Here is a 72,089-nt window from a genome sequence, read left to right as displayed (position 1 = left end):
CGTACATTTCTGTTAAATGGTCAGGGTTGCATTTATAAAGGGCCTGATATAACATCGCAACATGCACAACCACGCTTCACAACCAATTAAGTAATTTGTTTCTGTTATTCAGGAAAAATACCAAAAATATATTTCTTATATTGTTGTGGAATGGAGAAACCTACTAAATCACTGCTTATCAACATACGTTGCGGAAGCTATGAAATGTTAAACAATTAGACTTCTGATACTGTACCTTGTCAAAAAGACATCTTAAAATACCTGCCTGAATATTAGGCGTCTATATCAGCAGCCAACATGGTTATCATAACAACTTGCATTTTCATAGAACGATCAGAATGGTTTATCGAATGGGAGTGATGAAATTTTTGCTTCGCAGGATGAAAAAAAATGGATATGGTTGAGGAGACACAAAGACAAATGAATCAGTTTGAGGAGTTGCGTTTGCTTGTGAAATTGATGGCTGGCGTCGATCAATAAAATAGTGTGAAACAAAGAACGATTTATAGAAAAGGAGGATAAACCTAAGGGACAAGAAGCCTCAAAGGTTTGGGCAGAGTGATACTTTGGGAAATATGAACATTATATATGTGAGCAGACGGATTCTAATATTTTTACCGAGTTGAGATGTGAGAAGAAACATTTGCCAGAGTCTGGTTGGAAATTTGGTGCACGTGGGAAGTCGGGGCAGAGAGGAAAGAGGGGATCCTTTTCCTATCTTTTATCATCTTCCAGCAGCTGATGATCCCTCTTCTTTTTACTCCAAGGTAGGTGAGAGTAACGTTATATTACTGCAGCTTGAATTATTAACTAATTAACTAATTTTAAACAAAGACTGTACAGAGATGGCACGACAAGTGGCGTCCAGTAATTGTAGTCTGCTGGAATCTGTGGAATGCACTGCAATCCTGGACAACCATGTCAGCAGTAAATGTCTGCAGCTTGCACGGCTTCATCTTAGAACTGCAGACATTGTGGAGCATCAGGGACGGGGAGAGGTACCTGGACATTTTCACAGCCCTTAGAGTAGGGAGACAATTAAAGATGGCCAATGGTCAAGGGCAGAAGGGGGCTGTGACTGTGAGTGAAGCAGGTGGGGGCAATCAATATGTCGTGAATGAGGAGCCCGAGCCTCAGACCTTGTCCAAGAGGCACGAGATCCTTGATACCTGTGTGGACGAAAAGAGGTACTGCAAGGTGGATGAGTGAACTGACCACGGCACCGTGGTGAAAGATGCCATTGCAGTGGGGTCGTGCGTGGGGCGGGGAGTAAAGAGAAATATGGTAGTGATAGAAGGCAGTATAGTCAGGGGGATAGGTACTGTCCTCTGTTGCTGTTATAGGGAGCACCAACAGCTGTCTTGCCTGATCAGTGACAAGATAAATCACATCACCTTGCCGCTGGCAGGAAACTGGAGTAGTCGGGAGAGGATCTACTTTGCGTGGTCCATGTGGGAACCAATGACATAGGTCGAACCGGAAATGATCTTCTGCTTAGAGAATTCGAGTAGTTAGGGTCCAAACGGAAATGCAGAACATCAAAGATAATCAACTCAGGATTGCTACCTGAGCCAAGTGAAAATTGGTATATGTTCAAGCAGTGCCAAGAACTAAATGTGTGACTCAAAGAGTGGTATGGGAGGAAGGGGTTTCGATTCTTGGAGCAATGACTTCAGTATACAGGGAAGAGGGAACTGTTCCGTTGGGATGGGCTTCACTTGAACTGGGCTGTAACCAATGTCATGGCCAATCGCATAACTAGGGTTGTGGACAGGGCTTGAAACTAACAGAGGGAAGCGGGGTAAGGTTTGGTAAACTGAAATTTAGAAATTCAAAGAGAGAGGGTCGAGGCATAGGAGCAGGATAGTGATGTCGGTAACCCTCAAAAGAATGGGACAGGAAGGGACATAGGGTTTAACAAAAATTGTACATCAGAAAACAACGTCATTGTAGGGAACAGAGGCAATAAAATTGTCATTACCAAGTCATGGTTATAAGGATAGCAAGGTTGGGAAATTAATATTCCAGGGTACACAATATTTCGGAGAGACAGACAGAATGACAAAGGAAGAGGGGTAGCCCTGGTAGTAAAATATGGCATTAGGATATTAGTCAGAAGGGATCTGGCCTCAGAAGATTGATGAAGGAGAATCAGAACAAGAAATGCTGGAAATGCACAACAGGTCTGGCAGCATCTGTGGAAAGAGAAGAAGCGTTAACGTTTCAGGTCAGTGACTCTTCATCAGAACTGGCAAATGTTAGAAATGTAACAGATTTCATTTTACTGCATCTGAAGTATTTGCTTTTATTTATTTATTATGAAGGAGAATCAGTTTGGGTGAAAATTAGGAATAGCATGAATCAGAAAAAACTGGTGGGAGTAGGTTACAGGCCCCCTAACAGTAATTATATTATTGGACAGAACATTAAACGGGAAATTATAGGAGCGCATAAAAAAGGTACTGCATTAATCTATATATAGGCTGGTACTCAAATTGGCAACAGCAGTCCAGAAGATGAGTTTGAAGAATCTTTTCATGACAGTTTCTTGGAGCAATACGTTGTAAAACCGACTCGGGATAACATTATCTTAGATCTCATAATGTGTAATTAAGAGGGGTTAATAATCGTAAAAGATCCACTGGAAAATAGTCATCATAATACCATTGAATTTCATGTTAAATTTGAAAGTGACACGTTTCAATCTCAAAAAAAAAATAATAAACTTAAACAAAGCCAATTAGAAGGTATGAGGGGCGAACTGGCTCAGATTAATTGGGCAAATAGACTGGAAGGTATGGCCGTAGATGAACGGTGGGACCCATTTAATGCAAAGAGTTCAACGACAGTACATTCCGTTCAAAAACAAACACTTGTCAGGAAAGACTCATCCGTTGCTCACTCGGGAAGTTAAAGAGGTTTACAATGTTGCAAAACCTGCAGCAAGTCTGAGGATTGAGACTGTTTTAGAAACCATCAAATGGCCATCAAAAAGTTGATAAAAAGGCGAAAGAATGTGAGAGTAAACAAGCTAGCAATAAACAAAAAATCAGTTGTAAGAGTTTTTATAAGTACATACAAAGGAAGAGAGTAGCTAAAGTAGACTTTATCAATTAGAGGCAGAGACAAGAGAAATCATCATGGGGAATGGGGACAGGGCAGAGGCATTGAACAAATATGTTGTGTCTGTCTTCACAGTAGAAGAAACAAGTTCCATACCAGAAATAGGCAGCAAACTAGGGGCTAAAAATAGTGAGGAAATTAAGGATAGTGGCATCAGCTGAGAAAAAATATTGGAGAAACTTGAGGAACTGGAATCTGACAAGTCTCCAGGAACAGGTGGACTACATCCTGGGGTTCTAAAAAAGATAGCTGCAGAGATAGTGGATGCGCTGGCAATGATTTTCCAGAATTCCTTAGATTCAGGAATGGCCCCGTCAATCTGGAAGCTGGCAAAAGTTACACAGCTTTTCGAGAAAGGAGGTCAAGAGAAAATGCAGAACTACAGGCCAGTTATCCTAGCATCAGTGGTTGGGAAGATGCTGGAAACTATTATTAAATAAGTCTTAACATTGCATTTGGAAAAGCAAAATATAAATAGAACAAGTCAGCATGGTGTTACTGAAGGGATATCCTGTTAGACAAATTTATTAGAGCTTTTCTGAGGATGCAACTCGTCGGGTCGATCACGGGGAACAAGTAGCTGGGGTGGACCGAGATTTCAAAAGCCATGCGGTAAGTTGCCATATAAAAGATTAATCGGCAAGATAAGGGCTCATGGTGTTGGAGGTAATGTAATAGCATGGGTTTAGGATTGGGTAACAGACAGGAAGCAGACAGTGGGCATAAATGCAGCATTTTCAAATAGGCAGGCAACAAATAGCGTGCTACCGCAAGGATCAGTGCTGCAGTCTCAGATATTTACAGTCTACATTTATGACTTGGATGAAGAGACAGAAAGCAATGTATATAAGTTTGCTGATGATACAAACTCTGTGGAAAGTTTAGAGATACAGCACTGAAGCAGGCCCTTCGGCCCACCGAGTTTGTGCTGACCATCAACCACCCATTTATACTAATCCTACACTAATTCCGCATTCCTACCACATATGAACCTGTCCCGATATTTCCCTACCACCTACCTATACTAGAGGCAATTGCTAATGGCCAATTTACCTGTCAACCTGCAAGTCTTTGGCATGTGGGAGGAAACCGGAGCACCCGGAAGAAACCCACGCAGACACAGGGAGAACTTGCAAACTCCACACAGGCAGTACCCAGAATTGAACCCGAGTCGCTGGAGTTGTGAGGCTGCGGTGCTAACCACTGTGCCACTGTGCCGCCCATAAGTTCAGCTGCGGCGAGGATGCAGAGAGGCTGCAAAGTGATATAGACAGGTTAAGTGAGTGGGCAACAAAATGGCAAATGGAGTATCATTATTTTTTATATTTATTTATGGGATGAGGGCGTCGCTGGCCAGGCCAGCATTTATTGCCCATTTCTAATTGCCCTTGACAAGGTGGTGGTGAGCTGCCTTCTTGAACCGCTGCAGTCCATGTGGGGTAGGTACACCCACAATGCTATTAGTAAGGGAGTTCCAGGATTTTGATCCAGCGACAATGAAGGAATGGCGATATAGTTCCAAGTCAGGATGGTGTGCGACTTGGAGGGGAACTAGCAGGTGGTGGTGTTCCCATGTATTTGCTGCCCTTGTCCTTCTAGTTGCTAGAGGTTGTGGGTTTGGAAGGTGCTGTCTGAGGAGCCTTGGTGCATTGCTGCAGTGCAGTTTGCAGATGGTACACACTGCTGCCACTGTGCGTCGGTGGTGGAGGGAGTGAATGTTTGTAGATGTGGTGCGAATCAAGCGGGCTGCTTTGTCCTGGATGGTGTCGAGCTTCTTGAGTGTTGTTGGAGTTGCACCCATCCAGGCAAGTGGAGAGTATTCCATCACACTCCTGACTTGAGCCTTGTAGATGGTGGACAGGCTTTGGGAAGTCAGGAGGTGAGTTACTCGTGTCAGGATTCCGAGCCTCTGACCTGCTCTTGTAGCCATGGTATTTATATGGCTACTCCAGTTCAATTTCTGGTCAATGGTAGCCCCTAGGATGTTGATAATGGGGGATTCAACGATGGTAATGCCGTTGAATGTCAAGGGGAGTTGGTTAGATTCTCTCTTGTTGGAGATGGTCATTGCCTGGCACTTGTGTGGCGGGAATGTTACTTGCCACTTATCAGCCCAAGCCTGGATATTGTCCAGATCTTGCTGCATTTATACACGGACGGCTTCAGTATCTGAGGAGTCACGAATGGTGCTGAACATTGTGCAATCATCAGCGAACATCCCCACTTCTGACCTTATGTTTGAAGGAAGGTCATTGATGAAGCAGCTGAAGATGATTGGCCCTAGGGCACTACCCTGAGGAACTCCTGCAGTGATAACCTGGAGCTCAGATGATCGACCTCTAACAACCACAACCATTTTCCTTTGCGTTAGGTATGACACCAGCCAGCGGAGGGTTTTCCCCCGATTCCCATTGACTCCAGTTTTGCTGGGGCTCCTTGATGCCATACTCGGTCAAATGCTGCCTTGATGTCAAGGGCAGTCACTCGCACCTCACCCCTTGAGTTCAGCTCTTTTGTCCACGTTTGAACCAAGGATGTGATGTGTTCAGGAGCTGAGTGGCCCTGGTGGAAACCAAACTGAGCGTCACTGAGCAGGTTGTTGCTAAGCAAGTGCCACTTGATGGCACTGTTGATGACACATTCCATCACTTCACTGATGATTGAGAGTAGGTTGCTGGGGCGGTAATTGTCTGGGTTGTACCTGTCCTGCTTTTTGTGTACAGTACATACCTGGGCAATTTTCCACATTACAGGGTAGATGCCAGTGTTGTAGCTGTATTGGAACAGCTTGGCTAAGGGCGTGGCAAGTTCTTGAGCACAGATCTTGAGTACTATTGCTGGAATATTGTCATGGCCCATAGCATTTGCAGTATCCAGTGCCTTCATTCGTTTCTTGATATCACGCAGAGTGAATCGAATTGGCTGAAGTCTGGCATCTGTGGTGCTTGGGACTTCAGGAGGAGGCCAAGATGGGTGATCAACCTGGCACTTCTGGCTGAAGATTGTTGCAAATGCTTCAGCCTTATCTTTCACACTGATGTGCTGGGCTCCCCCATGATTGAGGATGGGGTTATTTGTGGAGCCACCTCCTCCAGTTAGTTGGTTAATTGTCCACCACCATTCACAGCTGGATGTGGCAGGACTGCAGAGTTTACATCTGATCCATTGGTTATGGGATCGCTTAGCTCTGTCTATCGCATGCTGCTTATGTAGCTTGGCATGCAGATAGTCCTGGGCTGTAGCTTCACCAGGTTGACACCACATTTTGAGATATGACTGGTGCTGCTCTTGGCATGTCCTCTTGCACTGTTCATTGAACAAGGGTTGGTCTCCTGGCTTGATGGTAATGGTAGAGTGGGCGATATGCCGGGCCATGAGGTTACAGATTGTGGTTGAGTACAATTCTGCTGCTGCTGATGGCCCATAGCGCCTCATGGATGTCCAGTTTTGCATTGCTAGATCTGTTCGAAATCTATCCCATTTAGCACGGTGATGGTGCCACACAACACGATGATAGTGCCACACAACACAATGGATGGTATCTTCAATGTGAAGGCGGGACTTCGTCTCCACAAGGACAGTGCGGTGGCCACTCCAACCAATACTGTCATGGACAGAAGCATCTGCGGCAGGCAGATTGCTGAGGGCGAGGTCAAGTATGTTTTTCCCTCGTGTTGTTTCCCCCACCACATGCCGCAGACCCAGTCTAGCAGCTCTGTCCTTTAGGACTCAGACAGCTCAGTTAATAGTGGTGCTACCGAGCCACTCTTGGTGATGGACGTTGAAGTCCCCCCACCCAGAGTACATTTTGTGCCCTTGCGACCCTCAGTGCTCCCTCCAAGTGGTGTTCAACATCGAGGAGTACTGAGTCAGCAGCTGAGGGAGGGCAGTAGATGGTAATCAGCTGGAGGTTTCCTTGTCCATGTTTGACCTGATGCCATGAGACTTCATGCGACCCAGAGTCGATGTTGACAACTCTCAGGGCAACTCCCTCCCTACTGTATACAACTGTACCATCACCTCTGGTGGGTCTACCCTGCCGGTGGGACAGGACATACCCGGGGATGGTGATGGCAGAGTCTGGGTCATTGTCTGTAAGGTATGATTCCATGAGTATGACTATGTCAGGCTGTTGCTTGGCTGGTCTGTGGGACAGCTCTCCCAACTTTGGCACAAGCTCCCAGAGGTTCGTAAGGAGGACTTTGCAGGGTCTGCTGTTGTCGTTTCTGGTGCCTAGGTCGATGCCGGCTGGTCTGTCCAGTTTCATTCCTTTTTATTGACTTCGTAGCGGTTAGGTACAACTGAGTAAAATAAAAGCAAAATACTGCGGATGCTGGAAATCTGAAATAAAAACAAGAAATGCTGGAACCACTCAGCAGGTCTGGCAGCATCTGTGGAAAGAGAAGCAGAGTTAACGTTTCGGGTCAGTGACCCTTCATCGGAACTGAACTTCATCGTACCCTTCATAGGTACAACTGAGTGGCTTGCTGGGCCATTTCAGAGGACGTGTTAGAGTCAACCACTTTGCTGTGGGTCACATGAGGGCCAGACCTGGTAAGGACAGCAGATTTCCTTCCCTAAATGACATTAGCGAACCAGATGGGTTTCATCGCCATCATTAGACTAACTTTAAATTCCAGATTTATTAATTAAATTCAAATTTGACCTTCTGCTTTGGTGGATTCGAACCCATGTCCCCAGAGAAATGCCCTGGGTTTTTGGTCCAGTGATAAAACCACTACGCCACCGCCTACCCTAAATATCATGTAAATATCATGTAGGGAAATGTGAAGTTGTTCACTTTGGTGGTAAAAATAGAAACGCAGAATGTTTTTAAAAGATACGAATCTATTAAGTGTTGATGTTCAGACAGATTTGTGGGTACTCATCCAAGGAACGCACAACGTTAAGGTGCAGGTGCAGAAGGCTATTAGGAAGGCAAATGGCATATTTGCCTTTATTGCATGGGGATTGGAGTACAGGGATAAAGAAGTCTTACTAAAACTGTACAGGTTTGGCTTTGGTGAGACCGCACCTGGAATATTGTGTGCAGATTTGGTTCGACATGTGAGAAAGGATATACTTGCTCTGGAGTCAGTGCAGCGCATATTTACTAAGTTGATCCCTGGGATGGTGGTTGGTGGGGGCTGGGGGGTGGGGCGGGGAGGGGCTTGGCGGTGGGGGCGGGGGGGTGTCCGATGATCAGAGACTGACTGAATTGGCCGATATTCTCTGGAGTTTAGAAGAATGCGAGTCAATCTACTTGTGACATACAAGCTTCTGAAAGGGCTTGATAAGGTAGCAGCTGAGAGATTGTTCCCACTGCTCTGGCAATCTGGAGTGCAGGGACACAGGATATTTGGCAAATAATTCAGGACTGAGATGAGGAGAAATTAGTACACTCAACGTGTTGTGAATCTTTAGAATTCTCTACCATAGAGGGTTGTGGATTCTTGATCATTGAATAGATTTAAGGCTGGGATAGATAGATTTTTGGTCTCACAGGGAATCAAGGGATATGGGGAGCAGGCGGGAAAGTGGAATTGAAGCGCAAGATCAGCGATGATCGTATTGAATGGCGGGGCAGGCTTGATGGGCCAAATGAACAAAGAACAAAGAACAGTACAGCACAGGAACAGGCCATTCGGCCCTCCAAGCTTGAACCGATCTTGATGCTTGCCTAAACTAACACCTTCTGCACTTCCGGGGCCCATATACCTCTATTCCCTTCCTATTCATGTATTTGTCAAGATGTCCCTTAAACGTCGCTATCGTATCTGCTTCCACCACCTCCTCTGGCAGCAGGTTCCAGGTACTCACCACCCTCTGTGCAAAAAAACTTGCCTCGCAAATCCCTTTAAATTTTGCGGCTCACACCTTAAACCTATGTCTCCTAGTAACTGACTCTTCCACCCTGGGAAAAAGCTTCTGACTATCAACTCTGTCCATTATGCTCATAACTTTGTAAACCTCGATCATGTCGCCCTTCCACCTCCGTCGTTCCAGCGAAAACAATCCGAGTTTTTCCAACCTCTCCTCATAGCTAATGCCCTCCAGACCAGGCAACATCCTGGTAAACCTCCTCTGTACCCTCTCCAAAGCCTCCACATCCTTCTGGTAGTGTGGCGACCAGAATTGCACGCAATATTCTAAGTGTGGGCTAATCAAGTTTCTGTGCAGCTGCAACATGACTTGCCAATTTTTATACTCTATGCCCCGACCGATGAAGGCAAGCATGCCGTATGCCTTCTTGACTACCTTATCTACCTGCTTTGCCACTTTCAGTGACCTGTGGACCTGTACGACCAGATCTCTCTGTCCTAACGGTTCTGCCATTTACTGTATACCTCCCACCTGCATCAGACCTTCCAAAATGCATTACCTCACATTTGTCTGGATTAAACTCCATCTGCCATTTCTCCGCCCAAGTCTCCAACTGAACTATATCCTGCTGTATCCTCTGACAATCCTCATCATTATCTGCAACTCCACCAAACTTTGTGCCGTCCGCAAACTTACTAATCCGACCAGCTACATTTTCCTCCAAATCATTTATATATACTACCAACAGTAAAGGTCCTAGCATTGATCCATGTGGAACACCAATAGTCACATCCCTCCATTCAGAAAAGCACCCATCCACTGATACCCTCTGTCTTCTATGACCGAGCCAGTTCTGTCTCCATCTTGCCAGCTCACCTCTGATCCTGTGTGACTTCACCTTTTGTACCAGTCTGCCATGCGGGACCTTGTCAAAGGCTTTACCGAAGTCCATATAGATAACATCCACTGCCCTTCCTTCATCAATCATCTTCATCACTTCCTCAAAAAACTCAATCCAATCAGTAAGACACGACCTCCCCTTCACAAAACCATGCTGTCTCACGCTAATAAGTTCGTTTGTTTCCAAATGGGAGTAAATACTGTCCCGAATAATCCTCTCTAGTAGTTTCCCTACCACTGACGTAAGGCTCACCGGCCTATAATTGCCTGGATTATCCTTGCCACCCTTCTTAAACAAAGGAACAACATTGGCTATTCTCCAGTCCTCTGGGACCTCACCTGTAGCCAATGAGGATGCAAAGATTTCTGTCAAGGCCCCAGCAATTTCTTCCCTTGCCTCCCTCAGTATTCTGGTGTAGATCCCATCAGGTTCTGGGGACTTATCTACCTTAATGCTTTGCAAGACACCCAAGACCTCCTCCTTTTTGATAATGAGATGACTGAGACTATCTGCACTCCCTTCCCTAGGCTCATAATCCACCAAGTCCTTCTCCTTGGTGAATACTGATGCAAAGTACTCATTTAGCACCTCGCCCATTTCATCTGGCTCCACACATAGATTCCCATCTCTGTCCTTGAGTGGGCCAACCCTTTCCCTAGTTACCCTCTTGCTCTTGATCTATGTATAAAAAGCCTTGGTACTTTCCTTAATCCTGTTTGCCAATGACTTTTCATGACCCCTTTTAGCCCTCCTAACTCCTGGCTTAAGTTCCTTCCTACTGTCTTTATATTTCTCAAGTGCTTCATCTGTTTCTAGCCTTCCAGCCCTTACAAATGCTTCCTTTTTCTTTTTGACGAGGCTCACAATATCCCACGTTGTCCAGGCTTCCCGAAGCTTGCCACACCTGTCTTTCTTCCTCACAGGAACATGCTGGTCCTGGATTCTAATCAGCTGACGTTTGAAAGACTCCCACATGTCAGATGTTGATTTACCCTCAAACAGCCGCCCCCAATCTAAATTCTTCAGTTCCTGCCTAATATTGTTATAATTAGCCTTGCCCCAATTAAGCACCTTCACCCGAGGACTACTCTTATCCCTATAAACAAGTACCTTAAAACTTATGGAATTATGGTCACTGCTCCTGAAATGCTCCTCCACTGAAACTTCGACCACCTGGCCGAGTTCATTCCCCAATACCTAGTCCAGAATGGCCCCATCCCTAGTTGGTCTATCTACATCGTGGTGCAAGAACCCTCCTTTATGCTCCTCACAAATTCTGCCCCATCCAAGCCCCTAGCACTAAGTGAGTTCCTGTCAATATTGGGGAAGTTAAAATCACCCACCACCACAACCCTGTTACCTTTACATCTTTCCAAAATCTGTCTACATATCTGTTCCTCTACCTCCCGCTGGCTGTTGGGAGCCCTGTCGTAAACCCCCAATATCATGACTGCTCCCTTCCTATTCCTGAGCTCCACCCATATTGCCTCACTGCATGACCCCTCTGAGGTAGCCTCCCGCAGTGCAGCTGTGATTTTCTCATTAACCAGTAATGTAACTCCCCCACCCCTTTTACATCCCCCTCTGTCCCGCCTGAAACTTCTAAAACCTTGAATATTTAGCTGCCAATCCTGCCCTTCCCTCAACTAAGTCTCTGTAATAGCATCAACATCATATTTCCAAGTCCTAATCCAAGCTCTAAGTTCATCTGCCTTACCTGTTATACTTCTCGCATTGAAACAAATGCACTTCAGACCACCAGACCCTCTGTGCTCAGCAACATCTCCCTGCCTGCTCTTGCTCTTTGTCCTACTGGCCTTATTTACTATGTCCTCCTCATTTATTTCACTAGCTGTCCAACTGCTCTGGTTCACACCCCCCTGCCACACTAGTTTAAACCCTCCCGAGTGACGCTCGCAAACCTTGCAGCCAGGATATTAGTGCCCCTCCAGTTTAGATGCAACCCGTCCTTCTTGTACAGGTCCCATCTCTCCCTGAAAAGAGCCCAATGGTCCAGATATCTGAAACCCTCCCTTCTACACCAGCTGTTCAGCCACGTGTTTAGCTGCACTATTTCCCTATTTCTCACCTCACTGGCACGTGGCACAGGGAGTAATCCAGAGATTACAACCCTAGAGGTCCTGTTTTTATTATCTTACTACCTAACTCCCTAAACTCCCCCTGCAGGACCTCATCACTCTTCCTGCCTATGTCGTTGGTACTGATGTGTACCACAACCTCTGGCTGTTCACCCTCCCCCTTCAGAATGCCCCCTGTCCGTTCAGAGACATCCTTGACCCTGGCTCCAGGGAGGCAACATACCATCCTGGAGTCTCTTTCACGTCCACAGAAGCGCCTATCTGTGCCTCTGACTATCGAGTCCCCTTTCATTATTGCTCTTCTGCGCTTTGTCCCTCCCTGCTGAACAACAGTGCCAGCCGTGGTGCCACTGCTCTGGCTGCTGCTGTTTTCCCCTGATAGCTCATCCCCCCCAACAGTATCCAAAACGGTATACTTGTTAGAGAGGGGGATAGCCACAGGGGATTCCTGCACTGACTGCCTGCCCCTTCTAGCGGTCACCTATCTATCTGCCTGCACCTTGGGTGTAACCACTTCTCTAAAACTCCTGTCTATGATGCTTTCCGCCACCTGCATGCTCCTAAGTGCATACAGTTGCCGCTCCAACCGATCCATGCGGTCTGTGAGGAGCTGCAACTGGGTAAACTTCCTGCAGATGTCGTCGCCCGGAACGCTGGAAGCGGCACGGACCTCCCACATCTCACAGGTTTACGCCTCTAACTGACATTTCTATCACTAATTAGTTAATTAATATAAAATAAATAAATACTTATTAAATCCTTAATAAATTATGATACACTTAACTATAATCTCCCTAGTGCTAGATTTCTACAATAAACACTAAATGCTAACTAAATACAATAATCTCCTCCCTCTGGTTTCTTTATTCTAATTATTAGTTAGTTAATTAGTGTTTTAATCAATTTTTATCAGTTTTATTTTCAAATTCGTTGCAGATTCCCTACCAGCCAATCAGATCACGGCTTTCCCGTGACGTCACCTTTTCAGCTTTTTTTCCCTTCCCGAGGAAGCTCGCCGGTCTGGAACTCCTCCCTCCGAGTCTGCTCCGAGAATCCCCGAGGTAAGTTTTTTATACTTCTCGCTCTGGAACTCCGCCCTCCGAGTCTGCTCCGAGAATCCCCGATGTAAGTTTTTTTTTTAATACTTACCGGTCTGGAACTCCGCCCTCCGAGTCTGCTCCCTCCTGGTCTACTTCTGCTGCTATCGTTTGTGCTTTTGTGTATTGATAGTATATGGACAGACATCAATGGAGATGGTTCGGGAAGCCGAACTACGATATGATGTGGACATGCGTCAATATGAAGGTAGTGAGTTGTACCAGTGATGGCAGGCGCTGTTATGAGGTTGTAAATGGAGATCACGCTATTACAGTGATGCATGGAAAGGATATTGGTAAGAAAATAGATGTGTTAGGCGGAGCTTCTTTAGTTCTTATTCAACATATATGATGGGATTTTCCAGGTGATGTCATATACTCAGCACAAATGGGAGCAGTTTGGGGATCCGAGCAATGCAAGAGAAACACATAATGTGTTAATGACATTAAATGCATAACACCAAGACGTATCAAAGCTTGAATGTCAGAGGACAGTTGTTGGAACGATATCGGTACCATTTTTTTTACGGCCGTTGAAGTGAAAGCACTTCGTTTAAAAAGCACGCGCCTCGACGAGGCAGATTAAACCCTCCCTGTGGCGTGGAGGCAATCTTCGGGGAAACAGGGTAGCTGAATGGAAAATAACAAAATTCACACCGAAGTAACAGATATGACTTGCTTCTTTGGCATGATTTGTTTTCATAACACAGTAAACAATTGTTCGTGAAGCAGTACTTGTACAGGTAACCGTCATTTACAGTGAAAATAGCCCACTCTATGCTTTTCTTCACTCTCTCTGATTTTCGGTTTCCTTCTCTACAGTATTCGCCTGTTGTTGTTATAACTAACAGAATGTGTTTCGAACGCGGGGGCATTTTCTAATCTTGAATGTCTTAGAATCACCATGCCGCCCTTGAATTGTTTTATTCCTTTTGGACACGTTCCGCTGTTACATCCCTTTCTTCTGGACAAAAAGGCGCGAGTTCGAATCCCAATCTTGATTGCGGCATTTGCTTTGTCACTTGAGTCTCGCCAGTTACACCAAACCGTTGTTCTGGAATTTTCATTGTAAACCAACAACTGCAAACAATCCATCTAAGTGATGCGAATGAGAATCTGACCTACACTCTTCGTTCCAGATAATAAATAGGGACTGTAAATTCGTATAACATTCCACGATTCAATTTTCTTTCACACTTATATACAAGGTTGTAAACGATATCATTTTCCAGCTGCCTAATCCTGATCTTTCGCTTCACACTGATGTGCTGGTTACGGTAGATTGGGAAATAGATTAAACGATATGACGGTAAATATGCAATGGTAAATACTTAAATAATTAATTCATAATTGCCAAAGATTATACAATACCTGAAAGAATAAAAACCTCACAGTAAAAGTGGCTAACAAGATAAGATAGAACTATTACCCGTTTAAGGAAAGACGCTTGTAATGTTGCCAAAACGTATAGTTAGCCTAAGGATTTAAAAGATTTTAAAACCAGCAACGGATGACACAAAAAGCCGATAAACACAGGAAAAAATGCATATGGGATGAAACTTGCTGGGGTTATCACCAAGTTCATGAAATCTTCTTTGGTATGTAAACAGGCAGAAACAGGGGAAATTGTGCTGGAGAATAAGGGAATGGTAGGCGACATTAAACTCTCTTTACGATAGAAGAAACAAGTAACACTCCAAATGTAATGAAGAACCAAAGATTTAGTGGAAATGAATGCCTTAAGTTCTCTGATATTACTACAGGATAATACTTGAGACACTCATGAAATTAAAACCCACGCAATCCCCAGCATTTGATGACTTACGGTGTAGGGTATTGTCAAAGTGGCTGAGAAGGCATGGGATGCATCCTTTTCGATCTTTCGGATTTCTCTAGATTGAACTAGGTGGTAGCAAAGCTAACTGCGGTATTCACGAAAGAAGAAGCAAAAGAAGGAACTGAAGACCAATTACCGTGACAACAGTGGTAGGGAAAATGCTAAAATCTATTATGAGGGATGCCATAACGGCCAGTTAGAAAATGATAATAAGGAGCAGGAGCGAACACGGATTTATGAAATGGAAATCGCGTTTGGCAAATTTGTCAGACTTTTTTGAGCATGCAACTTGTCAGGTTAAAGGAAGGCCTACTCTATGTAATATATTTGGATTTTCAAAAGAATTCTGTAACTTGCTGTACATAATGCTATTGTACAAAATGGGGTAATATATTAACATGGTTTGAGGATTGAGCAACAGGCAGACAACAGACAGCAGACAGCAGAAATAAACGAGTAATGTTCGAGTTGGCTGGCTGTAGCTGTAGCTGTGCCTTAAGGATCAGTGCTATGGTCACAGCTTTATAATCTATGTTAATAACTTAGTTGATGGCATCGGGGGCAATGTATCAAAGTTTGCTGCCGATACAAAGTTCGATGGAGAAGTAAATCTGCAGAGACCGCAAAGAGGTTACAAAAGGATTTAGTCAGGTAAAATCAGTGGAGGCAAGAAAGTGGCAGATGAAATATAATGTGGAGAACTGAGAAGTTATCCACTTTGATATGAAAAAAGAAGAAAAAACAGCTTATTTTCAAACCGTGAGACACTGGGAATTATTGGTAGTTAGCCGATCTGCGTCGCCTTGTACACGAATCACAGGAAGTTCGCATGCAACCACCGCAAATAATGAGGGACCCGATTGGTCTGTCAGCCTTTATTATAAGGGATTGGAGCCGAAGGGTAAAGAATTCTTAATGCAATCGTATAAGGCATTGGTGAAACCACAGCTAGAGCACAATGTGCAGTTTTGTTCTCCTTGTTGACAGAGGGACATACTTGCCTTAGAGGGTGCGCAACTAAGTTTGACGAGTCTTATTCCTGCGATGGGAGATGTGTTTGCTGAGGGGAAATTGAGTAGACCAAGCTTATATTTCTTGGTGTTTGCAATATTGGGAGGTTATCTCATAGAATCATATAACATTCTTGAGGGGTTTGGCAGTGTAGATGCTGGAAGTTAGTTGCTCCCGGTTCCGTAGGCTAAAAGCAGTGGCACAGTCTCAGAATAATGGTTCAGCCATTTAGGACTGAGATGACGACAAATGTCTTGCTTCAAAGGTTCTGAACCCATGGAATTCTATATCGCCAGGAGCTGTATTTTCTCAGTCGTTGAGTGCAATCATGTCAGAGATTGACAAATGTTTGGGTGCTAAGTAAATCAGGGGAATATGGGGATTGTGCGGAAAGGTGCAGCTGAAGTAAAAGATCAGCAAATAACCTATGAAATGGCAGAGAACTGTCGTCGAGCTAAATAGACTACACCTATTTCTATTTCATATGTCCTTAAATACCCATTTTTCCACTGCTGTTGCAAGCTTCAATACACCTTGAACAGACGTCTGAGACTCCCATCGAGTCGTAGCGTGATCTATGACACAGAGGAAGGCCAATTGGCCCATCGAGTCCATGCCAGCTCTCCACGGAGCTATGCAGTCAGTCCCACTCCCCGGCTCATTCCCGGTAGCCCTCCAAGTCTCCATCTCACAGGTGGCCCTCCGCCTTCGTCTTGAAGTCATTGATTGTCTACGCTTCCACCACCCTTCACATAGGTAGCCACATTTCATTCATTCTGCTTGCCAGAATTAACATGCTGAAATAAGGCATTCCAAAAGTCTTTAAAAAACACAAAAACATAGGAAATAGCAGCAGAAGCCAGTCTATCCTTTTTTGTGCATGCTGTGTAAATTTCTGACGGTTTTAAATGCCAAAGTCTTGATGATTCTCCTAATTTCATCTGAAAACGAATAATTGAATCAGTTCCTTGATCTGTGCATGACAGATGCGTAATACAAATTAATCTGCACCAGACGAATGTTTAAATCTGCACGCACTTTCATACATTATGAAGTTATTCCAGCTGTTTAATTAACATTCTACCAGTACGGATAAGTCTTGTACGGCTATATTATTTGTTTTGTGGACTGTAATGTGTATCCATCAGCAGCATGATCCAAAAACGCAGTCAAGAAACAGCAACACCCTTTGGCAATTTTCAAGTATATAGCTGTGTAACATGAACCTTATTTTGTTTTTTTAAAAAACTGCATAATTCAAAACTGATATGTTGCAGCAGGAAAGGAAACTGCTTGGGGCTAAGAATAAAGTGTCCAATTTATGTGCCAGGGGCCTTGGCAGGTTTCTTTACATTAAAACACCTGCATAAATATAAAGTATTTTTAAAATGTATTCAGTATAGATGAATGTATTCTATTGATGCATATGTGCTGTTTCCCTGGAGTTCGTTTGGCACTTATACAGTTCATTCTAGAAGCAATCATTTCCCCCTCCTGATCCTAATGGATATGGCACGAAGTTTGCAGACTTGGTCAAAGTATTGCCACCCGAATTGATCTATCTCGTTATGTTGACCTTCTGGATTTTATATCTGCCAGTAATAGAGTCATATATGCTGCACCGAAACTGTAAGATCACCTGCCGTTATCAGGGCCTCTCATCTCATGAACAATGGTATAATTACGAAAATGCTCCAACAAACTGCAACACATCTTCTGCCCTTGCAAAAGCTTTCAATGCTCTGCCCCACCTCCCTTTATCCAAGGAACAGTAATTGTAATACGGATAACCATACATTTTGAAATAAAAGCAATAAATGCTGGAAATATTCAGCAGGTCTGCCAGCATCTGTGGAGAGACAAGCAGAGTTAGCGTTTCAGGTCAGTGACCCTTCGTCAGAACTGACCTGAAACGTTAACTCTGCTTCGCTCTCCACAGATGTTGACAGACCTTATGAATATTTCCAGCATTTATAGTTTTTATTTCAGATTTCCAGCATCTGCAGTTTGCTTTCACCAGAAATGTTGATGAAGATTAATTGTTGGCATAACGTTCGCATGTGTGGTGAATACACGTTCACCGCACATCTCTTTATATCAGTTGCATTGGAAGTCCAAGCTACAGGGGGTCAACAAAGAACAGGAGTAAGTTGCAAATATTGGATTTGGTCCTAAGTACACATAAGTAACCACATTTCATTAATTTTGCTTGTCAAAATTAACATGCTTTAAAAAGCTGTTCCAAAAGTTCTGACAAAAATATCGGACATAGTGAATAGTAGTTGAAGTAGGCCAGACAGGTTATCGAACCGTTTTCGCAATTCGATAAGGTCGTGGCTGAGCATCTACTTCATCATTATTTCTCCATCGTACTTCTATATCCCTTAACTTCTTTAGTGCCCAAACCTCCATGTGCCGCAGTGCTGAAAATATGAACCAATTTAACATCTGCAGCTCTCGGTGGCAGAAAATTCCAAAAGGTCAGAGTACTTTAATTGAAGAAAGTTCTCATCTCAGTCGGAAATGAGCAATCCGTTATCCTGACGCAATCAGAAATAGTTCTAGACACTACAGCCAGTTGAATTAAGATCTTAAGTATGGATCCTGTCAAGTCCTCGAAGAATGTCATATGTTTAATGAGATCACCTCCCATTTTTTAAGAACTCCAGGGAATATATGCCCATTCTATTCAATCCCTCATAGAATCGTAGATGGTTACAGTACATTAGGAAGCCATTCGGCCTATGTGTCCATTCTAACTCTCTGCAAGAACAACTCACCGAGTCTGAATCCCCCACCCTTTCTCTGGAGCCCTGCATTTTTTTTCTCTCTTTAGATAATTACCCAATTCCCTTTTGGACCTCACGATTGAATCTGGCCCCATCACACTCTCAGACATTGCATTCCAGATTCTAGGCAAACGCTGCATCAAACAAAAACCTCATGTCTCCATTGGTCCTTTTGCCATTCACTGCAGATCAGTATCTGCTGTTTTTCGTTCCTTCCACCAAGAGAAACATTTTCTCCCTACATACTCTCTACAGCCTCCTCATGATTTTGAACACCTCTTTCAAATCTACTGTTATCCTTCTTTGCTGTAAGGAGAGATACCAAGTTTCTCCAATCTATCCATGTTAACTGAAGTCTGTCATCCCTGCAACCATTCTCGTAAACCTTCTCTGCATCGTCTCTAATGTGTGTACCCAGAATTGGCCACAATAATTCACTTGAGACCGAACAAATGCTTTATTATGTTCCATCTTAACCTCCTTTCTTCTGTACTGTATGCCACAATTTATACAGACCAGTATCCTGTAAGCCATTTGAACTGCCTTCTGACCTGACTGACACTTTCAAAGTGTCATGCAGATATACCCACAGGTCTCTCTGCTCCTGCATCGCATTTCACAACTATATCCTTTATATAATGTTTTGCTTTTTCTTGTTCTTCCTAGCAAAGGGAATCACTTCCATTTCTCCACATTGAACTGTGTCTGTCACGTGTCTATCTCATCCACCAGCCTGTCTCTGTCCTTGAATTCTATCACTACTATCATCATCTTTCTTGAAATTTTATCCTGCACACACAAGTCTAGGTCATTGATTTAGATCAAAAAAGCAGTGGCCCTATTTCTCACTCCTGGGGAACCCCACTCCCCCTTCCTTGAGTCCATAAAACAATCGCTCACCTCTACACTCTATTCTCATCAATTGGCCAACTGGCATCCATGCTGGCAAAGTCGCTCTTATTCCATCGGCTGACAATATTATTATCTAGCAATGTATCAAATGCCTATTCGAAGTCCATATATACCACATCAACCACATTACCTTCATCAGCCTTCTTTATTAGCTCATTGAAAAACCCACTCAATTTTATTTCAACATGATTCGCCTTGAGCAATTCAGTACTGGAGTTTCAAAATTGAGCCATACTTTTCGAAGTGACAATTAATTTTGTTTTAGATTAGCGTATCCTGAAACCTTTCCCACCACCAAGGTCAAATTGGCTGACCTGTAGTTTCTGGGCTTATCCTTACACCATTTTTGAACACGAGTGCAATATGTACAATTCTCCAGGCTTCTAGAACCTCCCTGCATCTAAGAAGTAGCGGAAGATTATGGACAGTGCCTCCAAAATATTCAAACTTACTTTTCTCTGCATCCTCTGATATATTCAAAGAACAGTACAGCACGGGAACAGGCCATTCGGCCCTCCAAGCCTGCGCCGATCTTGATGCCTGCCGAAACTAAAACCTTCTGCAATTCTGGGGCCCTATCCCTCTATTCCCATCCTATTCATGTATTTGTCAAGATGCCTCTTAAATGTCATTATCGTACCTGCTTCCACTATCTCCCCCGGCAGCAAGTTCCAGGCACTCACCACCCTCAGTGTAAACAGCTTGCCTCGCACATCCCCTCTAAACTTTGCCCCTCTCACCTTAAACCTACGTCCCCTAGTAACTGACTCTTCACGCTGGGAAAAAGCTTCTGGCTATCCACACTGTCCATTACGCTCATAACTTTGTAAACCTCTATCATGTCACCCCTACAACTCCGCCATTCCAGTGAAAATAATCCTAGTTTATCCAACCTCTCCTCATAGCTAATGCCCTCCAGACCAGGCAACATCCTGGTAAAACTCCTCTGTACCCTCTCCAATGCCTCCACGTCCTTCTGGTAGTGTGGCGACCAGAATTGCACGCAATATTCTAAGTGTGGCCTAACTAAAGTTCTGTACAGCTGCAGCATGACTTGCCAATTTTTATACTCTATGCCCCGACCGATGAAGGCACGCATGCCGTATGCCTTCTTGACTACCTTATCCACCTGCGTTGCCACTTTTAGTGACCTGTGGACCTATACACCCAGATCTCTCTAAGGGTTCTGCCATTTACTGTATACTTCCCATCTGCATTAGATCTTCCAAAATGCATTACCGCACATTTGTCTGAATTAACCTCCATCTGCCATTTCTCTGCCCAAGTCTCCAATGGATCTATATCCTGCTGTATCCTCTGACAATCCTCATCACTATCTGCAACTCCACCAACCTTTGTGTTGTCCGCAAACTTACTAATCAAACCAGCTACATTTTCCTCCAAATCATTTATATATACTACAAACAGCAAAGGTCCCAGCACTGATCCCAGTGGAACACCACTAGTCACATCCCTCCATTCAGAAAAGCACTCTTCCACTGCTGTCCTCTGTCTTCTATGACAGAGCCAGTTCTGCATCCATCTTGCCAGCTGCCCTCTGATCCCGTGTAATTTCACCTTTTGTACCAGTCTGCCATGTGAGGCCTTGTCAAAGGCTTTACTGAAGTCCATATAGATAACATCCACTGCCCTTCCTTGATCAATCACCTTTATCACTTCCTCAAAAAACTCAATCAAATTGTGAGACATGACCTTCCCTTCACAAAACCATGCTGTCTCTCGCTAATAAGTTCATTTGTTTCCAAATGGGAGTAACTCCTGTCCCAAAGAATCCTCTCTAATAATTTCCATACCACTGATGTGAGGCTCACCGGCCTATAATTTCCTGGATTATCCTTGCTACCATCCTTAAACAAAGGAACAACATTGGCTATTCTCCAGTCCTCTGGGACCTCACCTGTAGCCAATGAGGATGCAAAGATTTCTATCAAGGCCCCAGGAATTTCTTCCCTTGCCTCCCTTAGTATTCAGGGGTGATCCCATCAGGCCCTGGGGACTTACTTACATTAATGCATTGCAAGGCACCCAACACCTCCTCTTTTTTCCATGTGATCTTGGTGACTTATCAAATATAAGTGCAGCCAGCATTTATAATACCTCCGTGTTATCAATATTTAGCCCATCGAACGTCTCAACTACCTGCTCTTTCACGATGATTTTGACATCATCTTCCTTGAGACGATGTTGAGTAATCATTTAGTACCTTCCACGTGGCCTGTGCCTGTATGAGTAAATCGCCTGCTTGATCTCAATCGGCCTCAACTCTCCTTTTGCTACCCTTTTACCATTTATATGCCAATGGAAGACTTTTGGATTCCCTTTCATGTTAGTTTCCAGTGTCTTTTCTTGTCTTGTTTTTTTTTTTAAATTCCGTTCTGAAACGTCTATAGTGAGCCTGGTCATCCATATTGTCTTTGTGCATCATCTTACTCTTCATCGCTGTCATCAACCATGGAGATCTAGCTTTGTTTTTCAACCTGTTTTCTTTGTTCTCCACATAGTCCTTTCATCCATGGAATCAAGCTATTGAACCTTCTCAAGGGGACCTTTTTATTCCTTCGGTCAGGAGACCAAAACTGTGCACAGTATTGCGGATGTGGTCTCACCAAAGACCTATACAATTGCAGCAAGATCTCCTTATTTGTATCCTCTTAATTCCCTTGCACTAAAGCTAACATTCCCTTTGCCTTCCAAGCTGCTTACTGTCCCTGCACGTTCGCTTTCTGTGATTCCTGTACAAGGGCATACATATTCGTCTGAATGCAAAGATTTACCAGTCTCTCATCTGTGAACAATATTATGCTTTTCTGTTATTCTTACAAAAGTTGATAATTACCCACGTTCCCACATTATACACCATTTTCCAGCTCCTTACCCAACCACTTGACGGACCGATATCTGTTCTTTGCAGCCATGTTAGCCTCAATTTTCTCTCCGACCTAGCTTTATATCATCTGCAACTTGGGTATATTACCCCCAGTCCCCTCATTATTTGTTTCCTTGACATAGCTTGGAAATAGCTGAAGCCCAAGCACTGATCCTTGTGGTGCACTACTAGTTATACACTGCCATCGCGAAAATGATCCGTTTCATCTCTGATCTCTTTGCTGCCGTTAGTCAAAGCAAAAAGGAAGATGTTGTGGTTGTTGGAGGTCAATCATCTGAGCTCCAGCACATCACTTCAGGAGTTCCTCACGGTAGTGTCCTAGATCCAACCATCTTCAGCTGCTTCATCAATGACCTTCCTTCAATCATAAGGTCAGAAATGGGGATGTTCGCTGATGATTGCACAATGTTCAGCACTATTCGTGATTCCTCAGATACTGAAGCAGTCCGTGTAGAAATGCAGCAAGACCTGGACAATATCCAGGCTTGGGCTGATAAGTGGCAAGTAACATTCGTGCCACACAAGTACCAAGCAATGACCATCTCCAACAAGAGAGAATCTAACCAACTCCCCTTGACATTCAACGGCATTACCATCACTGAATCCCCTACTATCAACATCCTAGGGGTTACCATTGACCGGAAACTGAACTGGAGTAGCCATATAAATACCATGGCTACAAGAGCAGGTCAGAGGCTCGGAATCGTGAGACGAGTAACTCACCTCCTGACTTCCCAAAGCCTGTCCACCATCTACAAGGCTCAAGTCAGGAGTGTGATGGAATACTCTCCACTTGCCTGGATGGGTGCAACTCCAACAACACTCAAGAAGCTCGACACCATCCAGGACAAAGCAGCCCGCTTGATTGGCACCCCATCTACAAACATTCACTCCCTCCACCACCGACGCACAGTGGCAGCAGCGTGTACCATCTACAAGATGCACTGCAGCAATGCACCAAGGCTCCATAGACAGCACCTTCCAAACCCGCGATCTCTACCAACTAGAAGGACAAGGGCAGCACATACATCGGAACACCACCACCTGCAAGTTCCTTCCAAGTCACACACCATCCTGACTTGGAACTATATCGCCGTTCCTTCACTGCCGCTAGTTCAAAATCCTGGAATTCCCTTCCTAACAGCACTGTGGGTGTCCCTACCCCAAATGGACTGCAGCGGTTATAGAAGGCAGCTCACCACCACCTTCTCAAGGGCAATTAGGGATGGGCAATAAATGCTAGCATGGCCAGCAACGCCCACATCCCATGAATAAATTTTTTAAAAAGTCTATCTCAATCCTTATCCATTTGCTTCTGGCATGGATTTGCTGATCATAGAAGTGGCATTAGAAGAATCACCTTTGCCTCTATAAAACGGTAGTGTGATGTCTGAAATATTAGTTGATCAAAATGCAAAAAAAGTACATCAAGCCCGAAAATCACGCACATATACTGGTAGCATGTTAAGACATAGCCCCTACACCCATATGTTGTAATATTTTGTGACAGCGTCTTGTATGGAACCTAATCGGTTATCTTCTGAATATTGAAATATACTACAGCCACTGGTTTTCCTTTATTTATCATTCTAGTTACACACTAGTATAGATCTGTCAAACACAATTTCCTTTTTCGTAAATCGTGTGAATTCCGTCGAATCATTTTGTTATTTTCCAAGTGTCCTGTTATGAATTCCTTCAAAATATTCATCTCATTTTTTTTTATGTTTGAGTCCCCGATATGAATATCGCAACACATCTTCAAGCAGAAGTCAATCTAATTTTCAGATCACAATAATACATTAACTTTCTGTCTTTTCCTGAACAATAGTGTGTGGACCAATTATTCTGAGTTTCACAAAATAGCACTTAAAATGTCGAAATGTAATTTACGCTTTAATTGCAATCCATATTACTTAGGTACCAATTTTGCAAAACATCCATCAATATATTGATTCAAGCTATTACTCAGACACATATAAGCATGATTTCTTCAGAGGTAAATCAAATTATTTCTTTAAATTCTGTTTCCACTTCCGTCAATAATAGGTGCATATTTCCGTCATTCAGACCCTTCACAGGACATAACATTTCTTGAGAAGCTTCTGGCATGGTGCCACCGATCATATTAGTGACTTTAGAAAAAGCGACGTTGATGCTATAAAACGTCAGTGTGATGTCTGAAACAACAATTTATCAAAAGAAACTGCATCATAGAGCTATGCAGCACAGAACCAGGCCCTTCGGCCGATCGTGTCCGTACCGTTCTAACCACACATGCACTCTGCTAGTGCAGAGCCTTAAAGAAGCAAATTGCTTTTCTATCGGACTTGCAGAACGTTATGTTCAGACAAATATTGAAATGTTGGATGGACGGGTAGAAGGAAAATCAGACAGATTTGTGGAGCGGCAAACACCCATGAGAATGAAACTATTTGAGCGCAGGTGGAAAAAGCAAACAAGATTAATCGTAAATTCCGAAGGGATATGTTCTGGGTCCCTTATTGTTTGTCATTTCTTTCAACTGCATCGATGACTATGTGGGGGCTAGAATCAGTAAGTTCACGGATGACACAAAGATTGGCTGAGTGGTTAACAGTGAGGTGGAGTGTCTTAGGTTACAGTAAGATATAGATGGGATGGTCAAATTGGCAGAAAAGTGGCAGATGGAATTTAACGCTGAAAGGTGTGAGGTGATGCACTTTGGAAGGAGTAATGTGACGCGGAAGTATTCAATGAGTGGCCTGACACTGGGAAGTTCCGAGGAACAAAGGGACTTTGGCGTGTTTGACCATAGATCTCTGAAGGCAGAAGGGCAGGTTAATAGGATGGTGAAAAGGGCATATGGCACACTTGTCTTTATCAATCGAGGCATAGATTACAAAAACAGGGAGGTCATGTTTGAGCTGTACAGATCTTTGGTAAGGCCACAGTTGGAGTACTGTGTGCAATTTTGGTTACCACATTATAGGAAGGATGTGATTGCATTGGAGGGGGTGCAGAGGCGATTCACCAGGATGTTGCCTGGGATGGAACATTTAAGCTGTGAAGTGAGGTTGGATAGGCTTGGGTTGTTTTCGCCGGAGCACAGAAGATGAGGGGTGACCTGATCGAGGTGTACAAGATTATGAGGGGCATGGACAGGGTGGATAGGGAGCAGCTGTTCCCCTTAGTTGAAGGGTCAGTTAAGAGGGGTCACAAGTTTAAGGTGAGGAGCGGGAGGTTTAAGGGGGATTTAAGGAAGAACTCTTTTACCCAGAGGGTGGTGACGGTCTGGAATGCCCTGCCTGGGAGGGTGGTAGAGGCGGGTTGCCTCACATCCTTTAAAAAGTACCTGGATGAGCACTGGGCACGTCATAACATTCAAGGCTGTGGGCCAAGTGCTGGCAAATGGGATTAGGTAGACAGGTCAGGTGTTTTAATGCAACGGTGCAGACTCGATGAGCCGAAGGGCCTCTTATGCACTGTATTATTCTGTGATTCTGTGAACACACGCAATGCTTAAAACTGATGCCCAAGTGCTGGATCAGAGAGGAAAACAAGAAGTAGCCTGATGTCGAAGGTGCAGCAGTTGCTTATCGTATGTGAGGCTGGACGATTTCGTTAAAGTGGGGTGAGGGAGGAGTTGTAGAGGAGGTCGAGAAATGTGGAGGCCAATGAAACGCTGGAGCTTGGAAAGGGTGGAAATGTGTGAATAGGAACATCTTGTGTGCGACAGTACGGATTCCAGTGTTCTGAAGAATTTGAAGTTGATGATGACTGGAAGCAGAGATGACAGTAGAAATGCTTTGTGATATCAAGCTGTGATATGAGATATGCATATGTCCGTGTAAACGTGGTGTGTTTGAGAGGTACCAGTAGAAGGGTGAGCGCCTGCAGGAGTACAGAAAGGGTGATGAATGGAGGAGGAAAATGTTGAAGGGATGCGCATAAGTGATCTTGATAGTCAAAGAATGCGAGGTTGGGCGTTTAGCATATTTTTCCGTCAACCTATAAAATGAACACTTCTAAATTATGATTTATAACAGGTGAAACAGGAACAGCTGCTGGTCTCAAGCAATGCGAAAGGAAATAAGGTATTCTTGACATTCAATGCAGAAGCACTTGATTTGTCAGGGCCTCAGTATCCGAGAAAGGAACACATGCCTTTGGAGGAAGGTGTCAGGAAGTAAATTGATTATCGATTAGCATCTAATCCTGTTCTGTTGGATGATATTGCAATAAGCAATGCTGAAGAGGTGGGGAATTATGGATAGAACATCGGACTAAACCTTATTTAATCATAATAATTGTATAAACAAAACGTTGCAAGTTCTCATCTCAAACAAAAAACAAAACAGGAAAGCCACAAACTAGACAGTTGTGGCTCTGTTTATCTTCTGAACATAAACATGAAGCATGAATATTTTCAAGTAACATGATAAATGGGAATGGCTGATAGGGTAAAAATAAACAAAGAGTGAAACTATTTCTGGAATGATAATCCGATGAACTAAGAATTCATGTCAGGCAATACAATGGAACATTCAGAAATTAAAGACAAGGCAGTAACGGACATTCCATGCAGAACAGAAACGCAAAAAAAGGGATACGGGGGAATAAAAATATGTATATCTTCCATTTTTAACGGTACACGCTGAATCACGAGAAAGTACACGATGGAATCTGACTGTAAACAAATATGCTGGAGAATAATGCAATAATTCACCGTGTCAAACTTGATGCAGTGTACAAAGTTGAATGAGAACAGTGTTGACAGTTCCAAAGAGGTCAATTGTGATTTTCAATGGCACATGTTCCGAGAGTTTGAAGCCGGAATGGAACGTGCCCACTACCTATTGGTCGAAGAAAAGAACTCGTTCCACGACATTGGAAAAGAACGGAATGCTGAAATAAAGGTAGTAGCAGGGTAAAATTCATAAACAACATAAGTGCATCCGGGATGTGCATATTGATCATGCCGTCCCAATTTAGTTGCTGTTTTTAACCGCTGCGTAGACTAGACTTGTTTCTTTGTGTTTAGACTTCGCCGTTTTCGTAGAACCAGTCAAATTCAGAGCAAGGTAAGTCAGGTTGCTGTCAGTGGTGCTCTGTTTGGCCTGTAAAACATAAGTTGAGGATGTTTTAATTTTCGTTCAAAGAGTTGTAGGAAAATTTCTAAATAATTACTTTCTAATATCATCTCTGCACCAACTATTGTTTCCACGTCTGAATTGAGATATACCTCTGCATATTCTCTGCTTTCTTCGTGTTGTTTTGGAATTTCACGTTCCCTTGAGCCGACCACAAAAAGAGAAGCGTTCATCAGTTTGTCCTCAGATGCCTCTCGTTCTTTCTGGAAAATCCATGTTTAGCATTCATTAACTTACTTTTCCGGAGTTCCAAGAGTCAAGAAACGATTATTATCATGGGAAATTAGGGCAGCATTTTTGCATTGCCATTGCTAATAGCGATCTACTGCTCGCCAAGGAACAATAATCAGAAGCTACTGGATTTTACGGTTCTAAACTGCTTGCAAACTCATAAACGCCATTGTTCAATATGTTGAAATTTAGCAGAGAACCTCTGCAACTATGCTATTTCCTGAAGAATACGTTTTACGCTTCAGTGCAAAATAATCGTTTTTCTACATTCACAAAAAAAAAATGCTATGCTCCATTACGTTCTGTTATAAATTGAGAATGCAGTTTGTTATATTCATTACTTCAAACTTCAATTGGTATAAATAAAAAAAAAACATGGATTGCGCTGCGTTACCTTGTTCGGATATACAAAGCATAAAATAGTAAATTGAGGGGCAAATATTCAATGGCGCCTTCCTTACCTTCGAGCATGTGGCGTAATTACAGGATAAATAAATGTATAGTTAAACGGTTGAATTAAAGAAAAATAAAGTATAGAAACAAATCATATATAGTCGTAAATGGAAAACCAGGTTAATAATTATGCCGGCTATAAAATGAGGAAGGCAAGCATTTCGATTGAAGGCTCGAAAAGCTAACACTTAAGATTGTATTTACATTGGATCGTCCAAGTACACTGGATGTTCCCAAGTATTTAGCAGCAAATTTCTTATTTCTATGACGTGGTTATTGTTCTTTTTCATTTAGACAAATATGCCAATCAGTTGATGCAGAGCATGCTCAGGTAAATAATTGCAAAAAACAAAACAAAACAAAACAAACAAATGGCCAGTTTTTCTGTGTTGATTTTGTTTTGGCTAAAGCACATATCGCAAGAATTGCATGCTATTTTTAAAATCGTGTCCTCAGATCTTCCAGGTAATATTGACCAACCGTAGGAAGCCGTGGTTTGTCTGTTGATCTGCACCACTGCAAATAAGGCCATGAATAACACGCTGAGTATTGCACGTGAACATCAACGTACATTATGATTTTAGCTCCTGCAGTGCGCCTTTAAGAGATTACCTACAGAGTTCAACAGCGCAGTTATGAATTTAAAGATTTATTTGGTGTAAGATTTTTTTGGTGTACCATTTTTTCACGCTTTCTGTCAAAGTTCCAGGAAGGGTTTAATTTGCTTTGTACTTGCGCGCAGAGGCACACGTAATCTGGACACAAACGAATTAGGTGATTTAAAATACTGAGCAATGTTGGCTTAACCATGTGATGTGTACAAATACAATATTCCCAAATCTCCTCTATATTTTATGGTTGCCTATTTATCCCGACACCCAATTGCATCTCCACCTATTATAAAGGTGCAACGCCCAGCTACTGAGAACTAGATATGAATGTCGTGCAATAACGCTTGCTTGAAGGTCATCTCAATATGACTATCATATTTCCAGGCGCACCAAGAAATAAAGTCCTTTGACTTGGTGTTTTAGTGCAATTTTTGAAAAAAATACCCTCACTAAATTAAGAAGCAGAACTTCAAAGGTAATAATCTCTGCGTTATAACCAAGCCACGTGCAAATTGGCATAGGGCAAATGATATTATAGAAATTAATGCCTGGCTCAAAGATTGGTGTGATAGAAGTGGATTCCGGTTCATGGGGCACTGGCACCAGGACTGGGGAAAGTGGTGTACCGTTGGGATAGTCTGCAACTGAACCGTGCTGGGGTCGGTGTACTGGCGAGCTGCATAACTAGGGAGGTGGAGAGGGTATAAAACTGCATAGTTGGGGGTGAGGGATCAAATTTGGGAAGATGTGGAAAATCAAAGAGCCGAGACATGGCAAGACAGAAAGGTATTAATATGGGAAATAGTAAGCAGATTGTGACAGGGACCAAGCGTAAAAATCTAAGAGCAAACCAACAGATAAGGCTAGAGCACACAAAAATAATAAAAGGACAAAACTAAAAGCTCTGTGTCTGAATGCATGTAGCATTCAAAACAAAACAGATGGTCTGAGCGTGCAAATAGAAATAAATAAGTACAATCTGCTAGCCATAACAGAGACATAGATTGGGACCTGAATATTGAAGGGTACTCGGCAGTTAGGAAGGACAGGAAGCTAAGAAAAGGTGCAGGGGTAGATCTGTTAAGTAATGATGATATTAGCACAATGGAGAGCGATGATCTAAGTTCAGGAAACCAGATGTAGAAGCAGTTTGGATAGAAATGAAAAATCATCAAGGCAAGAAGTCACTTCTGGGAGTGGTGTACAGGCCACCTAACATTAAACACACTGTAGGACGGTGTGTAAGGGAAGACATAATGGCAACTTGTCAGAAAGCTACAGCAATAATTATGGGGGTTTTAACCTGCATATAGATTGGAAAAATCAGATGGCCAGAGGTAGCCTAGATGCGGAGTACATAGAATGATTTCAGGATACTTTCTTGGAACAGGACGTTCTGGAACTAACCAGAGAGCAGTTTGTACTAGACCTTGTATTGTGCAACGCGATAGGATTAATTAATGACCTCGTAGTTTAGGCACCCCGAGGTAGCAGCGATCATAATATGATTGAATTTTGCATTCGGTTTGAGAAAGAGAAGAGTGAGCCCATGACTCGTACTTTAAGCTTAAATAATGGCAATTATGAGGCCATGAAAGCAGAGCTAGCTGAAGAAAGTTGGAAATTTACGTTAATAGATTGGTCAATAAAGGTGCAGTGGCAGATATTTAATGGGATTATTCAGAATACACAGAATAAATACATTGCAACGAGAAAGAAACATTCCAAAGATGGGAGCCGCCATCGGTGGTTAACTGAAACAGTTACAGATAGTATGAAACTTAAAAGAAAAAAAACAAATAATTGTGCAAAGATGGGAGGAAGGTCAGAAGATTGGACAGAATATAAAAAATAGCAAATAATGACTAAAAGAGTGATAAGTAAGGTACAATTCGAGTACGAGAGAAAGCTAATTAGAAATATAAAGACAGATAGTTAGAGTTTCTGTAGATATTTCAGAAATAAAAGGGTTAATAAAGTAAGTATTTTTCCTATATAAAGTGAGTCTGGAGAATTAATAATTGATAATAAGGAGATGACACATGAATTGAACAGACATTTGTCATCGGTGTTCACTATTGAGGATACAAGTAACATCTCAGTATTAGCTGTAAATCAGGAAATTGAATGGAGGGAGGAACTCAAGGAAATTACAATCACCAGGGAAGTGGCACTGAACAAATTCTTAGAGCTGCGGCCTGGAAAGCCCTCGGGCCTGATGGACTTTATCCTAGGGTGTTACATGAAGTGGCTAGTATAATAGTTGATGCATTAGTTATAATTTTCCAAAATTCCCTTGATTCGGGAAGGTTCCATTAGATTGGGAAATAGCCAATGTAAATCCTTTATTCCAAAAGGAAGGGAGACAGAAAGTAGGAAACTGCAGGTCAGTTAGCTTAACCTCTGTCTTCAGAAGCTATTATTAACGTTATAGCAGTGCATTTAGAAAGAAATAGAGGAGTTCAGGCACAGTCAACATGGTCTTGTGAAAGGGAAATGATGTTCAACCAATTTATTGGAGTTCTTTGAAGGAGTTACATGTGCTGTGGATAAACGGTAACTGGAGGATGTATTGCACTTAGATTTCCAGAAGGCATTTGATAAGGTGCCACATCAAAGGTTAGTGCAGAAAACAAAAGTTCATGGTGTAGAGGGTACAAAGTTAGCATGGAGCGAAGGTTGGATAGCTAACAGGAAAGTAGGCATGAATGGGTAATTTTCTGATTGCCAAGATGTAACGAGTGGTCTGCCACAGGGATCTATGTTGGGGCCTCAACTTTTCACAATTCATATAAGTTACTTAGATGAAGGAACGAAGGTATGCTTTCTGATGACACAAAGATAGGTAAGAAGGTAACTTGTGAAGACGACATAAGCGGGTTACAAAGAGATATGGATAGGCTATGTGAGTGGGCAAAAACCCAGCAAATGGAGCATGATGTGAGAAAGTGGGACATTGTCCACCTTGGCAGAAAGAATACAAACAAGCATAGTATTTAAATGGTGAGGGATTGCAGAGCTCTGAAATTAAAAGGGATCTGGGTGTCCTAGTGTATGAATCGCAAAAGGTTAGTATGCAGGTACAGCGCATAATTAGGAAGACTAATAGAATGTTGCTGTTTATCGTGAGGGGAAATAAACACAAAAGTAGGGTGGTTATGCTTCAGCTATACAGAGTATTGGTGAGACTACATCTGGAGTACTGTGCAAAGTACTGGTATCCTTATTTAAGAAAGGATCTAAATGCGTTGGAGGCGGTACAGACTGATCCCTGGAATGGGTGGGCTGCCTTCCAAGGGAATATTGAACAAGCTAGGCTTGTATCCTCTGGAATATAGAAGCGTAAGCGGCGACTGGATTGAAACATATAAGATCCTGAGGGAGCTTGGCAGGGTGGATGTGGAAAGGATCTGGGATTCTCTCTTGTGGGAAAATCTAGAACTGGGGTTCACTGTTTAAAATTAAGGGGTCGCCCATTTAAGACAGAGATAAGGAGATTTTATTTTCTCTCAGATGGCCGTGAGTCTTTGGGATTCTCTTCCTCAAAAGGCGGTAGAAGTAGAGTCTTTGACTATTTTAAAGGCAGAGGTAGATACATTCTTGATAAGCAAGCAGGTGAAAGGTTATGAGGGGCAGTTGGAAATGTGGAGTAATCAGTTCTGCCATGACCTTATCGAATGGCGGAGCAGTTTTGAGGGGCCGAGCGGCCTACTGCTAACTCGCATGTTCGTATGAGTCCTGCAGTATATTTTCTACTTCTGTCATTTTTCTGTTATGAGCATAAATCATCTTCAAATTTCCAAAGCTTCCGATCTTAGGTTCTTAAGCTCGATGCGTATTCTTCACAAATGATGGGAAAATCAGAGTAGCAACATATTTATAGATGCAGTATCTGGCGTGAATTCCCGGATACTTAATACTGATTGACGCCCATTTTACGGTCTTGCATATTCACATAACATTGGCTGTGAACCTCAAGCTGACAGCCTCTGTGGAATGCATACGGGATGGGCCAATTTGTATATCTAACTTCTGGGTTGCGCAGATGAAAGAATGTTCCAGGGCGTCAGTCGATATAGTTGGTAAATGTTTTATAATATCGAAGACGAGAAATTACTATACTCTCTTGTGATTAACACATGATTTATATTCATGTACGTTATGTGAAAATAAATAGCTTATTGGTCTAAGGGCACCTGAGGGCACCGGAATCCTTATTATCTGTTAGCTGGATGGAACGCTGTTGTGGGCATGTGTCAGATCATAGTATTGAATGCACGCCATTCCTGGGCCTGATTGTTACGGCTCTGCTTTAAAGGTCTCCTCCAATCCTAAAATTAAATGAAAATTTGCATGTAGTCAGGGCCACAGTGTCCAATTAGGAGAGAGAACAGAGATCCGAGATGAGGAAATACCTAATGGTAACACGTTATCTGTTGTAAAGGCATGGGGGAATCTCAAATTATTCTTAATGTCTTGAAGAACATATATTTACAGCGACCTTTTCCACAGTTTTGTCAAGCTATTCATCAGTCATGACAATAACGTTCAGCGGATTAATTAAAATGGTAGCTTGAGAATTGAACGCAATGTCTAAAAAAATGAAGAAATAATTAAAAATGAACAACTATTTCTGAAGCTGTTGAATTGTTCTAAAAAAACGTATTCAATAAGGTTTTCATGTTCCCACCCGGTCTATCGTACATGTGGTTGCAGAACATGGCTAAAACGATTGCGTGCAAACTGTCCTATGAATTCGCCTCGAAAGTCATTCCATTGTACGAAACTGCTCTCAGCGGTTCAAGAAGATGACCCATCAACACGTTCTGGCCAGTTGATTGCGACTTTGCCAACAACACCCACATCTCGAGAAATGTGCGCTGTGGCATCAAGTCAACTTTTTCAACCTTCCATGCACCGCAGTTTGTTCGGCCAACTGTGAGAAGACCTTGCAATTATATGTTGTTTGAGGATGCCAGCTTGTGATAGAGGACTGCAAGTTGGCGGCAAAGCATAAACTGTTACATATGAGCATGCGAACATATGAATTAGAAGCCTCTCAGCCCCTCGACCCTGCTCTGCTATTCAATAAGATCATGCATAATCTGATTGTAACCTCAATTCCACATTCCCACCTACCCCCAATAACCTTTCTTCCCTTTTCTTATCAAGGGTTACCTCTGCCTTAAAAATATTCAAATACTCTGCTTCCATCGCCTTTCGACAAGGAGAGTTCCAAAGACTCAACCATCACAGCGAAAAAAATTCTCCTTATCTCTGTTTTAAATAGGTCACCCCTTACTTTTAAAAGTGACCCCAGGCCAGAATTGCATTCCCCCCAAAGAGTGGGCTAGTGGCAGGATGGGGACGGTGGGAGGGGGTGGGGGGGGTGGTGTTGAGAAGGGTGGGGTGGTGCGTAAAGTGGAGTGGGAGGCTGGGAGGGCCCTTTCTGACTTACTCATGCATCCACTGCCAATTTATGTGGGCCAGCAGCGGCAGAAAACAGACCATTCACCTCAGGCCAATCAAGGCCCTAAAATAGCCAATTAATGGTCACTTAAGTGACTCTGCATGCCAACAAGGCGACTTCACGGTTAGTTGGTAGGCAGCTGAAGCCTCAGAAAAGCTGCCTGATAAAACTAGGCTGTCTTCTGGCGACCTGGAGACAGCCCACCTCATCGGGCAAAATGTGCCCTACGGAGGGCTGCCCCCGATGTCCCAACCATCCACAAATCTAAACACGCCCCCACCCCCCTAACTGATCCCCCTTGCCTCACCACGGCCTGATCAATTGCCCTCGATGAGGCCTCTAAAGCTTACCAGTTTTACGGTGCTCTCCGTCATCTTCATCCTTGAGCTGGGCTGCAGTCTCAGCAGCGGCCATCCTGCCTGGCGGCGCTGCTGGGACTATGAGCTTCCGGTCCGCTTTTTAGCCGGCAGCTCCATTAGTCTGAACTTTCCGCCACATGAGGTGGAAGTCCCAACAAACACCAATTATATGCCTGGGGACCCGAAAATCCGCTCTGAATCCCCAGGCCTGGCTGATGCGGGTTCTCCACCAACCCTTTTCATTCCGTTGATGGCTCACCCCACGCCGCCCCCTACCCCACCCCCAACACATTGCAAAATCCAGCATGGAGTTATCGATTCTCCCTCCAAGAGGAAACATCCTTTCTACATCCACCCTGTCAAGACGGCTCAGAATCTTACATATTTCAATCAAATCGTCCCTTACTCCTCTAAACACCAGCGGAATCAAGCCACGCCTCTTCAATCTTTTCTCATAAGAAAAAACAAACACCCATTCCAAGTATTATGCTCGTAAACCTTCTTTGAACTGCTTTCGACAGTTACATCCTTTCTTAAATAAGGAGATCAATACTGTACGCAGTACTCCAAACTGATCTCAACAGTCGCCTATATAACTGAAGAGTGACCATCTTACTTTTGTATTCAATTCCCTTTGCAATAAACAATCACATTCAATTAGCTTTCCTAATTACTTGTTGCACCCTCATACTGGCCGTTTGTGATTCGTGCACTAGGACACCCAGATCCCTCTGCTTCTCAGAGCTCTGCAATCTCACCATTTTGATAACATGTTTCATTTTATTCTTCCTGCCAAAATAGACAATTTCACACTTTCCTACATTGTACTCAATTTTCCAGATTTTTGCCAAATTACCTAACCTATCTATATCACTTTGTACTCTCCTTATGTCCTCTTCACAACGTATCTTTGTACCTATATTTGTGTCATCAGCAAACTTCGCAAGCATCCCTTCAGTCCCTTCATCAAAGCCATTTATATATATTTTTTTAAAGTTCAGACCTCGGCACTGATCCCTGTGGGACATCACATGTTACATCTTGGCAACCAGAACATGACGTAATTATGCCTACGCTCTGTTTCCTGTCAGCGAGATAATTTTCCATCCATGCCAAAATTTTACCCGCTACACAATGAGCATGTATTTTCCGCAATTGGCTTTGATGTGGCACCTTATCAAATATCTACTGGAAATCTAAGTAGTACAACCACCCACCTCCCTTTATACACAGTACGTTACTTGTTCAAATAATTCTACTAAATTGGTTAAGCATGATCTCCCTTTCAAAAAAAAAATGTCAGCTCTACCTGATTACCTTGATTTTTTTTCTAAGTACCTTGCAATAATATCTTGAATAATAGCTTCTAATATTTTCCCGATGACTGCTGTTAAGTTATTGGGCCTGAGTTTGCTTCTTTCTGTCTCCCTCCCTTTTTGAATAAAGAAGTTACATTGGCTGTTATCCAATCTAATGGAATCTTCCCCAAATCTAGGGATTTTGGAAAATGCAAACCAACGCATCAACTATCTCACTAGTCACTTGTTTTAAGACCCTGGGATGTGTTCCATCAGGACCCGAGAACCTATCAGCCTGAATCTCCAACAATTAGCTCAGTACTACTTCCCCAGTGATTGTAATTTCCTTGAGTTCCTCCCTCCCTTCCATTTCCTGATTTGCAACTATTTCGGGGATGTTAATTGTATTCCTTATCGGGAGGACCGATGCAAAATACTTGGACAATTCATCTGCCATCTCTGTATTTTCACTTATTGATTTCGCAGACTCACTTTCTGTAGGACCAATGCTCAATTTGTTAACTCTTTCATTTGAGAAATATCTATAGAAACTCTTACTTTCTGTTTTTATATTTCTAGCCAGTTTTCCCTCGTTCTCTATTATCCCCTCCGTATTCATCTTTTAGTTGTTCTTTGCCGTTTTATTATATTCTGTCCAGTCTACTGACCTGCCACCCATCTTTGCACAATTATATGCTCTTTCTGTAAGATTCATGCTATCTTTAACTTTTTTAGTTAACCGCGGATAGTGAGTCCTCTCCTTGGAATTTTCTTTCTTGTTGGAATGCAGCTATTCTGTATATTCCGGGTTATTCTGTTATTTAGTTACGCGCGTCTGGTTTACGCCAGGTTTAATCATTGGGCAAAGAGTATATAACGTGTTGAATTTGAGCAGTGAAGAATGGATGGGTGACAATAATGATCTGCATGTGCATGTACAACCCGACCATTGAGATCCTAATGTAATTTAACGCACAAGAATCAATGTTGCGACTTTAATTCATCATGACGTCCGCCTGGTTAGCACAAAGGAACAAACAACGTTGTGTGACGTCTTTAATAGTATAAATTCTTGTTTATAATATTATGACATTTTGATGAGTTAGTTTTAAATAAACAATATATCTGACTTCCTAAAATAGGTTCGGGTTTGTAAAGATTTCGGCCATTATTCTATATTCCAATCTTTACAGAATAAATTGTGCTTTCGACAGAACAAGGAAACATCAAGACTGAATCCAAAGATGCTTGAAGCAGATTCATTTGAGTACAATGTCTCGAACGATCAGTGGAATTTTGAAACAAAGTAGACGGAAAAAAATAAAATGGTCTTACCCGATCTGCATGCTGACTTGTATTTAATGATGTTCTTTTCCCGCCTGGTGAGAAATAAAATTAAATGCATCACCAAGAACTGTGTTATATTTGCATCCAACACAAACACCAACTGAAACAAATACAATTCTGCTATCTGTTGGATATACTGGGACCACTGGTTTCACAATATATCTCAAAATGTTAAAATTGGGCGCAATGATTTTGTTATTTCTTTGATGAAGCTGTGGGAACATCACTGCATCCATGAAATTCACTAATAGAGGGTTATAACTCAACAATACAGTTTAGCAAATTGTAGCGGAGATTTTCAGTTGAAGAAAGATGTATGTTAAACAGTATTTTCTCATCAATCTGTTAGTTAAATTGTACCATTCAGTATTACCCCTCCCAAATGTGAACTGCAATAATTCTAGTCTATACTTGCGTGTAAGTTGTTTGCTTTAATATCAGTATTTCCATTAATTTCTAATTTAAATAATGTGTTATAATATGCTGTCAGAAGATAAACTACAGGAAAGCGTGGATAGTTCATACCTTTGGATATAATGAATAGAAGCCCCTTCACAATCATAATGGCTAATACTAGGACTACAAGCGCACCACCGGCACATCCAGCTATCACAACATAATCAATTTTGGAGGCGCAATCTATGAGATTAACATAAAATCAAAATTAGAAACAGGAATGTAAAACAGATATGCAAAGCTGCAAATGTCATATGCATATATGCACGCGCACGCGTGTATATATACATATATACATGCTATAATATAATATAATATTTACAGAACATAAAGCCTCAAGAGATCCATTTCATTTTATGCAATCGCACACTAAGAGTCTGAAACACATGAATCTGGAGAAATGTCAGTAATGAGAAATCAATATGAACAATACCTCACCGAATGGTTCTCAACTAATTAATGGAAGTAAAGTTCTTTAGAATAAGTGTTCTACTACTTGCAACATGTCAGGAAATAATAAAACAAATAGTGTTGTGTGTTTAATCGGATTAGCCTGTAGCTCAAACCCCGATAAATATTATAATGGGACATATTTACAAATTCGCTTGAAATTCTCTTTGCAGCAATGTTTCATGAAGGACTTTTCTCCATCTTTCTATGTGTTTCACCAAATTACCTATCATTCCATGTTTGATATAGTATCGAGGGAGTCGCGCACTAAAGAGCGGGGACTGAACTTGGACTACTTGATGGCTGCAGGAGTGTGCAAAGCTCCAACTACTCCACTCTATCATTCCAGTCCGCACTAACCTTTCCGGTGTATGGAATTAACACACAACGTGCCATCCCTCTGTGAATTGAAATGTTCAGGAGTTAATCTGAATTATGAGAACTACTTTGAGCTGATGTCTCTATTGGCTAAGCTGCTTCTGTACAACATACTTCTCATCCCATCCAAATAAACAAAAGAAAAGGAAACTTCAACTAAACAACTAGACCAGAGCTCGGCGTTGACAACCCATAATGCAAACTCCTGCAGTAATTACTTCCCACAGATTCTTGTATATACCCATTTGTGCGATGTTCTCGTGATTAAATTACCTCGTCTCATATAATGTTACCTTCGTTAGAAAAGGTGTAGCTGGCATTTGCTGGAATTAAGTTAGAAACGTGATGTAATTGACAGGTGTAAACTGTGCCGCGATCGATTGCCTGTGACACTTTCAAGGAACTGATAACTTCAAAGAGTCCCTCCGGGGTCTTTGTCTGTTGTACGTTCGTAAATCCAGTCAAGAGTTCGGTACCGTTTATATGCCAGCTGAGGTTAAAGTCCTTCGGGTAAAAAGCAGACGTTCTGCACTGGAGACTCGTAGGAACACATGTTACCCCTTCAGATGGTGGGGATAAGATTTTCAGCGGAGCTGGTGTAGCTAAATGGATAAATGACATGATTCAGATAAAGCAAAACCTTTTACTCCTCATCTATCATGTCTTTGATTTCATGAAATAACCAACAGCTATTTCAAGCATGGCAGTTGCACTAATAATCATTATTTATACTGACCGGAGCTCAATATATTCTTTATCACATTATAGCTAGAGTTTCCTCACTGCAGCATTGACATATCACCAGCATGTCTGGCAAAACACGCTTCAAGCATTGGGACTCCATCTATTAATCCGAGTATGCTAGAACCGTCATGTTGTTCTTAGGTTTTTGCAACAGTGCAGTACGCACTCTTCTGGTTCTTCGAGAACATTTCTTCTTCTGGACAGAAAGGATTGAACTGGAATCTTTGGACTTGGGCATTTGCTGCATCCTATGCGTTTCACCAGTTTCATCGTAGAGCGGTTCAGGAATTACACTAAGATCACAGAAACTAGAAACTCACCGTGTAAACGACGGAATAGAAATATGGTTCTTCTAACTGGTTAAATTACATTTGAAATGTATGATATTGTGAATAACTCGAACAATTTTCATCCTGTTACTCCGTGCTCAAATTGAAAAAGTTCTTTACTTCCCAGCCTTGCATTCACTTTCCTTGACAAACATCAGTTCAAATAACATTTACTTAAATTTACTTCCAGTCGCTGGAACTGGACGTTTCCCACATTGTTGAACACATTTCTTTCTAAACATGTAGGACGCTGTACTATTTTGTACATAATGTCTTTCCTTATTAAAAAAAACATTGCTAAACGCATTCGACATTTTTAATTGCAAGGGCACTTACCATATACAACCAGTTGCACACCAGTTGTTTCTCCAACTGTATGATACTGGTATTTGGTTACACAGTAATACGTTCCGGCGTCCGGGACAGTCACATTCAAGAGGTGAAGGTACGCGCCGCCTCTCTTTACACTGAAGAGTTTTCTGCTGTCCTCTTGCAGAAAGGTCTTATTACCATCTCTCCACCAATAAACGATCACGTTTGAATGGTTGAGATTAAAGGAGAAAGGACATCGCAAAACAACATTTGTACCTCTGAGGACCTTCTTTGGTATAATATCAGGAGTCGCATTACCCGAGGAGTCCACAGCAACTATCAACAAAGGATGCACACAACGGTTAAATCAATCATATAAAAAGATGATCTGCATCACCAAAATACCATCCTGCGTAGAGTCCATGGATAGATTAGCAATTTAGTCTACCTAACTATCAGAATTATGCTCCAGTTTCTAGATTTGTGCCCGCATTGAAATATCATAAATGACCCCTTTATCTCACTCAGAGCTTTCTGTCGGGCAAGGAACATATGACACGAAAAGATCACGAAATTAAAGCAGAAAAAAAATCCGATTTTACGTCAATTATCAGATAAAATTATGTTTTTGATTAATAAGGAACCGTTAATATGCAACAAAATAAAAGTATACCTGGATACATAATGCCTAGAAAACATATGCCACATAATAACCCATTCATAACCATATCGGCAATGACAATACGGTAGATCAGGCGTTGTGACTGAGAACGGAATGGGGAAAGAGTGTAGAATAGATGCCTAATATCATCCAATGCAGATCTGTGAGGTCAGGCAGCACATGACTGGTTACTTGCAGAGTGAAGAAATGTATGCCTTTTGGAGTAAGAGCTACCGACATAGTTGTGACCGGAAACGGTAACAGGAACTAGCCGGCTGTCGCTGCAGCAAAATAAGGGGGGGGGGGGGCGGTGAGGGTTAGTAGTTTGTACATGAGATACCAAGTCCATAACGTATCGTTTGTTCAACCGCCAGGGAGGAAAAGTAGTGAATGTCTGCAGTGATATTGGTTCCTAGAATCTGTTAATTTGGTCTTCGGCTGACCTGAAACGGATAGCCTGAGTACTAAAGGGCTGTGGGGCAGATCCGGGCAAGAAACGCATTTTAAAATTGAGAAGGACAGTAGATTGCTGAATGTAGCCACAATTAATTGATCTGATGACAGGATCAGTTGGTGGTAGATAAGGGAACTGGATGCCAATGGAATAACTGTGTCGACATTCAAATTTACCTTCCAGTTGTTTTTTTTTTTGTTTTCAAATTTGAGAGCCTTATGTGGACAATAGATGTCAGCCATTTTGTTATAAACTGTGACTGCAGTTCAAGTTCAGAGCTCAAGCAGCGGTACAACTCACCAGTCAGGCTTCAAATTGACTCGAAAGCTCACTGAAGATAAGCAGCGTCAGTTCGTGATGCTCTCCATCAGGAGGATCAGTCCGCTGGGTTGTGAGGCTGTGTCCAAATGTCGGCAGGATATTCTGACATTAAATAAATTATTGAATTAAAACGGAGGTGTAGAATTATCACAATTGATTCACTTTAGTACATTCCTTTGAAACTTTGCCCTCCGTCCCTTATGAAAATGCTTTAACTTGCGTGCACATCTGCTGCAAAATGAAATTAACCCCATAGTCCGTGATACCAGCAAGAAGGTGCGACAGCATTTCCACTGTTTCCTCACGATGTCCTCCCGTACTTCGGGGCAAGTTCGGCTGAACTTCCCTGATATTCCATCCTTTATTATTTTACAAGGATTTGGATCTCAAAGTCAAACATTTGACAATATTTCGCTTTCAATTTCGATATGCAAGTCGTTCTCCATGATGCGTTCCAACGTAGGCCGTTTTACGAATGAGGTAAAGGAGAGACATTCACAATTCAATTTGAGGTACGGAGATCCCAGGGTTTAATGAATAATTGATATAAATCACGAATTTTAATGGAAACAATAAATGCCTTGTGCAATAGATTGATGACCTGAGACTAAAAATAAAACACTATTGTTATGTATTGCAGTTAGCGGCTTTGTTTACTAAATAGATGTCGCAGAAACGGCTGTTAGAGCGTGATTTGTTTCAGTTAAATTATTTTGGAATTTTGAAAGCATTCCTACCGAACTCCCGCTTTAACGTGGTCGAAATATGCACTGAAACTCCCGAGGATGCTACGGGGAATACCTCCGATCCTCAATAAACACTCAGTGCCATGGCATTTCAAGGTTCATAGAAATCATATGAAATTGTGTATCCGCGATGGCTTCAGTCTGTTGCTGCGCTTTAGTTAACAAATCAGCATTCAGGAGTTAGTTGTCTTTTTTATTGAACTAACATATTCCATCTGAGTGATTAACTGGTTCACTTGTTATTCGATAACTACCTGCATGACCCCCTGGCATTTATTGTCCATACTCATTTGTTGCCTTCTTGAAATGTCACAGTCCGTGTGGTAAAGGTACTCCCACAGTCCTGTTAGATAGGGATATACAGATCTTGTCCGAGCGACGATGAAGGAATGGTGATATATTTCTGTGTCAAATTGGTGTGTTGAGGTGGAGTTGGAGGCGGTGGTATTTCAATGCGCCTGCTAACCATGTCCTTCTCTGTGGGTTAGGTCACGGGATTGGGAGGCAATCTGGACGAAGTGGTGCATAAAGCAGCCACGCTGGGCTACTAGTGGAGGAACGCACTATTTACGGCAATGCACGAGGTGCCGATCAAATAGATTGCTTTGTACTCGATGTGTCTTTCATCCTAAGTGTTGTTGGAGCTGAATTCATCCAGTCCAATGGAAATATTCCATCATAATCTTCACTTGCACTGTGTAGGTAGTGGAACGACTTTGGTGAGTCAGGATGTGACTCAGGATATGAATCACTCGGACTAGTACATCAAGCCTCTGACCTGCTCTAGTAGCCACAGTACTCATTCAGATGATCAGGTTAAGTTTCAGGTCAATGGTGTCCCCAGCATATTTTTGGTCTGCGGTACCAAGTTGGTGTTGCCATTGAATCTAAAGAAGAGAAGGCTAGATTCTCTATTGTTAGATATTCTCAGTAGTTGGCACGAGTCTGTTGCCAATGTTACCGACCACTGGATGATGTCCTGGTTTTGCTGCATGGGGCGATGAATTGTTTCATCATCTGATGAATTGCAAATGGAAATGAACACTGTGCAATCATCAGTGAACATGCCTACTTCGGACATTATGATCGATAGGAAGTCAATGATGAGGAAGCTGAAGATAGTTGCGATTTGGAGATTGACATTAGGAATTCCTGCAGTCATGTCCTGGGGCTGAGATGCAGCGTCTCATTTTAAAGGGGTTCCTTTGTGCCCAATTCTGTCAAATTGATTCTTGATGACAAACAATTTGCTATCACCTTACCGTTGGAAATCAATCCGTTTGTCCATGTTTGGACCAAGGCTGTATTGAGGTCTGGACCCGAGCAGTTTAAGCAGAACCCAAACTGAGCATAGGTGAGCAGCTTATTAGTGAGTAGGTTGTCAGTTGCTAACACTGTCGACGGAACGTTCCATTACTTTGCCGATGACTGAGAATAGGCTGCTAGCAAGGAAATCGGCTGGATTGGATTTCTTCTGAAATTTGTGGACAAAGCTTGGCTGGACACCTTTCATCATTGTTAGATATATGCCAGTGTTGTAGCAGAATTGGAAAACACTTGGCAAGAGACGTGCCTAGTTCTGAAACCAAGTCTTCAGCACTAAATCCGGATTTTAGCAGTGCTCAAAGTCTTTGCTGTAGCCGATTTGCTCAACTGTTTCTCGACATCACATGAAGTGAATTAAATTGGCTGAAGATTGCCATCAGTGATATGCAGAACCAGGATGTGGCAAAGTTGCAACATCCCTTGGCAGTTGTTGCTGAACACGCGAAGTTTTCAGCCTTGTCATTCGCACGCGTATGTTGGCTCTGGTGATAATAAGGATGGGATACTCGTGGTTTTTTCCAGTCATATTACTTGTTTAATTGTCCACCAGAAATCATGAATGAATATGAAAGGGCTGTAGAATTTTGGTCAGTTAACTGTGGGATCGGGTTTATTATAATTTAGGCTGGAAGGAGCATTAGCAATTCTGCAGTTTACCGATAAAATATGCAAATATCCGAAATTAACACTTTTGCAAAACTTAAGTCGTCAGTTAACAGCATCTATAAACTTGCAGAAGTATGAAACTTCTAGTCGAAATAAAAGCTGCACGTCTTAACCTCAGGCCAACTGTAGGATGTTTCCACTTGCCTATATGCTCGGCTGAATGGGAACGTTGCGCAATAGATTGACGTACAAATGGTTTCTGTGGTTTAGGTTAAGTCAGTCGAATACCATATCCATCCAGTGATGTCAGTTCTTGTTTGCTGCATGTAAAAGGAGAAGGCTTTTTTTGATGAAGTGATATGAACTCGGTTCCACAGGGACGTCAGATTTTATGGTGCATTTGTATTATTGGTCTATCAACAGAATATCTTTCGAAAACAATTTAGATTAAATAGTTAGCTTCGTCGTCTCGGGTTCGCATTTTATGCATCACGAGCACACTTCGGAAATGTGTGTGAGTATCCAATCTGAGGCCTTATATAATACTTAGAACATAGAAATACAGATAGAAAATGTCATAAAAAGCAGAAGGAAATTGTGCTTTATTCCTTAGAGAGATAAATGTAATCGAACGGCAGTTGTGTTTTTTATTTATATGAGGCATCGTCATTCTAGAGGAAGGATGTGATTGCACTGAAGAGGGTGCAGAGGAGATTCACCTGGATGTTTTTTTCAGAGTAGAGAAGGCTGAGGGGGCACGTGATTGAGGTATTCAAAATTATGAGAGGCATCGCTAGGAATAAACTCCCCCCCCCCCCCCCCGCCCTCCTTAGTGGACGTGTCAGTAACTAGGGGGGCATAGATTTAAGGTAAGGAACAGGAGGTTTAGAGGGGATTTGAAGAAAAAGTTTTTTTCACCCACAGGGTGGTTGGAATCTGGAACATTCTGCCTTAAGTGATGGTAGAGTCAGGAACCCTCACAACATTTAAGAAGTATTTAGATGAACACTTGAAATGTTATAACGTACAAGGCTACGGGCCAAGTGCTGGAAAATGGAAGAAGAATAGATAGGTGCTTGATGACCGGCACGGACACGATGGGACGAAGGTCCTGTTTCTGTGCTGTATAACTCTATGACACTATGACTATCAAACGAGTCACATTTGGTATTTTGTGATCTGTTCTAGCTAGGCTGTATCTCACAACTAACGTATCAACTTTTCGATGTCATTGAATTGTGTTGTGAGGAATAACAGATTGGACCAACAGAGAACGATTCAGCTGGGCTTTTTCTTCACTGGAGAAGATAATAGCGATGAGAACCTAAGGGAGCCTGTTATTTTTCTAAAAACCTTTCAATAAGAACACGAGTGACAGATTGCTTCGTTTGATACCAAATGATAATGGGTTCGGAATTGTCAGTAAAGGAGTAAAAGGGGAACTTAGGATTGATTCAATACGAATGGTTATCAAAATTTAGAATACTTCAATAAAAGTGATGACACCGCTGAGGCTGTCGCCATATTTACGTTAAAACTGGAGGAGTAGGTGGAAAGAATGATCTTTTAAAAATCAGTTGGAAATGGTGATCACTGAAACCTATCTTTATGTTCACTCCCACATGAAGGCAGTGACGATGGGTTTCTGCTCTGTGACGGTCAATGCTCTGTATTGCACTAAACGGGCACTAAATGTGAGCTGTATAAATCTGAGAAAAATGGAAAGGTACTAAGCACATGCAACACGAAACATTATAATGCAGAGTACATTTCAAATGTGTGTGGGGGTGACCGTAAGGCTCCCAAACTTACATGAGTTCCGAAGCAACGACCTGCGTCACGTAGAGAAACGAACTTCACACCATTGCAAAAACATGACAACATTAGCTATGGTAATATTGCATTAGCAGCTTCGGATCGTGGATATCCTCAATACGGACGCTGAAAGGTACTGCTTAGCTAGCTTGCCTTTTTTGGGGGAGTTTTGTCACCTCTGCCAAAAATGTCCAAGGAGCTGCCATTCCTAATCAAGACCATCCTCGGCAGAGGAATTGCCTACTCACTAATGTAATGAGGGGAAGCACTGTTTAACTGGCTAAGAATAGAATTCATTATAAGTATTCATGATTCATAATATAACAACGTCAGCACTTCAACCCTTTTTTCGGAGTTTCGCGTAAAACACCCAAACTTCTGATGAAAGGTCATTGACCTGAACATTAACACGGTTTATTGTTCTACAGATGTCGCAGGATGCGTTGCTTATTGCCAGCTTTTGTTTTGTTTTGCTTTATCTCGGACATCCAGCATTCGCTGTATCTTGCTTTTACACAACGTATATTATTCACTTTCCCAATGTTAAGATTGTGGGGCTAAGCTTCAGTTAGGTTAATATTTTGCGAAGTTGCATATACTCTTTAGACCTCCAGCACGCAATTCCCGCGTCATGTCAGCAGACGACAATTGTTATCCAAATCTAGAGCTCCCTGGATGATTAATTGAATCATAAACAGAAGGCTCATTGTAATGTCTAGGCTACAAGTGCAAATATGATCAACATGTATGAAAAAAGTGGGTACGATACAAAGTGTTATTTTATTGACTATAGATATAAGAGTAAATTTAATGTCAAAGGAAAGGATGGCGCGAAGGAGAGGCCAAGGAAGAAATTTGCTTACGTAGGCAGAGGGTATGGATAAAGCTCTGAACGAGTAATTTGCATCTGCCTTCACAAAACAAGAGGATGCTGCAAATATGATAGTAAAGGATGTGAGGGTAAAGAAATTGGATAGCATCATGGATAAAAAGGAGATATTTTAAATGTGGCAGCGCTAAAACTAATTTGCTCAGAAAAGTAATGGTATAAACGGCGGAGGCTTTGGCCACAATCTCATAATTCCGCTTGGATATGGGGCTGCTGCCAAAGGACTGGAACATTGCAACAGATATACCGCTGTTCACCAAAGGAGGAAATAACTGAACCTGTTAACAACAGATCTGTTGCTCTAATCTCAACAGTGGGAAATCTTCTAAGGACCATTATCTCAGGTATGTTTTTTTTGGCTGGAAAAACTAAGTTAATCACTGACAGTCAACACGGATCTAACAGCGGCAAATCGTGTCTTACACAATTAATTGCGTCTTGAGATGCAATAACAGAGAGTGCTGATTGCATTGTCGAGATACTTGCAATGGTGTGCCAGCCCCGTCAATATTCGTGACCCCATTCTGTACCTTCGTGACATTCCAATAATAATTATGATGCCATCTCAGCTAGCACAGCACATCCAAACATGAATACCATATTTGTCTGATCATTTAGAATAGTTCGTCGGACACTGGTGTAACAGGTAAAGAGTTGGCCACGTCTTCGTCAGAGAAAATCAGATCAAGTTAGTCATCCTGCATCCAAAATATTTTAAAAAGCCCAGATATTGCAGGAGTATTGACGGTGAATCTGTTACGGTTCGCCATTATTCCTCCTCTGAAATGACAGGAAAGTCTTCAATTTGCACAGTTAATTGTGGAAATCCAGAAGTTGCTGCCAGTGATAGGGACAGTGTTTAAATCCCCCTTCCACAGAGAAAAATCAAGTAGAAATAATTGAACTGACAGAAAGCTGCCCTTTACACAATTTGGCCCGATATAACAACCCTCGCGAAAGTTACACCCGTTTAAAAACGTGTAACTGTGTTCCTAGTAGTGTACAAAGTGTACAATTACGGGAAAGCAGCCTCGCTGTCTCAGGAAAGCATTTTTACGTTGTGGAATGTGAAAATGCATCATTCTGATAAAAATCCCATATTTCGAAAATAATACTTTTTAAAAGTGAGTTTGTTTAATGTATTTCAGCTTCCATCTTAATCCCAACCATTTAATCAACTCTTGCAATGTTTAATTAAAATTGAATAATTCGGTGCATTTTATGTCCCAGCTTGCTCCCTGTGAGAATACTTCAAAGTGATTGGTTGCTTACGTTGCTTGAGGGCATAACTTTGGAGCGTGGATATCCCTTTGTCTTGGCACTCGATTCACACTGACTTTCAAAATGGAGAAATTTACGTCAGATAAAACACTGGATCTCTGTGGGTATCTTTCTTTGGTGTCAGTGGCAAGTACCGTCACATGGCCACTGACGAAAACCTGGGACTGTGTGCATCTTGTAGTCTCAGAGCTTAAGTTGCCAATTCTATTTTCTTCCAATTTTCCTAGCTCCAATTCAGCCTTAATATCCTTATTTGCTTATGTCTCTCCTTATTTTTGGCTACCAATTTCTGCCCTCATTCTCTCACGCTCTGTCTCTGCTGTCTTCCGCACGATCATCGCAATAACATTCACAGCAGCTCATTCATGTGTTAACTGATTCTAATTTTCTCTGTCCATTCCTGTTCCGTTCTCCACCTGTGAACTCCACGAACATAAAAGGAAGAGACAGTTAAGCGAAAAACATGCAAGTGACAGGGGTCCGCAATGGATCCTCGGTGATCGAGTGGCAGCTGCAATAGCTTGGTGGAAAGGGACAATTGCCATGTCTGCAATATGGTTGCGCGTCTTCTCTAAAAGTGAAATCTACTGTGGGAGCATGATTGATGATCCTAGTCTTAACTCTTGTTTCTTTTATTTTTTGAACCTGCAAGACTGCAACGAGTCATTGCAACGAGTCGTGAACGATGGTTTCGCATACCTTATCCCAGCAAGAATTCAGGAAAAATGAATATTATAGATTCTAAAGAAAATCTATTACCTCCAAAAAATGACATCCGTAAAGAACGTGCGTGCTGTTTCAAAAATGATCACATTTCTGCCAGCTGATGTGCCTCACGCTTCCAGTCCATTCAACCTGTCTTCCCAGTCAACACCGGTCAGGATTAGACAAAAGTGTCCATGCATTATTCATGGGGAAAGCAGCTCTACCTAAAGTTGGAGGTGCCACTCAGCTTGCTGCACTCCAACGAAAGAAGAGGCATGCTGCCGGAGAGCTTCTATTTTACCCGAATTTGCGGTGAGTAGTAAAGGAACCATGCGAGACATTCATTATACTTACTGTTACCCACTAACAGTCTAGGGGCTTTTTTTTAACTGGAAGTTGAGATTATTAGAAAGACAAACACATTGTGCCTCCCTGTGCAGGGGATGGGGGTCCTGTATGAGCAGGCGAAGCTAACGAATGTCTCCTTGATAAATCAGACGTAACAGTCCTTATTGAAACAGGCAGAGTCTAAATCAGGAATTTTAAGTTCGAATTGTTAATCCGATGGCCCGTATTTTGTCGCAAAATTATAGGGAAGATCGAGATGTTCACCGCTATTGAGAGCCAGAATTTCACGTCAACAGTGTGTCTCACTGGGCCCCAGAAAAAACAAACTTCAATGATGGCCGCGAGTAGCCGCTTTTGAAAGCAGCAGGACCACTGTTGTGGGAATTTGGGCTAATTGCCCACGACATGCGCAAATTTTCGCGTTCTTTGTATTAAAGTTGATATGAGCAACCGATATCGGCACATATCTGCCGAGATGACGGGATGAAGTATGAACAGATTTAATAAGAAAAAAACGTTCATTGTATTGCAAAACTTTGGTAAAGGTTTCGATACATCTGAGCGGAATATAATCTAAGATGCTGATTATTCTCTTTTATATACCGGAAAACTGGTTTTCTTTGGGATGCAAAATCATGTTTGTGTGTGCCTGCTGCAGATTGCAAAGTGAAAAGGGAGGCGTGGCAGAAGGATTTTGGAGCTCGTTGCACAAGGAAGAAAGGGGCTTGCGATCCAACTGCAATGCAGTTAACGGCAGCTTAACAAGGTCTTGCAAACTATGGTATTGGCGGCGTTCACATTCTCTGGTTACATGCACAGTATTTCAGATAGGAGCTATTTTGAGGCCCCATTCCTCCGTTTACTGTCGGAGGAAGCTTCCAATGTGAAGGCTGACTGAGCTTCCTCATTAGCAGGCTGTTCGCGTTGAGAAAGATATGGAAAAGAGCTTTTACCGTGCCACCATAAAAAAAGTGTTGTATCATAATCAATAATACGTTTTTTGTGTGCTTTTCTCAAGACTACACATGAGGTTTGCATTTTACACCACTGATTAAGATCAAATATATATACGCTTTCTGGCAGTTCTAAGATTCTGAAGACCTTAGGGACTGAAGGAAAGTTCTACTAAGGGTTATCAAAAGGACAGAGATTTCTTCTTTTTCAACTGTTCATCTGGTGCAATGACTTAGGGGAAATGTGACAGTTGGTGTGCTTCTAGCAATCCCTGTTTTTGTTTTTTTTTTGTTTGTTTTTGTTGGGAATTTCCACTTTTTTATGATGTACATGAGGCAGTCCTGAAAAATAAAAACATGAACAGCATGGATGGTTGTGGCTCATTTTGGCTCCATTCTTTAAAGGTCGATATGCCTGGGATTGAGGGCATGTAGAGCAGATCAGATCAGCTTTACACAGCTAAAGAGGTAATAGTCATAGGCAAAATTGGAATTTTACCGATCTGGAAAAGCTGCAGGAAACAGGCGAAAACCAAGCGAATATTTCATTGCAGTCAACTTTTGTTAAAGTGCTTAAAGTAGTTAAACGTGTATAAAAGCTTTAATAAAAAAATAAACAGTTCTTCAAGTATTTTAAATGATTTTTCCAACACTCACCTGTCTTTGAGATAAGATTGACCTCAGGGGGCATGCCCTCAGCTGGTTGTGAGGTCTTGTAGATCGCTTCGTTGGTGGACCATGGTGCAGCAAGAAGTTAAAATTATCACTGCAGCTGCTGAAACAGATGTGTTCACATTTGTCAGCACGGTCAGTGCCACATGTCGCCGCTTCACTGCTGTCCTCAAAATCCGGGACAATATCAGATCATGTACTGAACGTAAAATAAAGAAAAACAAGGACAATGGAAAATAAGAGAAAGAACAGAGACAGAATGTAAAAAGAAAACTATTTATTGTCGAACTCCAACAGTAACTAGAATTTGAAAGAATACAGGGGAAAAAACAATTGTGAATGTTCATCTTTATTGCCAGACAGGTTCATTGACTGTATCTAAGCCTTACTGAACTATTAGCATAAGAACGTAAGAGCATAAGGACTACAATCAGGGATAGGCCATTTGACTCCTCGAGCCTGTTCCATCATTCACTAAGACCATGGTTGATCTAATCGTGGCCTCAACTCCACTTAATTGCCTTGCCCCAAGAACCCCCCTCCCCCCCCCCACCAACCTCCAAACGCCCGCCCCCCCGGCCCCACCTAACCTTTGACTCAATTATAACTCCAAAAATGTTCTCATCTCAGCCTTGAATATATTCAATTTCCAGTCTCCACTGCCTCCTGTGGTAGATAATTCCAAAGATGAACGACCCTCTGAAAGAAGAAAGTTCTCCTCATTTGCATCTTAAATGGGAGACAGCCCTTCACCTGAAACTAGGCCCTCTATGTCAGGAGTCTCTCAGGAGAAGAAACAACACTGTCAAGCCCCTTCCGAAATATACATGTTTCAATAAGATCAACTCTCATTCTTCGAATCTCCAATGAGTATAATCCCAACGTTCGCAACCGCTCCTCATATGACAACGGCTTCATTTCAGAAATCAGGCTAGTGAATCTCCTCTGAACAGCCTCCAATGCAAGTATATCGCTGCTTAAATAAAGAGACCAAGCTGTACACAGTACCGATTTGTGCTCTCAACAATGCTTTGTGCGGCTGTACCAACATTTCCCTACTTTTATAAGCCATCCTTCTGGCAATAAGGTCTAATTCCATTTGTTTTGCGATTATATCCTGTACCTGCATGCCAGCGCTCTGCGATTGATTGTACGCGGGCACCAAGATCCCTCTGTACCGTAGCATTCTGTTGACCTTCACCAGTTAAATAATATTTTGTTTTTCTATACTTTCCACCAAAGTGTATAGCCTGAGATTTCCCCACATTATACTGCACCTGCCAAGTTTTTGCCCACTCACTTAACCTATCTATATTCGTTTTCGGACTCTTTATGACTCCTCACAACTTTCTTTCCCACCTATCTTTGTATTATCACCAAATTTGACGACAACAAACTCGGGTCCCTTCATCCAAGTTTTTAATTTAGATTGTGAGTATTTGAGGCTCCAGCAGTGATTCCTGTGGCACCCCACTAGTTACAGTTTGCCAACCTGTGTAAGTGACCCATTTATCCTGCCTTCGTTTTTTCTGTTAACTCGCCAATCCTCCATCCCAGCTTCCAGGCCATCAGGTCCAGGGGACCTGCTAGCCTTTTGTCCCATTTCTTTTCATAATTCTTGTGCTCTAGTAATAATGATTGTTTCAAGTTCCTCACTCACCTTTGCCCCTTGATGTTTTACGATATTTGGGATGTTTTTAGTGTCTTCTACCGAAGACAGATGCAAAGTAACTCTTCAATGTCTCCACCATTTCCTTGTTTTCCATTAATTCTCCAGTCTCATCAACTGAGGGATTAATGTTTACTTTAGATACACTGTTTCTCCATATGTACTTGTTGAAGCTCTTATTTTCCGTTTATATATTCTTTCTTAGTTAACTCTCATATTGCAATTCTCTCCCTTTATTTTATTTAGGCATTCTTTACTGGTTCTTACATTTCCCCTTCTTCTTCAGAGAATTGTACGCATTTTCTTTCAATTTGTTACCAGCCTTAACTTTCTTACTTAGCTACGAATTGTTCCTCCTTCTCGTATTATCCCTCTTTCTCACGCTCCCATCAGTTCTTGATTTATACTCTGTGCTACAGTGTAGCTAATGTTAGACGGCCTTTAAACTATTCCCACCACTGAATTCTTTCACCTGCTGTTTCTTATCGTCACCCAAATTGATTCTACATCCTGATCTTCCTAATCATTTCTCAACACCGTACTGATCTCATCCTTTATTAACAGAGCTGCCACAGCTCATTTTTTTCTTTCTTGCTATGCTTTTGAAACGTTAATTTGCCTTGAATATTCAGTTTCCAGCCTCAGTCACGTTAAATCATGTCCCCATAATGGCTATTAAATCATAACTATGTATTTTTATTTCTGAAATCCATTCACCCATCTTGTTTTGACTGCTATGTGCATTCAGATAAAGGACCTGTAATTCTTTATTTTTACAATTTTTCCATACTATGACCATATTTGCTGGTGCACTCGTATATTTGTATGCTTTGTCCCTTCCTGGCACACTCTGGTTATCATTACCCATATTACCGGTGCACTTTTGCCTTATCCTTGCTCTTAAACCTTCTGATTGACTCTAACCTGAAATCTTACCAGCGCCCAACCTACAAAATTCTAACAGAACTGGACAGACTAGGTGCAGAAAGGATGTCCCCGAAGGTGGGGCAGCCCAGGGCCAGGGGTCACAAACGAAGGTTAAGGGGTAAGCCAACAAGGGCCGAGGTGAAGAGGGAATTCTTCACCCAGAGAGTGGTGAACCTGTGGAATTCTCTACCATAGAAAGCAGTTGAGGCCAAATCATTAACTATATTCATGAAAGAGTTAGATCTAGTTCTTAGGGCTGAAGGAATCAAGAGATACGGGGGAAAGCAGGAACAGGGTACAGAGTTTGTATGATCAGTCATGATCGCATTGAATTGCAGTGTAGCCTCGAAAGGCTGAATTGCCTATCCTGCTCCTATTTTCTATGTTTTCATGTTTCTATGTGTCAGATTCTTTTCTTTATTCCTTGCATCAGAAATCCATCATGCAAAATGCACACAACATCGGTTGCATGAATGTAAGAGGTGGTGGAACGACAGTTAATGTTTCAATCAGACAGTTTACAGCCTTCAAGACTCAACATTGAGTTCAGCATTTCAGATAGTTACCTCTGTCCCCAATTTGTTTGCTTTTCCTTTGAAAGTTTCGTTTTTTCTCTTGTTTCTGTTTTTGGGAGGCAGCTGTTCATCATTTTGCCATTCGCACTTCCTCCAGACACATCTTTTGTGTCTTTTGTTGTCCTGTTACAAATTCATTTGGCCTTGAACCACCAAACCTTTTTGTCATTTAAGCTCTCTTGTTTTCCACCCCATCGTAGACCTACCCTTAGTTTTGCTTTGTTATGTTAACCTTTTCATTTACTTAAAAGCAATCACATGTCTTACTTTTCCACAGATCTGATGAAAGGTCATCAACCTGAGACGTCAACTCTTTATCTCCCTCTACAGATGATGCTTGATTTGCTGAGTATTTCCAGTACTCTCTGGTTTTATTAGGCATTTTTCTTATTTATTATTCACATGCTTCCTCATTAAGAGGTTCGGGGACAAATGTCACATCACTGTGAAAATAATTTAAGATTTGAAATAAACGTGAAACAATTTTGAAAAAAAAACAATCGTATGATTTTGGAATAAACATAATAAAATACATAAATGCGAACAGAATGAACAGATAATCTACCTGTGTTTAACAGGAGGTTTTTTCTAAGTTTCTTGCAGATACAGCAAAAAACTCATTCTGGCTACAGGCTGGCTTCATTAAATATGAAAACATTTAAATGGCAGGAAAGAAAAGTTCTTTGCGTCTCCCAAGACGCATTTCTCTCCTTTTTTAAAGCAGGGCAAGTGAGCAATTTTCCCATTTTCACGTCTATAGTTCGATCATTGCGGTTATTTCCTCAATATTTCATGTAACAGGGCATTTTGTGGAGGAGCAGTGTATCTCTGATAGTCACTGCATGATTTCCATGTTCAACAGTACACGTACACACCCCAAAAGTTATCAGTTTTACGCAGTAATCATGGTGAATGCTGACGATCCGTCCACCATTACAATTGCAAACTCCAGGACAATAAATATTTAATTCTCATTGCAGACTCGAAACGGGCATAATGGACCAGAATTTGTGGTGGCAATGGACGCAAAACCACTGGCATTTGCCAGTATTATAACTGTGAAGTTGACAGAAACTTCCACATTTGTGCCATTAAACGTGGAAATCCAGAGCTTCCTGTCAGTGATCCTCTATTCCTCTATAGGCTGCCATATTGAGTATCCTGCAGCTAGAAATCTTAAAAATCTATTAATTTTCCCTGAGTTACAACTTTTCCCCCATTATTTCTATCAATGTATAAAGCTTCCTTGGTGGAACAAGTGTAACTGGGGTTTAACGGCTTACTGAGTAATAATTACTGCTGAACAACCTCTCTGGCTTTGATAAACTCAAATTACTCTGGGACGATATAAAAAACTCCCCCAATTTTAATATAACAAAATTATTTCGTGTTAAATCTTAGGCATAAGATGGCAGCTTCAACGCAATGCCACTTGTTTGTCTCAATCTTTATTTTGCTCACTGTTAGAATATATTTTTTAAAAACAAGGATAATCAGTGATTTCCCATCCTATTTTGTGTCTATGATAGTTCTTCAGTAGGATTGGCAGCTTTGCTTGTTTGAGGATATTATTTTTGCTGGAGGCTGGAGAACCAGAACTACTGATGCCAAAATAAAATTAGCATCGTGAAAGGTAAAACCAAGTCCACTGGGAGTGGTACATTTTTGGATGACTTCTTCATATTAAGCAGCACTGAAGAGCCATCAGCTCGCCAATTACCACAAATATGGATCAGATAAATGCCTCATTACCTGTCTTGTTTTGCAATGCTTCAGATGGATTAGCAGTAAAATTGGGAAATATTTGATTTCATAGGGACGACTTTTAATCTGTTAAGGTATACATGCTGCGTATAATATCGAATACATTGACAATTTTTCAGATTTTCATGTCTGAATATGTTTTATTATTTTAACATTCTCATGTGTAAAGATTCAGCTGAAGAAAATATTAGCAAAGCCAAACGTATATGGAATTGCAGGAAAAGTTATTACATGAGTTGGTAATTTATTGGGAGGGTGGACACAGAGGAATGCAATAAAGGACACATTCGCTGATTGGCGGAATGTAACATGCAGTCCTCCATGGAAACCTATTCGGTCCTTGGCTTTTCATAATATGGATAAATAATTGGTAAACAAACAGATAAATATTAATTCAAACTTGCAGTTGGCATGATAGACGCAGGCATAGTTTGTCTTATAGATGGGAACAGGAAATTAATAACGGGCATGCTTAAACTAAATGATTTGGCAAAAAAAGGGCGGCAGGAGTACAACGTGGGGAAGGGCCAGGTCATCCATTTGGCATTCAAGAAGGGATAATCTGAACACTTTCTTAATGATGAAAGACTAGACAGCTGTGAAGATCCAGTGAAATTTAGATGTATACGTTTCTAAATCATTAAAAACTCGTGAAAACTTAATCAAAATGTCGAGTGGGATTTTGGCCTGGATAATGGAAGTGATTCATAGGTCGTATAAAATCTTGTTCGGAACACTTCTGGTGTCTTGCATTTAATTTTGGGCACTGTACATCAGTAGAGATCGTTGGAGTATTGGGGATAAAGGGCGAAGAGGTGCATTCACCAGAATGATATGAAACTTGAAGATTTGCATTCCGACGACAGTTTTCTCTGTGTTCTCTAGAGTTCAGAAAGTGGTGGGGTGATGTGGCCAAGCTGGTTCCACTGATAAATAATTACATAAGGTAGGTAGAGAGATAATACCTCCCACCTTATGCAAACTAGAAACGCCAAATTTAATATTAATTTTAGAGCCAGCCCAGTTATGAGTGAAATTAGAAAGCATTGGTTCACACAACGTTTAGGAACAATGATTTTCCCTTGACCTTAGTCTCTCAAAAATGCAATGTATGCTGGCTGAAATGTAATTCAGAGGTATGGTATAAGTATTTATTCGGCCTGTGAATCATGCTTATGGGGAAAAATACAACTGCACAGAGTTGATCATAGATCAACCATTTTCCAGTTAAATGAAGAGCAGACTGGAAAGGTTGAATCTCCTACTCCTATTCCTATATTTTCAAATTCAACACTCCATCGTTCTTCTAATCTAACATTTCAAAGAGCCTGATACCGTTTACTATTTCTTTTTAAAGAAAGTTAGAGGGTATCTCCCAGAAGGCATCGACACAATGTAGAAAAAATAAAGCAAAAGAGATAAGTAAGTGTTGTATTTCTCATTATATGTGACAACAATTGCAATGTACAATTATTTAGCGCCTTTCAGCTAGCAATACCGTTCGATTGCAAATGTCTTATAATTGTTCACAAAGTGGGAAGGATGCAGGCCAGGCAATTACAAACCAGTCAGCAGAATATTGGTGCTGGGGAACTTTTAGAGACAATGGCTGGATTTATTGTTCCTGTCATGACTTCCGGCAGTGGACACAAAGTGGCCACCTTTACCACTCATCATGTGTGAGGCAATCACTTATAACAATGGAGGTACCAGTCACGTCCAATTACACGACCGGAGTGGCATTTTCGGTGCCTGGTGCACATCAGATGACTCCAGAGCCGGTTCTAGCATCATATTTATAGACCTGCTAGCCTTGCTTTCATTGCAGCCTTTGAGTCATTTGTTGTTTACTCGTGAAACTGATGTTGGAGTGTTTCATGGAAATCCAGCATCCAACAAGGACTCCGCAGTATGGCAGTGGCAAGATACTGGGTGGCCCCACGATTTAGCAATTGCAACCTTACAACTATTCTCCAGGCTGCAATGGAAAGGGAGGAGATTCTCTTCCCTAGGCATGGCAAGGCGAGGTCCTCCTGCCTGACCAATTAAGCCTGGGTGGAGATTGCAGAGGTGGTGAAGTGCCGTGAGGTCATCCCAAAAATGGGTGTAGTGCAAGAAAACTTCCAGTTACCTCCTTCGGTCTGCCAAGGTCAGTGCTCCATATCACTTTGCTTTTAGTGGTTACATATGGCTAGACGGGAGGTAGTGCCACATGGGGAAGAATGAAGCACAAAGACGCTGAAAAACAGAGTTAGGCGTCACCACATCCTGCCAGATGCATCGCTGCATCTTAGCAACAGACAACTATCTTACGAAGATCGCCAACCTCACATCCCCTGAGAGCTGTTGTGAGGATGAACTATATAGGAAATCCCAGCAGGGGATAAGGGATTGCGTATCGCCATTTCCCTCTTTTTACTTGCAAGACAAGCGGACCTATAAGAGCAGGGACCCGTCCGAAGAAGGGTCACTGGCCCGAAACGTTAACTCTGCTTCTCTTTCCACAGATGCTGCCAGACCTGCTGAGTGGTTCCAGCATTTCTTGTTTTTATTTCAGATTTCCAGCATCCACAGTATTTTGCTTTTATATAAGAGCAGGGAGACCTCACGGACAGGCCGAATAATTACAGACATATGGTCTCTCACAGCAGCTGAGAATGAAACACTAGAGTTAGCGGTAACCCATGGTGGCTGCTCAATAGTGGACGGTGGGACGTAAGCGTTGCCATGTCTAAGGCATGTGAGTACAAAGCTTCCTCTATCAAGAGGTTAATAATGCTCATGTAAAGCCCGATCACAGATGCGTGCAGACCTGCACACCATCGCCATGACCAAGAGCTCAATGTTGCAGTGGTAATGCGACATAAGAAGCAGGAACTTGGATTGTTCTTGAGCAAAACTTCCTTCTCTGGTCAGCAGGGAAATACAAGTGAGCTTGAAAGGGAGGAGGAGAGGCTGACTTCCACATCTGAGGCTCCCCTCAGGGCGCTATAAGTGTGGAGAACAGATCCTCAGCCTCTGCACCAGTGAGGCCAGGTCCACTAACCACGATACATAAGGAGAGACCAGCACCTGTGCAGGAAACCGTCAGGCATCTTGGGCCCTCCAGGCCTCTGGCAGCCAGAGGATGCCCGTCGAAGTCATCACAGGCTAAGGGATAGCATGGTCAGCAGCCGGTCTTCAAGCCAGCTGTTAATGCAGGGTCCACACAATGTAGAAGCAGTCGAAAACATCCGAAGAAAACATCTAAGCATACTTGGGATATTTGGCATCTGTTTATTTGCTTAGAGTTATAAAGCGCTTTTCTTCGTTATTGAAGTAACGTTCATTGTAGAAAATGGATATGCTTTCATGCCCTCATTGTGAGATGCTGATTTCACCCTTCCCCCTTAGTGGGCTGCGAGTGTAAGTACAGACCTCCCTTGGTTAGTGGCTCAAATGGGCCAGAGGACGTCATTAAGGCGGACACTAAGCACCAAGATTAAATAAAAAGGAGGCAACAGACTGAATGCTTTTGAGTATATCTGAAAGGTTATCATGGTGGCTGGAAATGGATAAGTAGGAGACTATCTCTTGTCTGTGACTATCTTCACTGTTGCTGCTCGTTATGCTCCTTCACATATTCCTCGTTAGCTGAGGAGTAGCGATCAATCATGACCTCTTCAGACATCCACCATATCGATCTTGGCACTGGAATCTCGTCTTTCCTTGCCCAATAACCTATTAATGGTCACTTGGATGGAGCCATGGCAAGTATCCATTGCCACAGAGACTGTCAGACCGACTGACTATTTTCAGAAATTTATGTTTCTATTTCAGATTTCCAGCATCTACGGCATTTTGCTTTTAATTCAGAGGACATAGAAACGGGCGTCACATGACAAATGAATTTTCATGAAGAGAAGCATAATTTTTTGTCAGGAAGAATTAGGAGCCGCATTACGAAATAAATGCTAAAATGTTTAATAGCTGGCAGCAGCAAAGAAACCTGGCAGTGTATGTACATACATTTTTTGATGGTGGCAGGGCATGTTACGAAGACAGTAAAAAGGAATACGGTATACTTGGCTTTTTTAATAGAGCAGTAGATCACATAATCAGCGATATTACATTAAACCATTATAAATGACGGATTCGGTCTCAGCTGCCACATTCAGATCAATTATGAGCAGTAAGCATTATAACGGATTTCAAGGCCTTAGAGGGAGTATGGAAGTTACTACTGCAGTCATAGAACATTAGGTTATGTGGACTAATTTAATAGATGTGTTCAAAATCATGAAGATCTTTGACAGAGTAATGACGGAACAAGTATTTCCAGTGCTAGAATTGTTGGTAAACGAAGGATACTGACTTGAGGTAATAGGCAAAACAACCTGAAGCAATATAGGAGCAATTAATTTCCTTCACAGAGTTGCATTCAGAAGTGTACTGCCAGGAACTGTGATAGAATTTGCTGGAAGAAGATTTAACACAAACTTTCAAAATGGAATGAGGCTTCACTGCAGCGTTCTGAAAAAACAATTTCGGATTGAGTCGAATGAGAAAATATTAGGGAAAATGTAAGCCAAAGAGGTAGGTTTTGAGGAACGTCTCATTGGAGCAGAGAGAGATAGACAGGTGGAGAAGTTGAAGGAGGTAATTCTAGAGCTTAGACCATATGTAGCTATTTGTACGACTGCCAATGGTGCAACACAGGCAATCGAGAATTCGCAAGAGGCCATAAACGAAGGACCACTGTGTACACAATATCAGGACTTTTATCAGAACCCAGAATTGGTAAATGTTAGGAACTTGGTGCAGGTTCGCATATGAGCAGAAGAGTTATGGTTTAGCACAGGTTTATGGAAGCTCGACGTTAGGAGGGCTTTGGAACATTCTGTCCTAAGATAACAGTAATATGAATGAAGATTTCAGCCATAGACCTGTTGAGTCAAAGGTAACGACCGTCAATGCTGCCGAAGCCGTTGTAGGCAGTTCTGATGATGGAATGGATTTCGGGGCGGGCACCTCAGCTGAACTCAAATGGTGAACGATGTTTGCAAACGGTCTGGTTCAGCCTCAGGTAGTAGAGGGATTAAAATAAGTCACTGGGGTGAATCTGTTCCAGTCAGTGAACACAAAGGCTCTGGTCAATGAAATATTAAATAGGAGCTAATTCCTTTCCCAGTCTTCAGTCGAGGAGCTCGAACTCCGGCTTCAGAGCTGGAGAAGCACTTTGCGTTATTGTGGTGTATCCGTGAGGCTGAGTACGACATGCATATCATTTTTTTCTGGTAGTTGTCACACCATAACTTAAAGGCGTGTAGGCATAGAGATTATGGGTAAACGCCAGATAGAGGACCAGGCAGGTAATGCAGGAGTCCGCTGGGTGGCTTTCACTCTCCAACTGGCATTCAATTCTCAATACTGGCGAGAGCGATGGTTCATCTTGGAAGTGCATTCAGAGTCAGGTCCACAGCACCATGGGTGCTCAGTTGTGTGTGTGTGTGTGGTCGCGGTGGTGTGTGTGGGGGGATGGGGGGTGGGGGGTGTGGTGGTGAGTAGCATTGGAATGGGCACGAGTAAGAATGGGTAAGCAATAGGAGACTATATAATTAGGGGGACAGATACGTGTTTCTCCGGCCACAAACGTGAATCCAGGATGGTATGCTGCCTCTCGAGTGTCAGGATCAAGGATGGTTCTGAGCGGCTGCTGAGCACTCAGAGGAAAACAGTGAATGGCCGGTGATCGTTGTCTATGTTTGTACCAGTGACAGAAGGAGAAAACGACGAGATGATATCCGGTCGCTACGAAAATGATCAGCAAGAAATAGCACAAATATATTATTGTCTGCATTACACCAGGTGTCACGGGCAAATGATCATAAAAAATAAAAAGATAGAGATGACTTCATGACTGGAGAGCTGGTGCTGAAGGAATAAAATTAGATTCCAGTGATTTTGGGACCAGGCCCGCTGTAGGTTCCACCTGTACAGACAAGATGGGTTTGACAACAATATAGCTGGAACCAATGTCCTGGTGGGATGGTTTGCTGTTGCTGTTCAGGCGGGTTTAAAGTAACTTAGCAGGGACACAGGAACCAGCATGTTGGATTAAAAACGATAAACAAAGTGTACAAAGGAGTGGGAGAAACAGATCGTACTAGAGACAGAGGTAGTACGGTATTAGGTGTGGTCAGACTAAGAGGAAATGCAGGAAGGTCGAATTCAGGTTTACAGGGCATGCATTTAACTCCATGCCGTGGTAATATAAAAAGTGGTAAGCCGCATGCACAAATGCATATGGGAGCATGATATCTTGGCAATAATAGAGATCTGGCTCAAAGAAGTCGCAGGACTGGATAATAAATGTCCCTAGATACAAGAGGGTCAGGAAAGATAGGGAACAAAATAAAGTTGAATGGGTGAAAGTATTGATTAAAAGAATAATGCAGCTTGGCGGGGTGAAGAGTCCTGGAGTGGTCAAGAGCAGAATATATTTGATTACAGCTAAGAAATAATAGAGGTGCCATTAGACGACTATGTTTATTACATAGGCCACAAGTTAATGGGAAAGATATAGCGGGGGGGGGGGGATTTTCAGGGAAATTACAGAATTAGAATTAGAACATTACAGCGCACAGAAAGGTTCAAGAACGATATTGTATGATATAGGGGGCTTTAGGTATCCTAAGACAAATATGGTATCACTAGTGTAAAGGACAGTGAGACAGAAAAGTTTTGGAAGTGCGGTCAGGAGAATTTTCTTGATTTGGCTCAACGAGGACATAGGCATAACTGGATAGAGCTCTGCAGAATGAGTTGGATCAAGTTGAGCAAGAGTCAATCGAGGAAAGTTTAGGCAACAGTGATATTAATATAAAGTTTAGATGACCTATGGAAATAGACAAAAAAAATCTAAAGTGAAAATATTTGATTGCAAGAGCTTTAATTTTAATGGATTCCGTGATAATGGGTCAGTCCTGGTAAACTCAAATAAAAGATGGGCAGGAAAAATGAGCTGCATTTGAAGAGGAAAAGGTTTGGATAAAGTTCAGATACACTTCCACGAGGAGGAAAGGTCGGGCAATCAAAGCCAGAGCTCCCTGGAAGACGAAGGAGATAGACAGTAAGATGAAGCAATGCAAACAAAAGTAATGCGTATGCCAAACGTCAGGTTGATAACATAGCTGAGAACAATGCTGACTATAGAAAGTTTAGAAGTGCCATGATAAAGGAAACAAGAAAGGCAAAAAAGAATGTAAAAGACACTGACAACTGTGATAAAAGGAAATCTTCTCCAGTCATACAACTAGAAAACCGATATTAAAAGGTGTGTGCCAATTAGATATCCAAAAGGGGCTCTATGTATCGAGGCAGGGACATGACTGAGGTACTAAATCCAAACTTTGCATCTGTATTTACCAAGGTAGAAGTTTCTGCCAAAGTTACTATGGATCGGGATGTAATGGGACTCTGGATGCGCTAAATTTGACAGAGAAGGTATTAGAAAGGGTGGCTGTACTTAAAAATGGAAGGTCACCAGGAACGGATAAGAGGCATCAGGGGATGTTGAGTAGTTAGTGCAGAAATTGCAACAGTGTAAGGGTAACACCAAACTCAACAGGCCAGTTAGTTTAACCTCGATGCTGGGAACGTTTTTTCTATAAAGCATAATCAGCGTCAAAATTAATAGTCAGTTGGACAAAGGTGGATCAATTAAGGAAATCCAGCACAGATTAAACACAAATCGTGTTTAACTAAGTTTATTGATTTAGTTTTGATGAGGTAGCAGAGAGGGTGGGTATATGAACTTCAGAAGCCGTTTGCTAAAGTGTCACATTAATAGGCTTGTCAATATAATTGAGGTCCATAGAATAAATGGAACAGGGGCAACGTGGATACAATGATGACTGAGTGTCATAAACCCACATGGTGGTAAAAAAGGTTCGTTTTCGGACGAGAGGAATATTTTAGTATATTTGGTTTCCCATCAGAATGTCAAGATTTAAAGATGACACAGCACTTGAAAGCATTGTGAACTGGGAGGCGGTTCCTGATAGACTTCAAGTGGGCACAGAAAGGCATTTAAGATTTAGGTTCAGGGGTCACAGATATCAAAAGACGGGGGTCGAGGTCAGAACATGATTTTAAAGAAGATTTTTTTTAAAGAATCAACAGTTTAAATGTGATATGTATTAAGAAGCAGCAGTTCAAATATGATGATGCGTAAATTCAACGGACAGGAAATTTCCAACCAATGACTGATGGGAATGGTATACCAATCCTGGAAAACAAATGAACAAATGCAGCCATTCTCTGCAGTTGGAAGTGACAGACTCCTGTCTGTTTCCCAAGTCTTCTTCTCCCTCTCTTTGCCATTTGCATCCTTGAATTGGCCGATGTGTTGATGGTCTCTTCAGTCCGTGGGGTCCTCAAACTTCTTGAGCTGACCAAAGTCATGGCAGGGCCAGCATTGATCCACCTTGAGAAGCTCTTGTCCATATGAAGAAGACCCAAGATTTCCCCCCTGAGCAGCTGTTTATATACTTTATTTCTGGTCGCTGGTGAGTATACCAAGTCAATCAGATTAAAGGTAATCCCTCCCATTTCTATCCGGATCTCTTGAATTCATCTCGTGGCTCATCACTTGAATGAATATCCTATTTAATCATTACTCATGAGTACCCACCTGTTCATCTTCAGGAATGTCTTACTTCAGAGTCTGTGATAAAATCATGTCCTTAGTAGAGATAAACGCCTACGCCTTCCTGGCTACCTACTATAGAATCGTTCTTAACAGAGAGAGAGAGAGAACAGCTTGCTTCCAGGCAATCACAGTGCTATGCCTCATAATTCAATAAGAATTCTATATTATTCTGAGAAGTATTATTTATTAATGGTCCCATTCTTACAGGCTGGAGAAATGGGTGTATGCATGGCCGAAACATTTTAATGCAGGCGAATGTAAAGCATTTTCATTGGAAGAACGAGGAGAAGCAATATTAATGAATAGGTTACAAATCTAAATGGAGTGAATGAACAGAAAAACCTGCGGGTATATGTGCACAAATAGTTGAATGTGGCAGTGAATATTAAGCAAAGTGTTAAAAAAAAGTATACTGGACCCTGAGCAAAACACTGGTTCGTTTTCAATTGGGGTATTATGTCAAATTCTGAGATTGCACTTTAGAAAGGATGTGAAGGCTTTCCGAATATAGTTACAGGGATGTTTGTCTTCGGTTATTAGGTTAGATTAGAGAAGCTATGTTTGTTCTCCTTACAGAAAAGAAGGCTGAATTAGAACATTACAGCGCAGTACAGGCCCTTCGCCCCTCGATGTTGCACCTACCTGTGAAACCATCTGACTTACACTATTCCTTTTTCATCCATATGTCTATCCAATGACCACTTAATTGCCCTTAAAGTTGGCGAGTCTACTACTGTGGCAGGCAGGGCGTTCCACACCCCTACTACTCTCTGAGTAAAGAAACTACCTCTAACATCTGTCCTATATCTATCACCCCTCAACTAAAAGCTATGCCCCCTCGTGTTTGCCATCACCATCCGAGGAAAATTACTCTCGCTATCCACCCTATCTATCCCTCTGATTATCTTATATGTCTCTATTAAGTCACCTCTCCTCCTCCTTCTCTCCAACGAAAACAACCTCAAGTCCCTCAGCCTTTCCTCGTAAGACCTTCCCTCCATACCAGGCAACATCCTAGTAAATCTCCTCTGCACCCTTTCCAAAGCTTCCACATCCTTCCTATAATGCAGTGACCAGAACTGCACGCAATACTCCAGGTGCGGTCTCACCAGAGTTTTGTTCAGCTGCAGCATGACCTCGTGGCTCCGAAACTCGATCCCCCTACTAAGACTGTTTGGTCACCTTCTCGAAAAACTCAGTAAGGTTTGTGAGGCACGACCTACCCTTCACAAAACCGTGCTGACTATCGCTAATGAACTTATTCTTTTCAAGATGATTATAAATCCTGTCTCTTATAACCTTTTCCAACATTTTACCCACAACCGAAGTAAGGCTCACAGGTCTATAATTACCAGGGCTGTCTCTACTCCCCTTCTTGAACAAGGGGACAATATTTGCTATCCTCCAGTCTTCCGGCACTATTCCTGTCGACAATGACGACATAAAGATCAAGGACAAAGGCTCTGCAATCTCCTCCCTGGCTTCCCAGAGAATCCTAGGATAAATCCCATCTGGCCCGGGGGACTTATCTATTTTCACACTTCCCAAAATTGCTAACACCTCCTCCTTGTGAAACTCAATCCCATCTAGCCTAGTAGTCTGAATCTCAGTATTCTCCTCGACAACATTTTCTTTCTCTACTGTAAATACTGACGAAAAATATTCATTTAATGCTTCCCCTATCTCCTCTGATTCCACACACAACTTTCCACTACTATCCTTGATTGGCCCTAATCTAACTCTAGTCATTCTTTTATTCCTGATATACCTATAGAAAGCCTTAGGGTTTTCCCTGATCCTATCCGCCAATGACTTCTCGTGTCCTCTCCTCACTCTTCTTAGCTCTCCCTTTAGATCCTTCCTGGCTAGCTTGTCACTATCAAGCACCCTAACTGAGCCTTCACGTCTCATCCTAACATAAGCCTTCTTCTTCCTTTTGACAAGTGCTTCAACTTCTTTCATAAACCACGGCTCCCTTGCTCGACAACTTCCTCCCTGCCTGACAGGTACATACTTATCAAGGAGACGCAGTAGCTGCTCCTTGAATAAGCTCCACATTTCGATTGTGTCCATCCCCTGCAGCTTCCTTCCCCATCCTACGCATCCTAAATCTTGCCTAATCGCATCATAATTTCCTTTCCCCCAGCTATAATTCTTTCCCTGCGGTATATACCTGTCCCTGCCCATCGCTAAGGTAAACCTAACCGAATTGTGATCACTATCACCAAAGTGCTCGCCTACATCTAAATCTAACACCTGGCCGGGTTCATTACCCAGTACCAAATCGAATGTGGCATCGCCCCTGGTTGGCCTGTCTACATACTGTGTCAGAAAACCCTCCTGCACACACTGGACACAAACTGACCCATCTGAAGTACTCGAACTATAGTATTTCCAGTCAATATTTGGAAAGTTAAAGTCCCCCATAACAACTACCCTGTTACTCTCGCCCCTGTCGAGAATCATCTTCGCTATCCTTTCCTCTACATCTCTGGAACTATTCGGAGGTCTACAGAAGACTCCCAACAGGGTGACCTCTCCTCTCCTGTTTCTCACCTCGGCCCATACTACCTCAGTAGACGAGTCCTCAAACGTCCTTTCTGCCGCTGTAATACTCTCCTTGATTAACAATGCCACACCCCCTCCTCTTTTACCATCTTCTCTGTTCTTACTGAAACATCTAAATCCCGGAAACTGCAACATCCATCCCTGCCCCTGCTCTACCCATGTCTCCGAAATGGCCACTGCATCGAGATCCCAGGTACCAACCCATGCTACAACTCACCCACCTTTTTCCGGATGCTCCTGGTGTTGAAGTAGACACATGTTAAACCAAGTTCTTGCTTGCCAGTGCCCTCTTGCGTCCTTGTAACCTTATCCCTGACCTCACTACTCTCAACATCCTGTACACTGGAACTACAATTTAGGTTCCCATTCCCCTGCTGAATTAGTTTAAACCACCCCCACCCCCCCGCCCCCGAAGAGCACTAGCAAATCTCCCCCCCCCCCCCCCCACCCCAGGATATTGGTACCCCTCTGGTTCAGGTGAAGACCATCCTGTTTGTAGAGGTCCCACCTACCCCAGAAAGAGCCCCAATTATCCAGGAAACCAAAACCCTCCCTCCTACACCATCCCTGCAGCCACATGATCAACTCCTCTCTCTCCCTATTCCTCGCTTCGCTATCACGTGGCACGGGCAACAACCCAGAGATAACAACTCTGTTTGTTCTCGCTCTAATCTTCCACCCTAGCTCCCTGAATTTCTGCCTTAAATCCCCATCTCTCTTCCTGCATATGTCGTTGGTACCTATGTGGACCACGACTTGGGGCTGCTCCCCCTCCCCCTTAAGGATCCCAAAAACACGATCCGAGACATCACGAACCCTGGCACCTGGGAGGCAACACACCAACCGTGAGTCTCTCTCGTTCCCACAGAACCTCCTATCTGTTCCCCTAACTATGGAGTTCCCAATGACTAATGCTCTGCTCCTCTTCCCCCTTCCCTTCTGAGCAACAGGGACAGACTCTGTGCCAGAGACCTGTACCCCATTGCTTACCCCTGGTAAGTCGTCCCCCGCAACAGTATCCAAAACGGTATACCTGTTGTTGAGGGAAACGGCCACAGGGGATCCCTGCACTGCCTGCTGGTTCCCTCTCCTTCCCCTGATGGTAACCCATCTACCTACTTCTTTTACCTGAGGTGTGACTACCTCCCCATAACTCCTCTCAATAACCCCCTCTGCCTCCCGAATGATCCGAAGTTCATCCAGCTCCAGCTCCAGTTCCCTAACGCGGTTCTCGAGGAGCTGGAGTTGGGTGCACTTCCCGCAGATGCAGTCAGCAGGGACACTCTTGGCGACCCTTACCTCCCACATTTTGCAGGAGGAACATACAACTGCCTTAACCTCCATTCCCACTATTCTAAATTCCCAACAAATCTACTGAAAAACCCAAGCCACCGCCCAAATATATAGTTTTCACTAACCCAGCAGTCCCCTGGTCCTCCGAAAACAAAAGGGAATTAACTTTTAACTTGCACTGAAATTGACCTCCCAGCTGTATGTTCGCTCCATACCTCTGCTTCTGTCCAAGCTGCTGCAACCAAAACTAAAAGAAATTGATTTTAAAGCGCCAAAATATATAGTTTTCACTTACCCAGCAGTCCCCTGGTCCTCCGAAAACAAAAGGGAATTAACTTTTAACTTACACTGAAATTGACCTCCCAGCTGTATGTTCGCTCCATACCTCTGCTTCTGTCCAAGCTGCTGCAACCAAAACTAAAGGATCTGGCTTACTTAGTCAGTGTCACTCACCAAGACACTAGAATCAGTTATGGAACTATTGAGAGAGATCAAAACAAAAAGCATTCAAGGAAATTAATTTGGTTATAGGTTTTTTTTGTATCCTAAATGATTATATTTTTAGCATAATGTCAATGAAATTGCTGGGCATCTGTTTTATTCTGCCAGTTTGAGATTACCTGTGAGTTTGTATAGTACTTAGGTTAAATATCGTTTGATAGATGCATATGTGTACACGAGTGGGCATTCTGGTAGATGTGGAATCAGAGAAAGCCAATTCGTCCTTCAAATCCACCATTTTGACATTAATCTTTTGTAATTGATTTTCTTAGATTTTCTTCAGCAGCCAACGAAGCTATGTGATATAAACAATATGTGGAATTTCAATATGTTTCCCTCCATAAGATAAAATAAGGGAAGTATTTGCATGACCACAGCGATATTTATTTTTTCGCAGTGAGTGATAGTTTCTGAAATAGAAGCCGGTGGCCCAGAAACCCACACTGAAATTATTGCGTTAGTCATCACTAAAACCATCAGTATAGAAGTGGGTTGCAGTGAAAAAGGTGCTTGCCTTCTATCAGCCGTCAAAAACTGGTTCCAACGACCGGTTATCTTTGTATTTAAGGCTGTAATCGAAAGACAATAAGATTGGACGCCAACTATTAAGAAATTAATCGGCTATAGGGTCTTCTTTATGCGGAGCTAATTGCTGATCCACAAACAACTAGTTCTGTGTATAGTTTGTTTTTAACTTTTATGTTTACATTAAGCATATATCTAAATCTTCAATAGTTACAGGGAACGAATGCACTTTCCATTCAAATTGGGCTGAATGTCTAGGTCAAATCCACCTGATATTAATTCCATCCTTGCAACCTGTAAATGACTACGCAGCTTCCTTGCATTAATACGAGAAGCAGCGAGAGGGAATGAGACGAGAGAGCAGACAGAAGTGCTGCAGAACTTTGCAAATTTTCCCAAGTAGACATGAGGCCTTCATCATTAATTCGCCTCGTTGCTACCTCACAAAAATGCTGTTCTTTTCTTTTCGAACTAGGCTAGCAAATCAAATGCCAGGGGACCATTGTCCACCATTGCAAATTACGATATTCAATTCAATGTATCCGTTAATAGTGGGACATGCAGCAGAAAAAAAAACATGAAACCAGTAATTAACCGCAGAATGTCCAACTAATTCAAGAACGGCCTAAGGGAAGTAAACATGCCATTTTTACAGTCTGCAGCAACAGATATCTTCAGTCTTATTTCTTGATTTCATATACTACAACGCAAGGAGGGCGCTTGCTACAAGATTCTCAGAGCCACTCGGAATGGACAATAAATCGGCCCCGCAAGCACCAACCATACCCTATGAAAAAAATTATTGAACAAAAATCCATGCATTTCCCGATTGTCCACGTTTCTTTGAAAACATCAGAAGTAAAGCTTCAGCAATTCTTTTGAAATTCCAAATAAATTACGTCAAATGGCTGTGGTTAATTATATAGATGCCATATAATATTCGTTATAATTTCCATTTGGAAGACCCTAATGGTAGGATCACAAAACACAAAGAGTCTATGCGGTTTTGAACACCATAGATACTTTCTCTGAACCAAGTATGGACATACAAATAATCGGCGAAACACAGCCACTGTATGTGCACTGTTATAGAACGTTTTACAACATCAGAACATATGAAATCGTTTGCAGCCAATAAATTAGTTTCGAAGACCAGTTACTGTTTTATCTTGAGGTAACTAGCTGCAATTCGAAATCTGTGGACAGCAAGCTCCCAAAAACAGCAATGTAATAATGACCAAATAATCTGTTTAATTGACAAGTGGATTTATGTGGAGGCAGAGGGCATTGGTGAGATGCGAAATGAGCATCTTGCATTTTTCTATACCAAGAAAGAAGATGGTTCCTGTTTCGTAGTGAAAGAGGAGGTAGTTGAGACAATGAATTGGTTAAAAATTATGATAAAGAAGAGGTATTAGATTAGCTGGCTGTATTTAAAGTTGATAAGTCACCAGGAGCGGATGAGCTGCATTCGAGCATATTCAGGGAAATAAGGGTGGGAATTGTAGAGACATTGGCCATAATATTCCAACACTACTTAGATGCAGGGCTGGTGCCAGAGTAATGGAAAATTTCAGATGTTACGCCCTTATTCTTAAAAAGGTGTAAAGATAAATCCCCAACTGCAGACCGGTCAGTTAAACCTTGGTGCTTGAAACTATTTTATAAATGATACAATGGGGCAAAATTGAAAGTCATTTGAACAAATGGGGATTAATTAAGGAAATCCAGCATGGATGCCCTCAGGGCAAATCCTGTTTACATAACTTGATCGAGTTTTTTTCATGAGGTTACAGAGAGCCAATGAGGGGATTGCAGTTGATGTGTTGTACATGAGCTTCCTAAAGGCATTTGACAATGTTACACACAACAGGCTTGTCAACACATTTAAAGTCCAAAGAATAAGAGAGATAGTTTCATCATGGATAAGAAATTGGCTGACTGACAGGAGAAAGGGAGTATTCGTGAATGGTTGTATATCAGACAGGAGGAAGGTATATAGTGGAGTTCTCCAGGAGTCAGTGGTACTAGGATCACTGCTTTCCTGGATGTATATTAATGACCAAGAATTGGGTGTACTTGTTTGAAACTTTCCAGATGATACAATATTTGGAAGTATTGTGGACTGTGAGGATTTCAAGAGTTAATAGACAAACTGGTGGAATCGCTGGATAAGTGGCAGATGAAATTTAATACAGAGAATTGTGAAGTTGTACAATTGAGTAGGAAGAACGAGGAAAGACAATATAAAGGATGCCATTCTACAGGGGGTACAGGAGCAGATGGACTTGTGGTGGTAGTGGTGGTGGGGGGGGGGGGGAGGTGGGGTACATGTGCACAAAGCTTCGAAGATCACAATGCTGGTTGTGAATGGATTTTATAAAGCATATGGGTCGCTGGGCTTCATAAATAGGGGCATAGAATATAAAACAGAAAGGTTATGGTTAACTTTAAATAATACTGCGTCGGCCTCAATTGAAGTATTGTGTCAAATTCTGGACGTTAAACTTTAGGAAGGATGTGAAGGAATTGGAAAGAGTGCAAAAAAATTATGATAAAGGCTGCAGGTTTGAGGGACTTCTGTAGATAGATTAGAGAAGCTTGTACTGTTCTCCTTAGACACGGCAAGATTGAGAGGTTATTTGATAGAGGTGTTCAAACTCATGATATTCCAGACAGAATAGATAGGGGAAAACAGGTCCTATTTGTGGAAGGTTCGAGAAGTAGA

General features: G+C 42.2%; 1 protein-coding gene and 1 long non-coding RNA gene across 3 annotated transcripts; one reads left to right on the top strand and one right to left on the bottom strand.

Moving 5' to 3' along the window:
- Window positions 1-24,397: 24,397 nt before the first annotated feature.
- LOC137379119 (uncharacterized) lies at window positions 24,398-40,925 on the bottom strand. Its single transcript, XM_068049830.1, has 7 exons — window positions 40,744-40,925; window positions 40,095-40,406; window positions 38,979-39,287; window positions 37,927-38,040; window positions 37,390-37,433; window positions 27,725-27,835; window positions 24,398-27,599 (listed from the first exon to the last, which is right to left on the bottom strand). The coding sequence occupies exons 1-7, from the start codon at window positions 40,796-40,798 to the stop codon at window positions 27,471-27,473; spliced, it is 1,074 nt and encodes a 357-aa protein (XP_067905931.1). The 5' UTR covers window positions 40,799-40,925; the 3' UTR covers window positions 24,398-27,470.
- A 2,071-nt stretch (window positions 40,926-42,996) lies between these two features.
- Window positions 42,997-50,761, top strand: LOC137379120 (uncharacterized). 2 transcript variants are annotated; one of them, XR_010976741.1, is made up of 3 exons: window positions 42,997-43,606; window positions 48,822-49,186; window positions 49,881-50,761. It is a non-coding gene; the product is annotated as an uncharacterized lncRNA (long non-coding RNA). The 2 variants fall into 2 exon arrangements; XR_010976740.1 differs by lacking the exon at window positions 42,997-43,606 and adding an exon at window positions 44,429-44,698.
- The last annotated feature ends 21,328 nt before the right edge of the window (window positions 50,762-72,089 follow it).

This window comes from Heterodontus francisci, chromosome 17 (genome assembly GCF_036365525.1).
Source record: "Heterodontus francisci isolate sHetFra1 chromosome 17, sHetFra1.hap1, whole genome shotgun sequence".
NCBI classification, from domain to species: Eukaryota; Metazoa; Chordata; class Chondrichthyes; order Heterodontiformes; family Heterodontidae; genus Heterodontus; species Heterodontus francisci.
Note: the sequence above shows the minus strand (reverse complement) of the source record. Positions and strands in the feature narration are given on the sequence as shown.

Coding starts and splice junctions, on each gene's coding strand:
- LOC137379119 (XM_068049830.1), bottom strand. CDS start 40,798: ATGGTTATGAATGGGTTATTATGTGGCATATGTTTTCTAGGCATTATG. Junction 38,041..38,978: donor CTACACCTTTTCTAACGAAG/GTAACATTATAT, acceptor TTAATCTCATAG/ATTGCGCCTCCAAAATTGAT. Junction 37,434..37,926: donor TCTATTCATTATATCCAAAG/GTATGAACTATC, acceptor ATTTCTCACCAG/GCGGGAAAAGAACATCATTA.